General features: G+C 34.9%; 1 protein-coding gene across 3 annotated transcripts; it reads left to right on the top strand.

The window, feature by feature from the left end:
- The first annotated feature begins 17,510 nt into the window (after positions 1-17,510).
- On the top strand, positions 17,511-62,397 carry LOC137622203 (beta,beta-carotene 15,15'-dioxygenase-like). Of its 3 annotated transcripts, none has more exons than XM_068352668.1 (10): positions 17,511-17,648; positions 35,695-35,968; positions 50,007-50,143; positions 50,825-50,965; positions 55,037-55,162; positions 56,274-56,424; positions 57,105-57,313; positions 58,606-58,860; positions 59,530-59,736; positions 60,695-62,397. In XM_068352668.1, the coding sequence occupies exons 2-10, from the start codon at positions 35,899-35,901 to the stop codon at positions 60,962-60,964; spliced, it is 1,566 nt and encodes a 521-aa protein (XP_068208769.1). In that variant the 5' UTR covers positions 17,511-17,648; positions 35,695-35,898; the 3' UTR covers positions 60,965-62,397. The 3 variants fall into 3 exon arrangements, with proteins under 3 accessions (XP_068208769.1, XP_068208771.1, XP_068208770.1); XM_068352670.1 differs by lacking the exon at positions 17,511-17,648 and adding an exon at positions 18,755-18,774; XM_068352669.1 differs by lacking the exon at positions 17,511-17,648 and adding an exon at positions 35,096-35,345.
- Positions 62,398-72,089: the final 9,692 nt, after the last annotated feature.

Here is a 72,089-nt window from a genome sequence, read left to right as displayed (position 1 = left end):
GCACTGGCGCGCATCAATGCGTGCCAGTGCGTGGCAAAAATGCGCACAAGTATCAGGCAGGCTTTACACGACTTCCTAGCAAACAAATTAGTGCTAAGATTCCTGAGAACTTTAAGATAAAGGATTGTTAAACCCCGTTTGGCATTAGATTTATATTGCAATTATGGTATTTATATTTCTCTCTTTAATTATGGTTCATGATAGGGGTAGGTCATATTTGCGTCCTGCTAGTGGGTCTCCAGTAGGTTCGTGAACTATACACCAGTTCCTTTATGTTTATCTTAATGCTCGATCTAGGATACAAGCAGTTGTGTTTTTCATTATTTTTTCTTTTTTATTTACCCCACTGCTAGGTCTAAGATACATGCAGTCGTGTTTTTCATCATGTTTTCTTATTTACCCCCACTCCTAGATCTAGGATATTGGATACATGCAATCGTGTTTTTCATTGTTTTCTTCATTATTTACCCCACTGCTAGGTCTAGGATACATGCAGTCGTGTTTTTCATCATGTTTTCTTGTTTATTTACCCCAACTGATAGGTCTAGGATACATGCAGTCCTGTTTTTCATGATGTTTTCTTTATCATTTACCCCACTGCTAGGTCTAGGATACACGCAGTCCTGTTTTTCATGATGTTTTCTTTATCATTTACCCCACTGCTAGGTCTGGGATACACGCAGTCCTGTTTTTCATGATGTTTTCTTTATCATTTACCCCACTGCTAGGTCCGGGATACACGCAGTCCTGTTTTTCATGATGTTTTCTTTATCATTTACCCCACTGCTAGGTCTGGGATACACGCAGTCCTGTTGTTCATGATGTTTTCTTTATCATTTACCCCACTGCTAGGTCCGGGATACACGCAGTCCTGTTGTTCATGATGTTTTCTTTATCATTTACCCAACTGCTAGGTCTAGGATACACGCAGTCCTGTTGTTCATGATGTTTTCTTTATCATTTACCCCACTGCTAGGTCTGGGATACACGCAGTCCTGTTGTTCATGATGTTTTCTTTATCATTTACCCCACTGCTAGGTCCGGGATACACGCAGTCCTGTTGTTCATGATGTTTTCTTTATCATTTACCCAACTGCTAGGTCTAGGATACACGCAGTCCTGTTGTTCATGATGTTTTCTTTATCATTTACCCAACTGCTAGGTCTGGGATACACGCAGTCCTGTTGTTCATGATGTTTTCTTTATCATTTACCCCACTGCTAGGTCTGGGATACACGCAGTCCTGTTGTTCATGATGTTTTCTTTATCATTTACCCAACTGCTAGGTCTAGGATACACGCAGTCCTTTTTTCATTATGTTTTTTGTATCATTTACCCCACTGCTAGGTCTAGGATACACGCAGTCGTGTTCTTCATTATGTTTTCTGTATCATTTACCCCACTGCTAGGTCTAGGATACATGCAGTCCTGTTTTTCATTATGTTTTCTTTATCATTTACCCCACTGCTAGGTCTAGGATACACGCAGTCCTTTTTTCATTATGTTTTTTGTATCATTTACCCCACTGCTAGGTCTAGGATACACGCAGTCGTGTTCTTCATTATGTTTTCTGTATCATTTACCCCACTGCTAGGTCTAGGATACATGCAGTCGTGTTCTTCATTATGTTTTCTGTATCATTTACCCCACTGCTAGGTCTAGGATACATGCAGTCGTGTTTTTCATTATGTTTTCTGTATCATTTACCCCACTGCTAGGTCTAGGATACATGCAGTGGTGTTTTTTATTATGTTTTCTTTATCATTTACCCCACTGCTAGGTCTAGGATACATGCAGTCGTATTTTTCATTATGTTTTCTTTATCATTTACCCCACTGCTAGGTCTAGGATACACGCAGTCGTATTTTTCATTATGTTTTCTTTAACATTTACCCCACTGCTAGGTCTAGGATACACGCAGTCCTGTTTTTCATTATGTTTTCTTTAACATTTACCCCACTGCTAGGTCTAGGATACATGCAGTCCTGTTTTTCATTATGTTTTCTGTATCAATTACCCCACTGCTAGGTCTAGGATACATGCAGTCCTGTTTTTCATTATGTTTTCTGTATCAATTACCCCACTGCTAGGTCTAGGATACATGCAGTCCTGTTTTTCATTATGTTTTCTGTATCAATTACCCCACTGCTAGGTCTAGGATACATGCAGTCGTATTTTTCATTATGTTTTCTGTATCATTTACCCCACTGCTAGGTCTAGGATACATGCAGTCGTGTTTTTCATTATGTTTTCTGTATCATTTACCCCACTGCTAGGTCTAAGATACATGCAGTCGTGTTTTTCATTATGTTTTCTGTATCATTTACCCCACTGCTAGGTCTAGGATACATGCAGTCGTGTTTTTCATTATGTTTTCTGTATCAATTACCCCACTGCTAGGTCTAGGATACATGCAGTCCTGTTTTTCATTATGTTTTCTGTATCAATTACCCCACTGCTAGGTCTAGGATACATGCAGTCCTGTTTTTCATTATGTTTTCTGTATCATTTACCCCACTGCTAGGTCTAAGATACATGCAGTCGTATTTTTCATTATGTTTTCTGTATCATTTACCCCACTGCTAGGTCTAGGATACATGCAGTCGTGTTTTTCATTATGTTTTCTGTATCATTTACCCCACTGCTAGGTCTAGGATACATGCAGTCGTGTTTTTCATTATGTTTTCTGTATCATTTACCCCACTGCTAGGTCTAAGATACATGCAGTCGTGTTTTTCATTATGTTTTCTGTATCATTTACCCCACTGCTAGGTCTAAGATACATGCAGTCGTGTTTTTCATTATGTTTTCTGTATCATTTACCCCACTGCTAGGTCTAAGATACATGCAGTCGTGTTTTTCATTATGTTTTCTTTATCATTTACCCCACTGCTAGGTCTAAAATACATGCAGTCGTGTTTTTCATTATGTTTTCTTTAGTATTTACCCCCCAATGCATGGTCTAGGATACATGCAGTCGTGTTTTCCATCATGTTTTCTTGTGTATGTCCCACTGATAAGTCTAGGATACATGCAGTATGTCTTTCATGTTTTCTTTATTATTTACCCCCACCGCTAGGTCTAGGATACTGGATACATACAGTCGTGTTTTTCATTGTTTTCTTTATTATTTACCCGTGCACTGCTAGGTCTAGTAGAAATGCAGTCTTATATTTCATGTTTTCTTTATTACTACCCCCCCCCTTCTAAAACCACTCAACTCCGGCGGCATGAAATCCTTACACAAACACTCAAACGTGTAACTACATATTTCCAGAAATTCCAGGACAAAAGCAACCGAAGACAGTGATGAGAAGCAGTTCTTACTGGAAAGTCCAGTCGTAGGGGCATACCTTAACTAGACCGATTTTCTCAGGCCTTGCTTCTGTTTATGGATTGTTGAACAAATTAACAAATTGGTCATTTCGCGTTCACCTATTTATTTTTTCCTAAAAAGATTTCCTATAAAGATTTTATCGCAAATTTCGAAGTAATTCTGCAGGAGACGGCACCAATAATAATAATAATAATAATAATAATAATAATAATAATAATAATAATTGCTTAGATTATTCAAGGAGCTTGTGTCACTATTTTGTGAATGGAAAGGAATATATGAAAAGCAAAATCCAAAAACTCACGCGCTCAAATATGGAAAAAGCAACTCAGGGGCAGAGTAAAAAGAAAAAAAAACAATAGAGAGAAAAAAAAAGTAATAATGTTTTGTAGTGAAAACTAAAACCAGATTTGTTATCACTTGCACCAAGTTTGAAATCCTGAAGTTTAGTCAATTCAACTTCATGACTAGAAAGATAATTAAATTCTCGTTCTGGTTATATAGCCATAACAAGTAGTGTTGAGCATTATAAAAAAGGCAAGACTGTTAAATTCAACTGCATACCTTATATTACGCACTGAATGTGATACTCTCATTAAATCTGAATGCAAACGATGCATAATGAGCTAACTGATTAATATCTAGTTCAGGGATAAGGTAATAAATAAGCATTTTTTTTTTCAACAAACAGAAGACAAAATTGAAATATTTCTTCCAGATATCTCCATCATTCTTGAGTTTTTATTTTGTAATTGAAGAAGCAAAAGTCTTTAAGTTTCAGAAAAGGAACTACATTATCATTATATACTTTTAATATAGTTTATCTATTTCCATATATTTTTCCCTCACTGGGCTATTTTTCCCTCTTGGGGTCTTTGGGCTTAAGCAACCTGCTTTTCCAACTATGGTTGTAGCTTAGCTAATGATAATAACAACAACAATAATAATAATAATAATAATGGCCACGTAGTTCGACGCCAAAGAACAATATCATTCACATAAACAAATAATAATTATATCACTACAATAAAATAATTTGTTTACTTTTCACATATACTCCTTAGGTGTCACAGTATCCGGGTGGGTGACCCATTAAGGACATTCTGACTCACATCATAAAGGTCTTCTAAAAAAGCAAAAAGGTTAATCCACCTCCCAACCAGCTAGGGACATAATTATGGTAAAAAAAAATTTCCCTGTTGGAGCCCTTGGGTTTATGGCATCTTGCTCTCCCAACTAGGGTTGTAGCTTAGCTAGTAATAATAATAATAATAATAATAATAATAATAATAATAATAATAATAATAATAATAATAATAATAATAATATTATCATTATTTCCTTTCCTCACTGTGCCATTTTTCCCCGTGGAGCCCTTGGGCTTATAGCCTCTTGCTTTTCCAACTACGATTGTAAGATTAGATAATAATAATAATAATAATAATAATAATAATAATAATAATAATAATAATAATAATAATAATAACCTTAGTTGGAAAAAAACAAGATGCTATAAACCCAAGTGCTCCAACAGAGAAAAATAGCCCAGTGAGGAAAGGAAACGAGGAAATAAATAAGCTGCAAGAGAACTAATAAACAAAATAAAATATTTTATGAACAGTAACAGATACAATAATTAGCTCCATTATGTGACATACGTAACGAAATCATGATGGCAGAAATTTCAGGTGAAATGTAAACTTTATAATTACTATCTTAAGCTAGCCACTTTGTTAGTGCACTCAATTCAAAAGAAGTTTTATATCTATATATATTTTAAGCAACGAAGTTTATTTAATTATTTATTTATTATTTTTTTTTTAGCTAGAATTGAAAAAAATACGAGAGAAGGCCTGTAATGATTTCGGCATGTGATTTGAAGCTAAGGTCAATGAACTCTGCATACTTAATAATCGTTTATTAAGCCGACGGCAGTCACCTTATCTCTCTCTCTCTCTCTCTCTCTCTCTCTCTCTCTCTCTCTCTCTCTCTCTCTCTCTCTCTCTCTCTCTCTTCCAAACCGTCTGCAAGAATATGGTAATTCCCTGATCATGCGATGTCATGTATTGCACATTGCCTTGCGAGAGGAATTTAGGCTGCCTTTAAAATCTGTACGATAATCTATTTTTTTTTATTCTCTTTCTAGCATTTCCTTCATTGACCTGCTTACGGAAGGAAATGCATTTCTTGACCTTGTCTTACATTTTTTCCCCGTTAAGTTTCCTATTGGCTAATCTTCATTAGAAATTGGGGAATTACAAAGGATGTTACTATTGCGTTCACCTAAAAGTTGCCAGACGTCACCATAAAACATTTTTCAAAGATACATCGCAAATTCTATTCTATAATGTTTTGGGGGATTATTTATACCAATATTTCAATAGTTTTAAATTACTTATATCATATAAATACACTACTAAATACGATACTAAAAGTGAAAGCGGGTACTGTCCAAGTCTGTTTCTTCATTAGATTTTAACCTACCTAAAGTTTTCTAAAAATAAAGAAAATTGCAGCCACTAATACGAATCAATTACAAAAATCGTCACTGTATTATACAGATACTGTAACCTTGAGGAAGTATTCGCTTTGGAGAGGCGAACACAATATTGAGACTAATGCATGTGTGTTTGTTTGAGTGTGTGTGCGTATGTGTGTATATTCACAGCCAGGATTCATATGTTTGTAAACTGAAGAACATACATTCTATATATATATATATATATATATATATATATATATATATATATATATATATATATATATATATATATATATATATATATATATGTATGTATATATATATATATATATATATATATAATTAGTTTTTTATCATTCTTTTTATTTTAATGCTAACAAAATAAGTTATATATATATATATATATATATATATATATATATATATATATATATATATATATATATATAGTTATATATATATATATATATATATATATATATATATATTAGTTTTTTATCATTCTTTTTATTTTAATGCTGACAAAACAAAAGTTACAGTGTTTGCCAACGAGTTTCATGTCTGTGCGTAGTTACAATTACTTTCCTTCAATAGACCTTAATTACTTTAAATTCTTACTCTACTCATTTCCCTGGTCCATTACAAGCGGCTAGACCAATCCTCATTAACTCATTCAGCATATATACTTATAAGTATTAATATTTCTCCATTAAAAGTTCTTTATCCAGTTTTCATCCTTTTAAACATTTTCTTACAAAATAATCAAATATTTATCAGTAAAAAATCGTCAATACTAAAGCATTTGGTAGAATGTATATTGAATATTTAACAATTAGTATATATTAACCAAAGTAAGTTAGTATTAATGTGGGTTTAAATATAAAATAATAAAAAAGGATAACCAATAAACGATAAATTAATAACCAAATAAATATCGATGTAAGAAACAGCACAACAAAGTATAAACAATATGAAAGACTGATAACCTAAGTTGGCAATACCGCCAAAAACAATAAACCGAGAGAGGAATACAAGGCTTGAAGGGTTCTGGTACTGGGCAATATGGCAACGATGCACTTCAATGGCATGTTGACTTTGATGCTTTGCAGCATCAGGCACAAAAAAGAAAGAAAGAAGGAGAAGAAGTTCTTGATGAGCAAGCAAGAAAGGCGTTGACTTGAGATCTGTGTTGGTACAATAGTTGCTAAGGATGGCAAAAAAATCCCTTTTTTTTTTTTTTTGCTTTCTTTTTTTCTAAGTTCTGACTCTGCTTCAAGCTTCTCAGAAAATTATTCTGCGCAACTTGCATTTATCACATTCTCTAGGTATTAGGTTGGCCAGTGCACCAGCCACGCGTTGAGATACTACCGCTAGAGAGTTAAGGGTTCTTTTAACTGGCCAGACATTACTACATAGGACCCTTCTCTCTAGTTACGGCTAATTTTCCTTTTGCCTACACACACACTGAATAGTCTGGCCTATTCTTTACATATTCTCCTCTGTCCTCATATACTTGACAACAAATTACCAAACAATTCTTCTTCACTCAAGGGGTTAACTACTGCACTGTAATTGTTCAGTGGTCACTTTCCTCTTGGTAAGGGTAGAAGAGACTCTTTAGTTATGGTAAACAGCTCTTCTAGGAGAAGGACACTCCAAAATCAAACCCCTATTCTCTAGTCTTGGCTAGTGGCATAGCCTCTGTACCATGGTCTTCCACGGTCTTGGGTTAGAGTTCTCTTGATTGAGGGTACACTCGAGCACACTATTCTATCTTATTTCTCTTCCTCTTGTTTTGTTTAAGTTTTTATAGTTTATATTAGGAGATATTCATTTTAATGTTACTTTTCTTGAATATCTTATATTCTTTTTTCCCTTTCCTCACTGGGCTATTTTTCCTATTGGAACCCCTGGGTTTATAGCATTCTGCTTTTCCAATTATGGTTGTAGCTTAGCAAGTAATAATAATAACAACAACAACAACAACAACAACAACAATAATAATAATAATAATAATAATAATAATAATAATAATACCTTCTTGCTCGAGGGTACACTCGGAACACTGTTCCATCTCATTACTCTTCCTCTTTGTTTGTTTTGAAATCTTTATAGTTTATTTATGCACGATCTATTTTAATGCTGTTGCTGTTCTTAACTATTTTATCTAAGTTGTTCATGACTTCTCTTGTAGCTTGCTTATTTCCTTATTTCCTTTCCTCACTGGGCTATTTCTCCTTGTTGAAGCCCTTAGGCTTATAGCATCCTGCTTTTCCAACAGGGTTGTAGTTTAGCTAATTATAATAATAAGGATGATAATAATAATAATAATAATAATAATAATAATAATAATAACAGCAACAACAACAATAATAATAATAATAATGACGATAACAACAACAACAACAATAACAATAATAATAATAATAATAATAATAATAATAATAATAATAATAACAACGTACTTCACGAAATCATTCAAATACAATTCGATTGTGGCAGTCATATAATTAACCGGGTATTACAAAATAAACTATTCGTATATTTTCTTATATGTTCGTATCTCCATCAACTCAATTTCTTTAAACTAAAAGTCTTAAAAAAATAATCTACAGGTTGATATGTGTTTTAAATATTCAAAAGGGATGCGATTGCATGGCTATTAAGTTTAAATTAAGTACAATAACTCATCAAGTTATCAGAACCGGACGTCCAAAATATCTAAGACAATTCTCTTGCTTGAGGGTATGTACACTCTGGCACACTATTCTATCTAATTTCTCTTCCTCTTATTTTGTTAAAGTTTTTATGGTTTATATAGGAAATATTTGTTTAGGTGTTGTTGCTGTTCTTGAAATATCTTATTTTTCCTTGTTCCCTTTCCTCACTGGGCTATTTCCCCTGTTGGAGCCCTTGGGCTTATAGCATCCTGCTTCTCCAACTATGGTTGTAGCTTAACAAGTAGTAGTAGTAATAATAATAATAATAATAATAATTGCTACATATTGTGCAGCCAACAAATCGTGCTGATACGGGAATAGTTACAGATTGTTTCAAACTATTGGAACCTAGATATATGTCTAATGTAGGCTCTAGACTCTAGAGCCTACATTAGACATATATCTAGGCTCTAGAGTCTAGAGCCTTTAGATATGAGGCCCCGAGACTATATAATAAGCTCAAACGAAACATCCCAATGATTGAAGACATTAAGGCTTTCAAGAGGAAACTGAAGACTTTCTTGTTCTGTGAGTACTTCGATAGTGACGATTTAACAAAACACGAGTAATATGCGGTGTGAAAGAGAATAGACTCTTTAGCTATGGTGGTAAGCAACTCTTCTAGGAGAAGGACACTCCAAAATCAAACCTTTGTTCTCTAGTCTTGGGTAGTGCCATAGCCTCTGTACCATGGCCTTCACTGTCTTGGGTTAGAATTCTAATGCTTGAGGGTACACTCGAGCACACTATTCTATCTAACTTCTCTTTTTCTTGTTTTGTTAAAGTTTTTATTGTTTATATATGAAATATCTATTTCAATGTTACTGTTCTTAGAATATTTTATTTTTCCTTATTTCCTTTCCTCACTGGGCTATTTTCCCTGTTGGGACCACTGGGCTTTTAGTATCCTGCTTTCCCAACTAGGGTTGTAGCTTAGCAAGTAATAACAGTAATAAAATGTCGAATGCTTTCGAACGGACATGATAAAATGACTGTGGAGGTATTGCAGAGAGTAGGGTTCCCCTGCTGTATAGGACTATAAAAAAAGCATTAAAGTACAGTAAGTAATTCCTCTGAACTTCAAGCAGGTAGCGCAAAACCAGAGTAAAGTTATAGATAACAATCAGGGGTTTGTTTCTCTATGGTCAACGCGGCTAGTAATAAACAGACCCATATGTTTGTTAATTCTACATTAAAAAAAATTTACTTGTTTCTCCATCTTGTTTCTCTTTCTTTTTATCTATACGTATTAAGATCAATTTATCTTATTATTCCTCTGTAATACTTATTGGTGACTGAAGAGAAAAATTGGGATCCCCGTTTGAGCAACACTCACTGATATCTGGGTCGAATAAATACGAATTATTATTATTATTATTATTATTATTATTATTATTACTTGCTAAGCTATACCCCTAGTTAGAAAAGCAAGATGCTATAGTCTCAGGGACCCAACAAGGAAAATAGCCCAGTGAGGAAAAGAAATAAGGAAATAAACAACAAGAGAAGTAATGAACAAATCAAATATTTTAAGAACAGTAACATTATTATAAATCTTTAATTTATAAACTATTGAAATGTAAAAATAAAACAAGAAGAATAGAAATAAGATAGCATAGTATGCTTGGGTGTACCCTCAAGCACGAGAACTCTAATCCAAGACAGTGGAACACCTTGGTACAGAGGCTATGGCACTAACCAAGGCTAGAGAACAATGGTTTAATTTTATGTGTATTATTACTTTTTGTATAACTAATATGCTGGTGCTGGCTTTCTTATAGTTGAACTTGTGCACTATGGCTTGTAATGTCCCTGTTTATTATTTGATTTATTCATTCTGTTGGCAATAGTTAAAATAAGAAGTGAAATGTGAGCGTTTTCATGTCGGCTATGCAATTACAAGTGAAGTGTTCAATGCGCTTTGGAAACTAGAAGTGAATGCATTCTTCGACGGTCGACACGTGATGATATTATTATTATTATTATTATTATTATTATTACATGCTTTCGCATCTAGAACAATCTTTCAATATCCCACCGTGTTTCGTGTATTTTCACATTCAACAGGGAAAAACGGCCATTAGGGAAGGCCACCTGGTTTTAAACGGATTTCCCCACGTTATGCCACATTTCCTCCACAGATCACTCATTGGCTAGCTTTCTTCCTCCAAACACGCCTCTACCCTCTGTTTTCCTCTCTCTGTTACTATATAAATTTGTGTGTTTCCGAAATTATTCTATCACTTACTGCACACCACTACTGAGGTAAATTTCAATGCATGTTTTCTGTATAAAGGTTTCCCCCTCATCATAAGTGAGCCCTGCAGCGCACATGTGCCAGATGTTGCAGCCACATACATCGTGACAGCGGTGTGTGTGTGGGGTGGGGTGGGGGGGGGGGGTAGAAGATGCATACGGTAGGACATCATGAATAACAAGCATAATATGGTACAGAAATGAATGAAAGGCAATTTGAATAATATTAGTTATAAAAAACAGTAATGTTAATTTATGAATGAGAGATAAGGAGAGAGAATTAGTGATAAATCTGGAAAAGAGTGTAATAGAGATCGAGAGTAAGGGGGAGAGGTTGAAGAGCATACCGGTGAACAATGGAGTCGTGGCACCAGCGTGGAAATTTGTTTAAAACCATTGCCCTACCCTATCGGCCACTTCTCGTTGCGTTTAGTATAGTAAGCCCCTCTTTTAATTTTTATTCCTAAAACAGAACCGATATCAGTGCTATTTCCAGGTTTACAACAATTTTGCAACCATGTCCAACAACCCCCCCCCCCCCCATGCAAATTTAGGATATGTGAGGTAAGGTATGCATTGGCATATTGGCATATAACATTTAAAGGCCACTCATGAATGGCAGAAGCCAGAACAGTGACATTGCCCTATCAGGCAGGACAATGCCCTAGAGTAACTAAACTGGGCTTTATATATATATATATATATATATATATATATATATATATATATATATATATATATATATATATATATATATATATATATATATATATATATATGTGAGTGTGTGTGTATACAGTATATATATATATATATATATATATATATATATATATATATATATATATATATATATATATATATATATATATATGATCAGCGCCAAAGCCTCATCTCCACCCCAGCTAGGACCAAGGAGGGCCAGACAATGGCTTCTGATGAGTCAGCAGATAAACCTATAAGCTCCCCCAAACCCCCTCCCATCCTTAGCTCACAAGGATGATGAAGTTGCAGTGACCAAAGGAACTATATAACGATTTTGAGCGGGACTCGAACCCCATCTGGCGTTCACCAGTCTGGGACGTTACCACATAGGCCACCAGTTCCAGAAGTTTGTGAAAAAAAAATCCATAAATATTGGTCCCCAAACTTATATTTTAGAGTCCAAATGATAATAAAAACAATGGGATCCTTGTTCCCAGGAAGTCCCTCTTTAAAAATCCAGGAATGTAAAACTATGCCGTATCCCTAGACCCATGAAGCTCTGAGCTATACATCAACCACTGTTCATTATGCATTCAAGCCTGTTTATCAATCTACACTAATATGTCTCTATCACAACGTAACATTACCACATTCCTCTTTTTTTCCCAAACGCTGTTAACAGATGATCTTTCCTGCATGAGCCTGTTTAGCCAGTTCAAATAACCTTGGTCGGAATGTTCTCCTAGTAAAAGTGTCCGGAAATTGCTAGTGATATAACACGAAGAGTGACATCCCCGGCATAGCTAATCCCTGTGCCAATATCTTCCGGGGTTAGGTGACGCAACGGCCCTTCGATGAGTAATCAGTAACATGGCCATTATTATTACTTGAATTATTAATGGAAAGTCTTCGTGGAAGACCCCATCGCAGACACCGGAAACGTACCCGAAGTTGTCGTGTTTCCTAGATCGAACCAGATTAGTACCCGTATTAACTGGATGCAAATTCTGTACCCGTTAGGACAATCTTTAAAATAACGAAAGTGGGAGGAAGATGAGGAATGAAGGGAATGGGGAAAGAAGGGGATGGGGGATGGGGAATCAAGGGGAGGAAGGAAGAGGGATAACGAATGAAGGGGACGTGAGGTGAGAAATGGAGGGGGGAAGGAATAAGGAATGAAGGGGGAAGAGGTGAGGAATGAAGGGTAAGGGGATTAGGAATAAAGGGGAAGGGAGATGGGGGATAAAGGGGAAGGGGAATGAGGAGTAAAGGGGAAGGGCGATGAGGAATGAAGGGGGAAGGGAGATGAGGAATGAGGGGGAAGGGCATTGAGGATGAAGGGGAAGAGAGATGAAGAATGAGGGGGAAGGGCATTGAGGAATGAAAGGGGACTGGAGACGAGGAATGAAGAGGAAGGGGGATGAGGAATGAAGAGGAAGGGAGATAAGGAATGCAGGGAAGTGAGATGAGAAATGAAGGGGGAAGGGATAAGGAATGAAGGGGAAGGGGATTAGGAATGAAGGGATGGGGGAGGAATAAAGGGTGAAGGGGGATGAGGAATGAAAAGGAAAGGAACTGAGGAATGAAGGGGATGAGGAATGAAGGGAAGTGAGATGAGGAATGAAATGGGAAGGAACTGAGGAATGAAGGGGATGAGGAATGAAGGGAAGTGAGATGAGGAATGAAATGGGAAGGAACTGAGGAATGAAGGGGATGAGGAATGAAGGGAAGTGAGATGAGGAATGAAAGGGGAAGGGAATGAGGAATGAAGAGAAGAGAGATGATGAATGAAAGGGGAAGGGAATGAGGGAAAGGGACACTAGGAATGAAGAGGAAGGGGATAAGGAATGAAGGGGAAGTGAGATGAGAAATGAAGGGGAAGTGAGATGAGAAATGAAGGGGGAAAGGATAAGGAATGAAGGAGAAGGGGATGAGGAATGAGGGGGAGCGGATAAGGAATGAAGGGGAAGGGTTGAGGAATGAAGGGGAAGGGGTGAGGAATGAAGGGGAAGGGGGTGAAGAATGAGTGGAGATGAGGAATGAAGGGAAGAGAGAGAGATGAGGAATGAAAGGACAAGGGAATGAGGAATGAAGGAGAAAAGGGAGATGAGGAATGAAGGAGAAAAGGGAAATGAGGAATGAAGGGGAAATGGAGATGAGGAATGAAAGGTGAAAGTGGATGAGGAAAGAAGGGGGAAGGGAGATGAGGAATGAAAGGTGAAGGGGAATTAGGAATTAGGGTGATGGAGAATGAGGGGGACAAGGAATATGAGCACTGCAGGTGAAGGGGATTAGAAATAAAACGGGAATGGAATGAGGAATGAGGGGGAAGGGGGATGATGACGGAGGTGGGAGGGGATTGAGGAATGAGGTAGGAGGAAGAGTACGTAAGAGATGAGTCACTCGCAGGACCAGTAGGAAATCCCACTCCTTCACTCCCTGGGTCAACATAGTCACACTCACCTCTGCCAATGACCGTGAGGCGAAAAAGGGATTTTTCTTTCAAGTGTTTTGTTTTGGGTTTTCTACGATTTTGGGCCTCGTTTTCATTGTTCATTGGTGTAACACACACACATGTGTGTATATACACACACACATACATATATATATATATATATATATATATATATATATATATATATATATATATAATATATATATATATATATATAATGAGAATGCCAGACAATAAATGGACATTGAGAATAACAGAATAGGTCCCTAGAGATTGCAAAAGAAGCAGGGGAAGGAAGAGAAGACGATGGCTTGACGAACTAAGAAAGTTTGAGGGTGTGAGTGTGGACCATTAAGCAGACGCAAGTGGAAGAATATGTCTGAGGCATTTATTCTGCAGTGTACTAGTAACGGCTGATGATGATAATGATGATGAGATTATACATATATATATATATATATATATATATATATATATATATATATATATATATATATATATATATATATATATATATATATATATATATATATGTGTGTGTGGTGTGTGTGTGTGTGTGTGTGTGTGTGTGCATTTCACCATAGGACTTTGGGATAACCCTGTCACTAACCTTGGTATAAGATGATCTTGCAATATAAAAGGTCCCTTTAACCACGGGCTGTGATTCCTGGGCCAAAGGGTACTGTGTCTCATTTGCATAATCTATTGGATTTGTCCATCCTCTTAACTCTTCTTTCTCTTTCTTACTTTCTAAACACACACACACATACACACACTTACATACACTAAAACCTTGACCGTAATGATAACTACATTTTAATAGTATTTTGGTATTTGGATATAGTTCAAACTCTAAGAAACAACATATGCAATCACGCTTAGACCTACTTTCGTTTATTTGCTATATCTATTTCCAAACAAAACCAATTTAATAATCAATATATTTATATGAAATAGCTCAGTCACCACTGTGGTTGTTGATGTACTAGACACACAAACACACACACACAAACAGCTTTACATCAACTGGCGATGGAACAAGACGAGATTATTGAAAAACGTAGCAAAATATTGTGTTCTACTTTAGGTATATTGATGACTGGCCAAACACTGAATTTTCTCTCTCTCTCTCTCTCTCTCTCTCTCTCTCTCTCTCTCTCTCTCTCTCTCTCTCTCTCTCTCTCTCTCTCTCTCTCTCTCACCAAATTAGTGTCGACGTTCAAGCTATTAATATATTTCCACAGTGATGCATGTGAAAATTGATATGACTATATATGTCTATATATTCAACAACAACCAATGCAGCCGTTTCTAGTCCACTGCAAGACAAAGGCCTCAGACATGTCCTTATTCAAGTCTGGTATTTGGCCATTTCATCGCCACGCTGACCATTGCGTACTGGTGATGGTGGGAGATTTTAGTCTCAGTGCTCACAGCAACTCAACCTAGTATGAGCGGCCCTGACTAGTACAGTTTGGCTGATCATGGTGATACATTAATCCTTTCATCACTTAAAAGTATCCCCACTCAGAAAGGGTTAACTATTTATCTTATCTATCTGTATATATAGTATACATGTATAACTTATATATATATATATATATATATATATATATATATATATATATATATATATATATACACTATGAGCAACAAGCGTAGATGAATAATATTAATGCCAACGCGATCTATGTAATGGGGGTTATAAAGTAGTGTTATAAAATGCAAAGGGGTAGCACGGTGTTTTTAAGGTGGTCTAGTCATGTTAGGAGACATGGGAGAAAAGGAGTTGAAAAGTGTGTGTCATTCGAAAATACTGAAAAGAAATAGGCCTACACCAGGAAGACCTAGTACTAGGGAAGGAAGGGGATGTAGCTCCTGCTGATTTTATAGTGATTCCAAATTAGGTCATATGGTACGGTGCTGGGGTGTGGGAGACCCTTCAGCGCCAAAAAGCGAGGAAATGATAAAGCAGAAGGCTTTAAAAGTGGGTGCATGTAGGGAGAAAGAAGACGGTACAAACTCTCTTCTGTAATGGCTCATAGCATAACGTACTAACGACCCGAAGACCCATTATTATCATTATTATTATCAGCTAAGCTACAACCCTAGTTGGAGAAGCAGGATGTGTTGTCCAAGGGCTCCAACAGAGAAAAAATAGCCCAGTAAAGAAAGAAAATAAGGAAATTAATAAACTACAAGAGGAGTAATGAACAATTAAAATAGAATGATATAAGAACAGAACCAATATTAAAATGAATCTTCCATATTACACACAAAAAAAATAATTTAAAAAATCGTTTATTAGAAATATCCATTTAAATTCCCTCAGATTTTTTTTTTTAATATAATTTGGTTTGTAGTTCCATTGATTACGTAAGTTAAAGAATATATGTAAATATGATTTATTTTATATAGATGCATTTTAACATATACATTTCCTGATAACTAATTACGAATAAAAAAACTAACAGTAATTTTCTTCAGTGTGAGTGAATGCATTTTAAATAAACAGCATGTGTATATTTACACTTAAATCGGTATTATATTTCGTAGTCTCTCTCTCTCTCTCTCTCTCTCTCTCTCTCTCTCTCTCTCTCTCTCTCTCTCTCTCTCTTATATATATATATAATTATATATATATATATATATATATATATATATATATATATATATATATATATACATGTGTGTGTGTGACTAGCTAAGCTATAAGCCTAATTTGAAAAGCAGGATGCTGTAAGCCAAAGGGCTCCAACAGGGAAAATAGCCCAGTGAGGAAAGTAAATAAAGAAATGAATAAACAAAAAGAGAATTAATGAACAATTAAAATTGAATATCTTAAGAACAGTAACATTAAAATAGATCTTTCAGATTATACAAACAGCCTCTGTACCATGGTCTTCTACTGTCTTGGTTCAGAGTTCTCTTGCTTGAGGGTACACTTGGGCACACTATTCTAATCCTATTTCACCTCCTCTAGTTTTGTTCAAGTTTTTATAGTTTATATAGGAACTATTTATTTTTATATTGTTACTGTTCTTAAAATATTAAATAATCCTTATTCCCTTTCCTCACTGGGTTATTTTCCCTGTTAGAGCCCCTGATTTTCCAACTAGGGTTGTAGCTTAGGTAATAATAATAATAATAATAATAATAATAATAATAATAATAAAAAAGAGATACGTCAGCCGGTTCAATGTATATATATATATATATATATATATATATATATATATATATATATATATATATATATATATATATATATATATATATATATATATATATATTTCGAATAAGAGGCCCTTTGCGTCAATAAGCATAGGAGGAGATGATGGTGTATATATATATATATATATATATATATATATATATATATATATATATATATATATATATATATATATATATATATATATATATATATATATATATATATAATTATGGTGTGTGTATCAACTATTGAAATGACCAATGGCCACTAACTATGTAGTTTTCTGGTGTCACTGAAACCTGTTTACAACCTAAACTTCCTGTAGGACACCCCCCCCCCCCCAACTTGATAAGAGATATGAAACACCAGGAAGCGACCAGTGACAGGCCAGGAGTCCTTCACCTCAGTTTGGTTGTCACTCTGTGCTGAGCAACTCGGTTCTTGCTAACCGTCCTGGTTTGACTTTTGGTTTTAAGGTAATTTCCTGTCTTGTATATTTGGCGCAGTTTTTTTTTTTTTTCAAATTTATAAACTCCGTTTTTTAAATTTCATTATGTTTATAAATCTTGGACTGGTGTAAATTGCTTAGTCAAGTGGAATTGGACTAGTGTAAATTTTTTCTTCATACGTTAAGGGCATTATTTTTTTCTATAACTACTTTTTTTTTTTTGTTCCCCCCCCCGGCGTATTTGTGTACTTTTGGGTAGATCTATGGTGATAGGATTGGTTTAAGTTATATTCAACTTTTCCTTTATTTATTTTTATATAATCTACATATTGCAAATTGTAATAAGTATGGGGAATAGGATTTGTGAAAGATTATTTTCAACTTATTTAGAATAGCCTGTTGAACTATAGGCCTACATATTGCAATTTTTAATATGTACTCATTGCAATTTTTAATATGTACTCATTGCAATTAAATGCCTAGTTGTTTGGGGCTTATATGTTAATTACCGTTATTCTCCTTATATATATAGAGAATTTTCAAACAGATGTGTATTGAATACACGCTGCTATGGAGTCTTAATTTCCTTTGCATTAATTCGACCCTGACACATGGTCTGCAAGTCCACATGCATGGTATAATACATAGACAATGCTATTCCCTTGATACCCGTACATAATAATTCCGGTAAACCTGACTGTTGCGTCATGGGCTGTCGTCTGCTGCCAATTCCGGTTATATCTTCCATTAAACTTCGTAACCTTTATTTCTTGGGAATTTCGGGCTACTGTTTTTGTCATACTTCTATGTCTTGATTTTAAATTGGGCTGGAATCCATAAGAACAGTGACCTTAACCTACATGTTAAGTGCCAAGGCCTATAAGGTTGAATCATCCATCCGTTATTACACACACGATTGACTTTCAATAGGAAAAAGCCTATTCCATGACGTGTACCTAACGGAAGTGACGCAATTTTTATATACCCTGGCCCTCGAAAGGGACTTGGCTATCCCAGGTATATATAGAAAGGGTTTGTTTGTCTTCCTGTTCAGTGTTGTTCTCGTGGATGAGCTGTGAGAAGGGAGGTGGTGGGGGTGGTGTGGCACTTATCAGCAACTGCTGTCCTGGTATATATATACCTAATAATACTAGGTAGGCTGTGAACGTTTGTTTTGTGGTGTTTAGTGCTGTGTAGAGTTTTTTACCACACGTAGATCGTTAATTTGGTTATTGAAGATTGGTGAAAAGTGTAATTGTTAACAATTCTTAGTTTTAAGTTAAATTTTCCTATTGGAAGAAAGTGGATATACTGTAGTGACTACTTTTTATACTGTGGCGCATTGATTGCTTCAAATTATATCAATTACCTTGCGTATTGATGAAACTTCTAAAGCATTTGAAGATATATATTTTAGTATGCCAAGATTATCTGGTTTCTCGCTGATAAACCAAATTTTGTATCGGTTATAACTGTAGAATTGAAAATTGCATGTCATGTGACTATTTACGATAGCCTGCGTAGCTGCTATAATTTTGATGCAGTCTTCAGAAATTTTGCTAAACAGTATGTATATACTGCTATACCCTAAACGTATATTCCAAGATATTTTCTTATAAATCGAGCATGGGAATTCGAAGAGTTTAGTTTGAAAGACATTTAGACCAATTATTTCCAGATGGTTTATCTATTTAATTTTATTTTAAGGGATGTTTTCGTGGTCCTATCATACATGGAAATCTTGTTCTACGGGACTTACAAGATTTATTTGTCCTATAGATTTTTAGGCATTATAGCACACCTTAATCCGCGTTAACTGTCAAATCGATGCTCTTAGAATAAACTTTTTTTCTTAACTTTTCGAAAGACTTGATACTCAGTAATTCAGATTGCTATAGCTTTGTTATATAATGCTAGTTTTAAATTAAATAATTTAATACCGCCATTGTTTCCAGTCATCCGATGATTCATTCAAATAAAATAACTGTATGGTAATCTTAGATAAGAAAATTTCCCCAGGGAAGGTTAAACGCTTACAGAAGGTTACACACACACACACCCCACACACTTTTGATAAAGTACATGCCACTTTTATTCTTTCGGTAACATTACTTAATGATGGAATATGTACAAAAATAATTTTCCCCCCAAAGTTCTTTGATGAAAGTTTTCATTATACTGATGAAATGGCGGTAGTGGTTTTGACTTTGTTAAAAGAGTGGGTGGCTACTGTTACTTTTCTCTTATCTGAGGTACTCTGGTTATTTCACGACTAATTTAAACTTTTAATTGTGTTTTATCTCTGTACTAAATTGTTTTCCCCACATTGTTTTCTCGGTTGCGCATAGAATATAAAAATAAAACTTAAAAACTTTAATTATTAAAAATACTAATGAAATAACCTTTAAAGGATTAAATATGACTTTAATAATCATAAATAATTAGACAAAAATAATTAGACAAAACCTGAAGTATATATATATATATATGTATATATATATATGTATATATATATATATATATATATATATATATATATATATGTATATATATATATGTATATATATATATATGTATATATATGTATATATATGTATGTATATATATGTATATATATATGTATATATATATGTATATATATATGTATATATATATATGTATATATATATGTATATATATATATGTATATATATATATGTATATATATATATGTATATATATATATGTATATATATATATATATATGTATATATGTATATATATGTATATATGTATATATATGTATATATGTATATATATGTATATATGTATATATATGTATATATGTATATATATGTATATATGTATATATATGTATATATGTATATATATGTATATATGTATATATATGTATATATGTATATATATGTATATATGTATATATATGTATATATGTATATATATGTATATATGTATATATATGTATATATATATATACAATATATATATACAATATATATATGTATGTGTATATATATAAAATATATGTGTATATATATATATATATATATATATATATATATATATATATATATATTAAATTCATAAAACTTTAAAAATTTTATGAAAACGTTATAATTTTATTATGTAACACAATATATGTATATTTAACATAATATTCAACATATATATATATATATATATATATATATATATATATATATATATATATATATATATATATATATATATATATATATAAAGAAATATAAATAAAAGTACATTACCAAAAAATGACACTAGAAGCCTTTAATCTGTAAAAGTAACTGTAAACACATTGATCTATAAATATATCTAAACTCGCAGGTAATTCCCAGCTAGGCTTCCATTAGCAAAAGCTTCCTCTTATAAAAGCCAACGTGTCTTAAGTTGTGAACGTAACAGATCGGTGGCATCCAAGGCCACATCTTTCGATCGGAAGTAAGCTATAAGATTACAACCTAACCTGGCTTGGATTTCAAACAGGATGCATTTGGGAACTTTTATTACGTCTGTGAATCTTACTTCTTCATATTATACAACTGCTTTTCAAAGATCTCGCGGAAGTAAATAGTTGATGTACCCAGGATGGACATATTTTAGATGTTGCGGTAATAGATGGTAATTATACTAACCGCAAAATTGATACTAGCTTGTAATTAACACTATCCGGTAATTATTCTTCTTGGGGAAAAACATAATTGCATATTTGTTAAATAATCTTTTACTTTATTATGAAAACAAGTGTATTTTTCAAAAAAGCTAAAATCAGATTACACTAAAAATGCACTTATTTATAGCATTTCACCCTCTATAAATTGCAGTTATTATTACAAGCTAAAGTACAACCCAAGTTGAAAAATATAAGATGCTATAAGTGTAATATAGTAAATAACAAAATTACTTCCAGGAAGTAATTTACTTCTATTTTTATCTTTGGAAGAAGACACTGGAAGACTGTTTACAATCCATAGTGACGTCAGTCTGACTCTAGGAGGGGTACAGCTCTGTGACTATGGTGGGAAATTTTGGGATACGAATGTAAATGTTTGTATTTAAATTTTAGTTTTAATTTTTTGAATTCTTTATAAAGGCTAAATTTTCCGCACTTTAGTTTTAATTACTGGAACTCTAATTTTTCAAATATTGGAACTCTTATGAAAGATAAAAATTTTTCCCGTACTTTAGTTTTAGTTGTTTGAACTTAATTTTTAATGATTGGAACTCTTGTAATATTTTTCAGTACTTTAGTTTTGATTATTGGATCTCTTTATTTTTAATTCGTATTTATAATTATTGGAACTGTTATAAAAGGTCAAAATTCTTCATTACTTTTGTTATATTTTATAATTCCAATAATTTGAACCATTCTCTCTACTTTTTATTTCTTTTTCAATATTTTAATTTACATTAGTAATATCTTTATAACTGTGACTAGAAACTGGTGTCTGGGTTCTTTTTATAATTCCAATAATTTGAACCATTCTCTCTACTTTTTATTTCTTTTTCAATATTTTACTTTACATTAGTAATATCTTTTTAACTGTGACTAGAAACTGGTGTCGGGATATCTACTCTAATCCTGGAATGTGGCAGGCGTGTGTGCGAAGGGGGACGGTATTGTTAAGACTGGTAGGTCAGGCGACTAAGACATTCCTTACATAGCCACCACTGCTGACACACTCGCCCTATTGCATGCTTAGTTGGTCCCGCTCCGTGCAACGTTCCCCCCCCCCCTACGCAGAGTTGCACGCGAGCTAGCTGCGTAAGATTTCAAACTGGTATGAAAGCCCTAGCTAGTTTGTCGTTCAAGAATGGTAGATGTGGACCAGGGGCAGGACAATGTGCAAGACTGACCAATATACGTGTGATTGTGTCAGTCTCTTCTTTAAACTTTAGGAGAGCCAGGTAATGTGGACTGATGACTCTTCAGGTAGACCTATAGGCTCTTCCTGATAACCCATCCTTAGCTCACAAGGATCGTAACGTTGCAGACTGTACTAAAAACTATGGAACTTGGGTGCTCGTAAAACTCTTTTATAACAGATTGTCAGGCAGGGTGGTTTCCATGGGCTACCATAACCATAGTACCATAGACTACTTTGCAAGATAAAAATAAATTAAAACTAACGTGGTACCCTATTCTTATGCGAAGAGAATAAGACACCCTGCGTGAAAGGGTCAGGGAACGGAGTTTGGTAGTAGGGAAAGGTCCTAAGTTCAAATGGAAGGACTGCATAGCTAATGAGAGAGAAAGAGAGAGGCTGCGGTATAAGATTGGATGAAGCAAAGATCTTTAATAGAATTGGATTAGTTTGTTTCTATTAAGGGTTGAAGATAGTTTGTTCTAATTTAGGTTAGCGAAACTGAACCCATACGAATTTTAAATAAAAAATAAAATATAACTAACTTAACCAAGCAGTGGGAGGAACATAATAGTTAATATAAGTCACTGGTTTTGACTTTTTTTTTTTTTTCCGCGAGACTTTTTTTCCGCGGGTGAGTTATTTTAACTCTTGCTCTTAAAATACCATCTTAGCGTAGTAATGTTTTTAATGTCAATGGTTAGACATGAACGCATCCCTGTCTTGGGAATTACTCTTAATTCTAAGCTATATTAACTCTCAATGAGCCTAAAGGGCGCTAGAGCATTTCAAATATGCTCCCATTAGACATTCAAAGGACTGAATAAATTAAGACCAGCAAGAAGTTGCTGGACACTGTTTTTCTGTGCTGTGATGATGTGGATTTGAAAATTAACTAGACTAGAGGTTAGTTCGCCAAACCTTTAGCTGGACTCCACAGGGCACTAGAAGAGTTGGAAGACCCAGGTCTACATGGCTGTGGACTATGAACCGTGAATAGATGAGTGGAGAAGCATTGAATTAAAAGTTCGAGATAGAGATGACTGGCAAAATCTAACAAGAGGCCCTTTGCGTCAATAGGCGTATGAGCAGATGATGACTCAAGATTCCTTATATACTTACAATTTATACAGAAAAAAATCCTATTAGAGCGCGGTTCCAGAAGCATATAGTTTTAAATATGTATATATAACCACATGATTATTATAATTACTATTATAGCTAAGCTACAACCCTACTTTCTAATGCGGATGATCAAGGCCCAATGGCTCAAATATGGAGAGCAGCCCAATGTGGATATAAACTATTAATTATAACTATATTAAAAATAATAAAAATTCATTAAATGCCCTATTAAAATGTGTTAAATAGGCCGTAAAGTAGTAAGTAGATCTTATAATATCAAGGATACAATCTTCGCCCTAACATGTTGAGCCACATAACTGAATGTGCTGTATTATTACTAAACACACTTCCCCCCCCCCCCCTCCTCTCTCTCATCCTGCCTCCACATGCCTGTGAGTTCAGTTCACAGAAATATTTTCTTCGGCCATGACTGAAGAGGAACGTACTGAAAAGACCCTCAAGGTTCTTTCTGGTTAATACTAATTATATCTGGATTTATTCAGTTCTTGTAAAACGGAAATGACTGCAGTTAATATCATTTATCTTATTATACATTTTTTTTCTTAGCGTGGTCAGCTTTTTTAATATTTTTTTTTCCAGCTGTTGGATATGATTGACATTGGTATAATGTCTGATTAAGAATGTTAATATAATTCGATGAACTTTCTATAAGCTAAGTAAGCTCTGCATTGTCACCAAACGCTTCAAAACCTTTAAAGTCTTTTGACGGATCTTTTACCTTTAATAATTTAATTCTTAAACTAGTTTTTCGTGCAAAACCTTTCATTATTTCCAATATCTTATCATCCTGCTTATAATTTTACCATGTTATTGCTGTTCTTAAAAATTTCCATTATTCCTTGCTTCCTTTCCTCACTAGGCTGTTTTCCCTGTTGTGGCCTTTGGGCTCATAGCATGCTGCTTTTCTAACTAGGGTTGTAGCTTAGCAAGTATTAATAATAATAATTATCTTAAACACACGGTGTTTATTTCATTTATTATTATTATTATTATTACTATTATTAGCTAAGCTACAACCCTAGTTGGAAAGATGCTATAAGCCCAAGGGCCCAAACTGGGATAAATAGCCCAGTGAGAAAAGGAAATGGAAATAAAAGATATGGTCTAATCAATTAGAACTGTGATACCTTATCTTTTATTTATTTTTCATAATTTTAGAATAAGTTTTCCCGTTTGAAAACTTAACATAAAACTCAGGTTCCGAGACCTTTGTCTCAAGCCATATGATTTATTCATCCTTTGCCTTAAACACACAACAAATGAAAGTTTTTAGTACACTGTAGGACAAAGACCTCAGACATGTCTTTATTGCTGTTTGAGGTCTGGCTAGTTTTCATCACCACGCTGGCCATTACGGATTGATGATGGTGGGAGACTTTAGTCAGCTGGCTCACAGCAAGTCAACCTAGTATGTTTGACCATGTATAGTACAGCTTTGCTGATAAAGGCAATACACAATCTTTCACCACGTCAGGGTATCTCCATATTTTTTAAAATTAACATTGTCACAATTGGGTTAGTTTAGTAATTACGTAAAATATTTATTGATAACTTTCAATTTTATTCTTTTTATGGGTTAGAAAAAAAATATTTTGAAGTTTGTGTGGATATTCCGGCCAGAAGACAATACACGATGTTGGTGTGAAATGGGTCTGCCGTAGCGCAAGTATAGTGAAAATTTAATGCATGCTGGAAATTGGATGGATGGTGAAAATTGCATGCCTAGTACGGTTGCCAGTTTTCTAAGACAAATTATAATTGTCCATCCTTTCCCTGTAGATTTCGTTGGAGATAGTTTAATTGTCTATAAGACAATACAAAAGGGAGGGGCGTGGTTTGTAGTGTATCTTATCTTAATTTTTTAGCTTTTTTCCCCTCAAGAGGCAAATGTCATGGATTTGGGACAGAGGCTCGAGGGAGGCCATTCAGTGCATATAGGCAACTTGAGGAAAAAAAATGATAGCTTAATCAGAGATTCGTGAAGCCCGCTCGTGGATGGCAGAGCAAGGGGCGGTTACCTTAACCCTAGCAAGCAGAACAATGTCCTATATACTAACCCTATACAAGCTCTCAAGCTAGAACCAGAGGGGGCCAGGCAATGGCTGCTGATGACCCTGCAGGTAGACTTATAGGCTCTCATAAACTCCATCTTTAGCTGCGCAAAGATGGTGAAGTTGCAGGCTTGAAAGAAACTTCGAACTTGAGCGGAGGACCATTGTTATTACAGGGTAGGCTACAACCCTAGTTGGAAAAGCAGGATGCTATAAACCCAAGGGCTCCAAAAGGAAAAATAGCCCAGTGAGGAAAAGAAACTAGGACATAAATGAACAAAAGAATGAACCATCAAAATAATAAAACTGTAAAATTAAAAGAGATCCTTCACATTTAAACTAAAAACTTCAAAAAAACGGAAGAGCAAAAGAATTGAGATAGAACAGTATGTCAGTGTGTCCTCAAGCAACAGATCTCTAACCTAAGACAGTGGAAGACCATGGTACAGAGGCTATGGCACTACTCGAGACTAGAGCAATAGTTTGATTTTTGAGTGCCCCTCTCCTAGAGGAGTTGCTTACCATGGCTGAAGTCTCTCACCCTTACCAAGAGGAAAGTAGACACTGTACAATTACATTGCAGTAGTTGACCCATTGAGCAAAGAATTTTTGGGTAATCTGTTGCCAGGTGTATAAGGACAGGGGATTGTGGGGAGAATAGGCCAGACAATTCTGTGTACGTGTAGACACGGACTAAATGAGCCGTAACCAGAGATCCTTTGTAGTACTCTGGCCAGTCAAAGAATAACACTAGATGTGGTTCTTTTAGTTCTAATTCTTGTTTTCCCATCGGACTATGAAACTGGGATGAATTGTGTTGATAAAATATTGCATTTATAATTATTAGAAACATTGAGCTATGTGGTTAATAAAGTTTACACCCATTCATTGATATAAGGGTGCCAGAATAATTGGAAATATAAATGTTAAATTAACATGTATGAAGTCTAGATAAAAAATTCAATTATGACTGTTTGCGGTATAGTTATATCTGATATTAACCCAACTTTGATATTAATAATTTACATATTTGGATATCCCTCTATACCCTATATTTAGGCATCCCCTGCCTTCCGCAGCCTTAATGTGCCTTCATGCAGGTAAAAAAAAAAAAAAAAAAAAAAGTTCACTGAACGCAACCTAAGTACAGGGCACTAACTCCTTACCTATTGGTCTCTGCCACTGCTGACAGCCTAGGGATTGAACGATCGTCGCTGCAATAAAGGTTTAAAGGCTGCTCATGAATGGTTTGAGGTAAGAGACAGTGACAATCCCTAACAAGCAAGACAAGGCCCTAGAGAGTATGTATAGATCTTGATAAGCGCCCAAGCCCCCCTCTCCACCGAAGCTAGGACCAAGGAGGACCAGGCTATGGCTGCTGATGACTGCAGATGACTGCAGATAGACCTATAGGCTCTACCAAACCTCCATCCTCATCTCACAAGGATGGTGATGTTGCAGCGACCAATATCACTGCAAATAAAGCTCTCGCCTTAATACCATGATAATGCTGCCTAGCAATGAAGTGTGGGAATAATGAATGCGAAATTAAGACTTACAAAGAGTCTTGAGACAGTTTCGAAATTATATATTTCTTTAGTAATGCTTTAAATTAGACAACTTTGACTTCTTGGAGATTACGAACCTGGAAAAGTCTGCTGTGCTGTGGGAGGTGGCAACACAGGACAGTGATAATGTCGAGTCTTTAACAGATTAATGTTCAGCTATGAAACATTATTTCCAATGACTGGTTTGCGTGTTTACACACACACTAGTATAAGCTGCTTTTCAAACAAAAGTAAAACATCAAAGTAAAGGTTCTCATAATTGCGCTCTATAAGCCAAGAGAGACTCCCAAAAGTGTTCATGCCATAAATGACCTGCTCCTATCACTTGTATTATAAAGTCAAGCTCCTGTTCCCGGTTTTATTTTTTCGTCCAGTTTAATTACCCTCAAAGTAACTAGATGGTCTTAATGTTAGTTCTTAAAATAGTATGTGTGTATATATATATATATATATATATATACATATATATATATATATACATATATATGTATGTATATATATATATATATATACATATATATATATATATATATATACATATATATATACACACACATAAAATATACACTATATACATATATATACATATGAATATACATATACACATATACACATACAATTGTGTATATATATGTAATATATATACGCACACGTATATATGCGTATAATATATATATATATATATATATACATACAGTATATATATATATATACATACAGTGTATATATATATATATATATACATACAGTATATATATATATATACATACAGTATATATATATATATATATATACATACAGTATATATATATATATATATATACATACAGTATATATATATATATATACATACAGTATATATATATATATATATACATACAGTATATATATATATATATATACATACAGTATATATATATATATATATACATATACAATATATATATATATATATATATACATATATATATATATATATATACATATATATATATACATACAGTATATATATATATATATATGTACATACAGTATAATATATATATATATGTACATACAGTATATATATATATATATATATGTACATACAGTATATATATATATATATATGTACATACAGTATATATATATATATATACATACAGTATATATATATATATATATACATACAGTATATATATATATATATATATACATACAGTATATATATATATATATACATACAGTATATATATATATATATATATGTATATATGTGTGTGTGTGTGTGTGTGTGTGTATGTATATATATATATATATACATACAGTATATATATATATATATACATACAGTATATATATATATATACATACAGTATATATATATATATATATATATGTATATATGTGTGTGTGTGTGTGTGTGTATGTATATATATATATATATATAGATATATATATATATATATATATAATGTGTGTATATGTGTGTATATATATATATATATATATTATACACGTTTGTGTATATTTATGTTTGTATGTATGTATGTATGTATGTATGTATGTATATATATACGTTTGTGTATATTTATGTTTGTATGTATGTATGTATGTATGTATGTATGTATATATATATATATGTATATATATATAAACGTGCATATATTTGTATATATCTATATATATATATATATATATATACATATATATATATATATATATATATTATACACGTTTGTGTATATTTATGTTTGTGTATGTATGTATGTATATATATATATATATATATATACACGTGCATATATTTGTATATATCTATCTATATATATATATATATATATATATAATTATTTATATATATTTATATATTTTATATATATATTATATATTATGTACACACTTATATATATATATATATATATGTATATATATATATGACAATATATATATATATATATATATACATATATACATATATATATATACACGTGCATATATTTGTATATATATATAATTATTTATATATATTTATATATTTATATATATATTATATATTATGTACACCTTTTATATTATGTACACACTTTTATATATACATATATACATATATACATATATATACACGTGCATATATTTGTATATATATATATAATTATTTATATATATTTATATATATATATTATATATTATGTACACACTTATATATATATATATATATATATATGACATATATATATGACATATATATAGTATATATATAATGTATATATATATGTATATATATTTTATTACTTATAGTTTATTTCCTAATTTCTTCTCCCCATTTGGCTATTTTTCCTTCTTGGAGCCCCTGGCCTTATATAATCATGCTTTTCCAACTAAGGTTGTAGCTTAGCTAATAATGATTATGATGATGATGATTATATGCACCGGCTTCAAATGGGGTCCCCACCCCGCCGCTGGGCCAATTGGCCCAAATTCTATTACTCAATCTAGCAGAATTGGTGTGTAGTGGGTTTTCTTAATTCTATTTAATGAATCTAAAAGAATTTTATGTTTAAAGCACTATTATGCCCGGATGAGAGTAGTTTCCTTACCTGTAATTTTCTAGCTTGTGGTTAACTGAATGTTTATGTAAATTATAAAAGTAAATTGTGAATTTGAAGAGCATTTGTTTTGCCAAAATAGTTACCTCCGCCAACGAAGTTGGAAATAGGCTAGGTTTTCACCCGTGTTTGTGAACTGCTTCCTGGCCACAACTTTTAATCGTAGCGTAATAAAACTTGCCAGAATTAACTGTTCTTTAAATAGCTGGAAATCATTAAATTTTGGAAGGTCAAAGGACGAGGTCACGGTCAAGCAAAATTTCCAATTCCTGCAATCAGCCATAAGTTTAGACATCGTTGTCACAAACTTCAAACTTGGTTCATGTTAGTGTATAAAAAATAGATTATAATTAATAAATGTCAACATCTAGAAGAAATAAGGTCTGAACTCTGAGCGCCGTTCTAGTTTAAGAATGTCAGCACCTTATTACCAGCTATTACTGTACACCTAATTTTGCTTTGCTGAACTGAGATATATCAAGATTTCATGAAATTGATTTGCTTCAGTGTATCGGATTTTGAATATTTAAAAGTGCTTTTAATCCTGTAATAATTGAATCAGTGGATTAAAGATAATTACTTCTGAAGGAACGCATTTATATAAAATCTTAATCACAAGCGATTATAATCACTTTAGTTATAAAAAAAGTTATAAAAAAGTTAATCTTTCGCACACCACTCGATCAGCTGTTGCTAGGTAAACAGGAAGTCCTCTCTCTCTCTCTCTCTCTCTCTCTCTCTCTCTCTCTTCATATTTTTCTCTTTTTCTTTCTTTACTCATTTTTCTTTCTCATATTTTTCTTTTCTCTCTCTCTCTCTCTCTCTCTCGTCTCTCTCTCTCTCTCTCTCCATTTCTTTCTTTTCTACTATATTTACTTCTCTTCTATCTTTCTGTCTTTTCTTTATTTTTATCTTTACTTTTTCTCTTCTCTCTCAAGGTCGTCAAACAAGAACTTTCGATGTCGTCAAACAAGAACTTTCGATGTGTTTTGCCCAAAACCTGATTAATGAATTATCAAATGGGCCTGTTACCCCTGGCCTGACATTTTCACGTCGGTTGTAAATTAAAGGTGATCCAGATATACTTGAATGTTTACCAGGTCTAAGGCTAAACTACATTAGAGGTCAACCATAAAAGATTTTTTTTAGATATATAACTTCTCTCTGAAGTTTTTTTTTTTTTTTTTTTTTTTTTTTTAATATTTAAGTATTCGATACAATAGTGGTACTCTTGGTGCCATACTTGGTTTTCAAGGCTTTATAAACTGGTTTTATTTTAAGAGCAGGTTTTTTTTACGTATATTTATGTTATTGTATAAAGATTCAAGTGACCATATTTTTTTTATTTTTTTTTTGTATAATTTATGATAAATTTATCCTAAACTGCAAAACTTAAATATTGTGTTGAATAATTTTACACTAATTACATTACAATTAAGATTTATCATTTTACTTTTTCGTAATTATTCTAGAGCGAAGTTGGATTCATAACTTATTTATTAATCTAAATTCGTGTAAATGAAGTTTTAGCCTTAATTTTAATTTAATGTATAAACTTAAATTATAACTGAACTTGCGTTGGATAATTTGTTTTTTAGCGTTGGAATATTTTCCTCATCTGGTTTAAGTCATCAGTTGTGAAGACTGTGAACAACTGGATTTGGCTAAATTTTTTTTAAGAACTAGTCGTGAAAGAAATTCATTAAATCAGTAGTTTCCTCCTACACCTACTGACTCATAGGGCCTCTTGTTAGATTTCGCCAGTCTTCTTTAGAGCATTCAAATCGAAAACTCCATTCACAAGTTCCTACTTCACGCTTCATAGTCCTCAGCCATGTAGGCCTTGGTCTTCCAACTCCTCTAGTGCCTTGTTGAATGTTTGGTGAACTAATCTTTCGCGAAATGCAGAGCAAGCTCAAACCATCTCAATCCATCCCTCACTATGATCACAAACGTACATAAAACTAAACGGAAATTAGTTAATACATAAAACAAAATATTCATATGTAAAATTGTATTGCACTAAATTTGTAAAATAAATTGACATTGATCTATCGCAGTATGAGTGAGCGTAATTAGTTTTCGATTAAGTAAATCACATTTCTTTATGGTGTTTAATCAGGAAGACAATTTTTTTTTTACCGGAATTAAACTCTTAGTCCCTGTCAAAGCTTAAGACAAATTAATACAGAGCTCTTATTAGTATTACTTCCTAAGCTACAACCCTAGTCGGAAAAAGCAACAGGGAAAATAGCCCAGAGAGGAAAAGTAAAGAAATAAACTCTTGACGTTATGAACAATTAAAACATTTAAGAGAACCGTAAAAGCGTTAAAATTTTCTGCATATACACACTATAGGAAATTAAAGAAAACGAAAGGAAGAAACAAAGACAGAATTGTCAGTGTACCTTAAAAAAAATAACTGCAATGAACGCTTTTGGTTATAACTCACTATACACTTAAAAAAGAAAAATAGAGAAATAGAGAGGAAGACATAAGACAGAATAGTGTCTGTGTACCTTTAAACAAGACTGCAATGAAAACTTTTTTTTGTCATTTTGAGTGTTTCTGATTAAATTCTTCAATTTTGGTCTACCGTTGCTATGTTATGCTGCCCCCTTTTAAGAAAGAACTTTAAAGGGAGGAATTGCTCCTCTTACTAGCCTCTCCTCGACCTCTGGTACACCCGCTTATGACCTACTTTTATATATTCATTCGGATTTATAATTTTTGTGTATCTATGGGGGTTTTCTAGAGTCGCCTTTTAAAAGATTTAAAGGTCCATAATGAATGGCAGAGGGAAGGAACTGTGACATTGCCCTATCGAGCAGGAGACTACCGTAGAGACTGACCATACTTATGATCAGCGCCCTAACCCCTTCTCCGCTCAAGCTAGGACCAAGAAGGGCCAGGCAATGGCTGCTGATATCTCTACAGATAGACCTGTAAGCCCCAAACCCCCCATCCTTGTCTTACAAGGATGCTGAGGTTGCAGTGACCAGAGAAACTAAAGTTTGGGCAGGAGTCTTAACCAGTCTGGTGTTCACCAGTTAGGGACTTTATCACATAGGCTACCACAACCCTAACTGAATAAAATCCCCGGGCCCAGTGCCTGAGTATTATTGATAGCCATGGCTAATTTCGTTAACGCTGAATGGCATTTGATGCCAGAGTACATGGCATAAGAACTAAATTTTATATAAAACTTTATAATTTCCTGATACTACCTCTGGCTAATTTCCTGAAACATCAAACCATGATACTTTTAGATGAGATGACTCGCCCCCACCCCCACCTCTTTTCCCAAAACCTTTGATTATATGACAATGGTAATTTTAGTTCCTGGCTTATTTTCAAACTGTTTTTTTTTTTTTCCAGAGAAATTTAAAGTCATTGGTTTAAGCTCTGTGGTTTAAGACTTCACACTATAAGCTCTGAATAAAGTCCCTAAGCAGAGACAAACTTTAAATAGGTGTTTGTAATTTTAACAAACTAGTTCTCCTAGTTAAGAAAACTTAGATATTTTAGTTTGGGTTTTAACTGGTAATTTAAGCTCTCATCGTGGATTTTTTTTTTTTTTTTTTTTGGACAGACAGGATATTTTAAGCATTATTTCGTTATGTTAGTTTTTCTCAAACATTACGTATTGATTTTAACACGGATGAAAAATATACAAATGTAAACTTTATCAAATTCTGAAACTAAATAAATATATATTTAACAAATGCACATAGAATTCGTCAATTATATACTGGTTTATACAACTTTAGATCTTCATAATTTTCGTTGTGTACTTCCTTACTGCACTACGCTGCTTTTTCCCTAAGAGCACTTGGGCTTACAGCGTTAATTTTTCCTCACAATAAAGCTAGCGCTTGACAAGAATATTTATGATAATGTATTTGATAACACTTCCCATATACTGTTGGAACTTCTTTTTCTAAAAACTACTACATAAAATGTCTTTGTTCCTACATAATTGGGTATTGATGGCTATTCCATTGCTAGTTTTCCTTATTGGAGGCCTTGGGTTTATGACTTCTTGCTTTTCCACCTGAGGTTGTAGCTTAGCGAGTAAATAATAATAATAATAATAATAATAATAATAATAATAATAATAATAATAATAATGTAGTAAATAAAAATAATGATAATAATTATTATAATGGAGTTTACAGCTTGGTTTATCTTTTAACGGCTCGAGCGCTTTTATTCCAAATTGGTTTACGCAGTACTTTTTTTTTCTGAACTTACAAAAGGATTAGTTAGGGTTATGTTATCCTCTACTCCTCCGTCTATTGACGCAAAGGGCCTCTGTTAAATTTTGCCAGTCTTCTCTATCTTGAGCTTTTAAATTAATAATTCTCCACTCATCAAATCCTGCTTTACGCTTCATAGTACTCACCCATGTAGGCCTGGGTTTTCAAACTCTTCTAGTGTCTTGTACAGCCCTATTGAAAGTTTGGTTAACTAATCTCTTTGAGAGAGCGAGAACTATGCCCAAGCCACCTCGATCTACCCCTCGCAATACTCTCATCCTTTTTGACACATGTTATCTTAGCTCATTTTTTTCTATTAACTTCTAGGCAACTATTTTAAAATTAAATAATTTGTACTACAACCGAATGACTAAAGAACAGTTCCTCTGCAGGGACACTAGGCCGGGACATTTCACTCTTGAGCAACATAGCTCGTTATCTCTCTCCATAGCAATTAATATTCTAAGATACCCATTCACTCGTGGACCTTGGCGCTGTTCTATATTCGCTCAGGGTCGTCATATCCCAAGGGGGTATTCTATATTTAGATGAAAGGGAGAAGTGACCCAGACGTGCTGAACGTCATCGCTACATTGCCCACTGTATGCGGAAATAGTGTCGGTGGACCTGTAAACATTTTTATAACAACGATATGATTGGAGATATTTTCACATTTTTTATAACCCTTTTGGAACGTGACTGCGGATTATTTTCCTCACGCGAAATTATTTTAATTTTTTCCCCGGAAGCTCTTGATTTTACCCTTGAGGGCCAATACGTCTCGTCCAGAAGTGACTGGGCGAAGGGGGCCCGCTGGAACTGTCTGGACGACCTTGAATCCAGCGAGACACCTGCCCCCCCCCCCCCCCCCCTCTTGGTGTTCCTCTACCATCTACAGACCTCCCCATTCTGGAACCCGGCTCTCCTCCACCACCCGCCCACCATGCGAAGCTTAATCAGAGAGTTCCTGTTTGAGATTTGTCAGTTCGCAGCCAAACTCGGAGTAGGGTAGAGGTCTCTCTCCTTTACAGCTCTTCGTCCTGTCTCCTCCTCTTGTCTCGACAGCCCGTCCGTTTCGCAAATATCTCTTAAAATTGAGATTGTTTGAAGTCCCGGTGGGCGTTTCTGATTAAGAGAGTGCTTCCTCTGGTCTGTTAAAATTTAGGTGGTTTTGAGTCTTTTAATAAGAGCAGTCACCTGTTTTTTTTACGTGGAGAAGCTGAATTTGTGGTAATTAATTTTTATAATTTTGTTTTAAAATTTAACATAAAATTATGGGCCCGGTTAAAACTTTTAAGCTATAATTTTTCTCGTATTTTAGTGCAGTTTTGTCCAGTTTCTGAATTCTATCAGAAGAATATAATTTTTCTTCTTTACTTTAAATTTAATATGTTCATAATGATTTTCAAAAAAAAACTTATATTTATTTTGCATTCTTAAAAACCTTAATATTTAAATTGTTTAATCTTGTCATAATTTTGATACTTTGATCAATTAGTATAATTTAAATGTAACTCTTATCGCTTTTTAGAGTAAATTTTAAACTCTATTTCTTAACATAAATCCTTCTCTTCCACAGGATAGAAATCACACTTGGACGTCTTCGAAGAAAACTTTTTTCCCCCAAAAAGTGTCTACGGTCAAATCTAAAGGTGTTTAGCTTCCTTAAACAAATCTCCGGAATCCATTGTTTTTTCCTACAATTTCCCTGAAGGAAAAACTCAGACCAAAGTATAACCCCGCAAGAGGAATTGAAAAAGACCATAAGAGCAAATCTATAACCATGGAGCTTTTCAAGGAAAACTTCCACAACGCCGAGGAATGCGTGGAACCTGTCCTTACAAAATCCAAAGGTATGTCACGTCTGTGGTTTGGATCTGATAGTTCAGTGATGCTGTGGTTTATTTTTCTGTTAGGTTGGGATGGGTTATTTTTGTCTGGGTCTGGGATGGAGTTTGTGTGTGTGTGTGTGTGTGTGTGTGTGTGTGTGTGTGTGTGGTTGCTTGCTGTTTTTACTTAGAACGTCCGAGTTATTATAAAAGAGGTTTAAAGATAGCCCACTGAATGGCAGGGACACGGAAGAGAGGACAATGCCCTAGGGACTGGGCAATGGCCTAGAGACCGACCATACATACATATTAGTGCCCAAACCTCCTCTCCATTAAGCTTTGACCAGAGAAGGAATCTTCACTTGACTGGCGTGGAAAAATGTTTAATTATTCTCAGAACTTACATTAGTTTAAATCCTCTTTTATAAACTGCGTGTGAAATCTTTTTTCTTGATGGTTGATAAATGACTTATTTTAGGAAGTCGGGAATACTACAATGAACTTTTTCCCCTAACACGCATGTTAGTTAAGTTTCCTTGATAATTTTAGTGTCCTAGGAAGCTGTGTGCTTGGTCACCGTTAAGTTATGCAACTTTTAACTCGTGGGTGGAGATGCAGTTTCGTGTAAATATAGCGCCTCGCTGAACAAGGTCTAAATCTTCTAAGTTTCATCAATTGGAATTGTCTCGAGTTGCTTTGGTAAAGTGGTTAATAAATTTACGATCTGCTAGATGCTATTTTCAAGTCACATGAGTAGGCCTAAGTAAAAATATCCAGATTAGGCCTATTAGAATGGAGATTACGTTGAGTAAAGTAGTTGAAACCATATCTGCTTTTATAAATTTTAACTTCTTTAACCATCCAGTTTTATGCTAGAGTAGTTAATCAGTTGCTTAAAAACTGAAATTTGTTAAGGCATTTTTATTTAGTGAAATTAACATAAAACTTGTATCTTAGGTTCTTATGCTTTTACTATGAGATGCAGATTGTGCAATGGATAGTATACTGTTGACGTAGTGCATATCTTTGTTTTATAGGTTTAGGTTTTGCATTTGAAATAATTTAGGTGCCATCCTAGGCTTAGATTTTGAGCATGAAACAAAATTCTAACCTAGGATTATAATTTTGCTCTTGAAATAAATTAATGCTAAATTATAGCATATCTATAGAGGTATTCAGGTTCCATATTTTCAACTTAATGTTGTGAACGTTAACGAGTTCGTATATATGTACATTTAAAATCTAGAATAATCTGTTTTAGTTTTAGAAGCAATATTTGAAATCTCTATTTTGAACGTAGTGTCCTTGTACATGGTGCTAAATATAGGATAGTAAATTGTGCATTTTGTTATTACTGCTGGGAAATTGCTTTTTATTTTTTAATTGTTGGGAAAACTATAATTTTCCTGAAATGACAACAAAGAATTTAGTTCTGTAAAATAAGCTTTCATAAAACTCAGCCCAATTTAAACGGATGTGTCTGTAGACCAAAATAGTATTTGGATATTTTTCAACTGATGTTAAGTGTGCTTAGTAATGGCCTTATGGTGATTATGTTTAAAAAGAAAAAAATATTTTTATTCTATGTTAAGTTATTAGTTTTAGGCCTTATTACTTTCCATACTATATCTCCTTAGCAGTTGAGTAATTAATATTTTTCGAATAATTTTACCAGTTCAAATAAACAGTTTAGTTATAGCATCTTAAACGTACTGACATTGATACTTGAAATGTATTACTCTTTTCGTAAATTTCTTTAAATATACCAAATTTACACGACAGCGCTAAGGAATATAGTCCGTACTATGAATGAATTTGGTTTAACACCTGTGCTTACTTGGGGGCATTGGACTGAAGTTAGGCCTAAGGTTGCCCTTGGTGGTGGCAGGTGTAGAGGAGCACGGATGGGCGCATCCCGCTATGGCTGACCATTAATGGTTAGTCTCTGCATTTTTGTGTAGTTTTAATGTCCAGACCTTTGGCTGACTATTTCAATGGTTACTTCTCAATCATGAGGCTCAACAATACACAGTATTCTAGAAGTTTTATTCCAGGTGTTACCAAGTTTTGGAATGATCTTCCTAATCGGGTAGTTGAATCAGTAGAACTTCAAAAGTTCAAAGTTGCAGTAATTTTTTTTATGTTGACCAGGCTGACATAAATCTTTTTATAGTTTATATATGAAATCTGTTTTGACGTTGTTAATAGTTTAAATAGGACTTATCTGTTTTGACGCTTACTGTTTTTAGAATATATTAATTTATTCTCATCATTTATTTATTTCCTTATTTCCTTTCCTCACCTGGCTGTTTTTCCCTGTTGGAGCCCTTGGGCTTATAACATCTTGCTTTTCCAACTAGGGTTGTAACTTGGCTAGTAATAAGAGTTGAAACTTTCATATACCTACGTAGGTCCTTTATAATAGGATTATAATTATATAAAGCTAGACCTTTATTCTTTTTAATTCTTAAGGAGAGTTTACAAGGTCAATCCCGGTTCTACAGAAAAGGTTGAAGTGATGTTAGAACGGGAAAACTGGGTATTTGGTTGTCGAACGGTTCGAAGAATGTTCTAGTCTGCCTTTTGTGGGCGGGGCTTCATTGTACACAAACCTTATGCATTTATTATTATTATTACTATCCAAGCTACAACCCTAGTTGGAAAAGCAAGATGCTATAAGCCCAGGGGCTCCAACAGGGAAAAATAGCTCAGTGAGGAAAGGAAATAAGGAAGTAAATAAATGAAGAGAACAAATTAACAATAAATCATTCTAAAATAAGAAACAACGTCAAAACAGACATGTCATATAATAAACTATCAACAACATCAAAAACAAATAATGTCATAAACTATAAAAAGACTGTCTGCCTGGTCAACAAAAAAGCATTTGCTCCAACTTTGAACTTTTGAAGTTCTACTGATTCAACCACCCGATTAGGAAGATCATTCCACAACTTGGTCACAGCTGGAATAAAACTTCTAGAGTACTGCGTAGTATTTTGTGGTAGACTCCCTCTTTGAGCCTTTTGATAAGCAGGTTCGACGAAACTTTCGACCCTGTAAACTTTGCTTACACGCAACCAGTTTGTTTTTTAACATTCAGGCAAAATCAAAATTCTATTGGACTGGACTTTGTCAAGAAAAGAAACAAAAAATACGGAAGATAGTCCACGTTTGATAGAATAGTAGCTGAGGTCAGGGAATCCTTCTTCCCAGAAGGTTGAAGAGGGCTGTTAGGTTATTGTTTTTTATCTCTTATTGGCTAATAAATGGTTGAACTTTTGATTTAGGAATACTCATTATCAACTTAAGCATTAAAACTACAAATCAATACTAGCATTGGCTTCAGTCTTCAACCTAGCAACAAATAGCAGAAGCTTTGGTACACATAACCGAAAGCGAAAGTTGCAAGTTTCAATGTTTGAACTGGTGCAGAATTCAGAATAGTCAAGTTGGTTTTGTCATTACTGTAAATATGCAATATAAAGAATTAACTCATAAATGAAGGGACTTGAAATTCTTGGTTCTTAATTGTGCAAATTTAATCTATTGCAGTTTTGCCTAAAGGTCAGTTGAATTAGACGTGATTTTAGCTTAGTTTACCGGTTGTATTGTAGCTCGGTCGACCGGTTGTATATTAGCTCGGTCGACCGGTATTTCTTTAAACGTTATTATCAACTATAATGGTACAATATGATAAGTTTGACTGTCTTGCAGAGGCTTCTCTGAAGTAATTTCAACAAATTTGATATATCAAAGACTCTCTCTCTCTCTCTCTCTCTCTCTCTCTCTCTCTCTCTCTCTCTCTCTCTCTCTCTCTCTCTCTCGTTTGTGAATTGTTATCTTAACGGAGAATCTAACGTTGTATGAGATACTTATGAAAATTGGAATCCAAATTATCAAAATTTTAAACAGCCGGGTGTAATTTTTATATATAAACTACGACTATCTTTTTTTTTATACTAAACATTCAGTTGCACGACGAAATATGTCTTAAACTTGTTGTAAGATAACAGATGGCCAGAAGTTTTCAAGAAAAAAAATCTTAAATATCATAGGCTTAACAGGTTCCACATCTTGAAGACTAGAATTTTAGGCCTATGAAAGTGGGATATATAAAGATTCCAGGAAAGTCAGACTTTAACCTTAAGAATTTTCTCTTGAACATTTGAACTTAAGATAGCATGAATTTTGTAGTTAATGTTTTTAAGAGTTAAAGTTGCGTAAAGTACAAGTCTTGATACTATAGTTCCATTAGCTAGTAGTTCTTGAGTTATGATAAAATAAATGCTTGGTAGAAACATCCCTAGACGTTGCTGAGTTAATTTGATTAAAACTGGTTGCTGAAGAGTTTAAATTTTGTTAAATTATTGCTAAGTGCAAATTACTAAGACAAATTTGAACATAAAACTAGAAGTTGCATTGTATGTAGGGCAAGACATGCAAATCCATCGCTGGGTGCACTGGGTTAGTTTTTCCCGTTGGAGCCCTTGGGCTTATAAATTCCTGCTTTTTCAACTAGTTGTAGCTTAGCAAGTAAATACTACTACTACTACTACTACTACTACTAATAATAATAATAATAATAATAATAAAGGTTTTGCAGCGTTCCATCTGTCCCATAGCTGCACAAGCTGTTTTTCTTGTCTGAAATCTAACACTTGGTGCAACTGCATAGGCCCATTTTCCTAGTTTAATGTTGCTGGCCTATCTACTAGTTTAAATTCATAAATCAGTCAATATAAAGGCAAAATACTACACGGTATTCTATAAGTTATATTTTAGCTGTAACCTGAGTATGGAATTCTTCAATTTCTAGTAGTTTAATTAGTCGAACGCGGGATTTTTATCTTTTTATAAACTTTTCCGTTAACCCGGTTAACATTTTTCATAATTTTAAATGTTAATCGATGTTCCTCAACCTCATCTTCCAGTTTTTTTCTCTTGGTTATTTATAGCGAGGTCCTTTTTTTCCTTCTCACACTCCTGCTTTATCTGTTGGAGCCTTTAGGCTTATAGCATTCTGATTGTCCACCAAGTTTGTAGGTTGCCAAGACTATTTTGCCTCTAGCGAAGGAAGCGGCTTCAAGATTAACAGCCAAGGATGTATATGACTAAACTATAAAATATTTTATGCAACACTAGTATACAGAGTCGGACGCAAATGCATAGGTCAGGCGTGAACACTTTCTTCGAACCTTTCGTCCAAAGTGTGACTACAAAATCCCCCGTTCACATGTTGGAGAATCACTTCAAACATTTATCTGTCGAACAGCTCAGCGAACCGTTTGACCTATACCGCCTTTAAGCTTAATTTTCTTTTTTTCACAATCTAGTAAATATTCTTGCTGTGCTAATTTGGAAATGATTAGTTGCCGAAGTCACAAAAGTTAATTTCCTGAAGTCCGCCACTGGTTAGATATATTGATTTCTTATAATAGTGGTATTTAGCGTTGTGTAATTGCTTGTGTAATTACGATAAAGGTTTAAAGGTCACTCATGAATGGCACACACGGGTAGGATAATGACAGTTAGAAACCACTATCTTGACATCACAGACAAAGTTAAAGCGGTAACCTCGATAATAAAATTTCGACAACAAAGATTAATATTTGATAAGGATTTTTTCTTGCCCTTGTTTCCTTTGTAGGCCTATGTGGTTTTCTTTAATGTTTTTCTTTAACTGACAATTCATTTTTTTCTTTTAGATTTACTTATATATTTTCCTATATTACTCTCCCCAGTTTTGAGACCCATTGTAACGCTAGTATTTATCTTGCACAATTAAGATTTCTATGTATTGACCCCAGACTTTTCTATAATGCGGCTTTGTAAGGCCTAGTTTTTAAGTTCAGGAGAATTTTACCTTGGCAATTTACTCTAATCCACCCATTCTTGCTAAGTTCTCTACGAAAACTTGCATCCTGCTTAGTCTGGCAGTATTTTGACTACCTTTTTGATACTAGGCCTAGCAGGAAGAGAATTTTCCTGAATTGCATAGGTCGCTAGCCAGGAAGTGCAGTTGCTGGAGCGATCATTTTTCAGAGGCCGGCACATTTGAGGAGCAGGAAGTGTTAAACACCACGAGTAACGAGCTCCTCAATGATAATGACTAGATTGCTCCTCTGCAGTCTCTGGACGTCTCTCATGAAGTATGTATTACACGGAGCTTCGGGCCAGCTCTCAAGGACGCTTAGACCCAGTGAGCCCAGAACTTTTTGTTTGTTAGGTCTAGGTTAGAACTTTTAAAAATTAGAGGAAGCTTATACGTATACTTTAGTCTTCGGGACTAGACAATCCATATTTGTTCAATATTGTCAGTTTACTTTGTCATCGGGCTGTCAACATAATACTTTTTTTTTTTTCGTAATAAGTGAAAATTTGCCCAAGTTCTTAAAGATATGTTTATATATTAGTCTTGGTATATTTAATAAAGTCTACAAACCCAGACGAAGTTAGGATAATCCTCACAGTATAAAAATCCTCCCAAGCCCCTAGGGACGTGTTGGTACCACGTAACCTTCCCCAACGCGTTAGATTGTAGGCCTCGTAGTGACGGTCAATCCTTGACCCGGTTTACTCTAAAGGGGATTTGGACATTCTATCTTCCATGGCCGATAACTTAACCTTCACTATGAGTGGGATGATTCCGGAACTGGTGTGAAATTTGCCCATCCTAGCGCCCGTAAATAGGCAACGAATATACTAATAATCTTGCTTGGATAATACACTAAGCCAGTTAAATTTATTTTATTACTAGGCAAGCTACGATCATGGTTTGAAATTTTGAATGCTACTAGCTCAAGAGCTCAAACCGGGAAAGTAGCCATATGAGTGGAAATAACTATACAAGAAAATAAAGATAATTAAATTTATAATACTAAGTTAATTCATAAATTATATAATATAAAATTTGGAAATGGGTATAAACGTTAAATAAGTCTCAAAATATAAAATTTAAAGATCGGTAATAACGTTAAATAGGTCATATAAAACTGTGGGGGAAAAAAATAGCATCTTGATAGAAAAGCATTTATGTAAAAGTTGGAACTGATTCCCCGGATTCAACGCTCTGATTAGGAAGATCATTCCACAACATGGGCAGTTAGAATAAAACGAAGAAATTGTGAGGTTGTATAGACAGCGAAAATGTAGAGAATAGTACTAAAAAACTTTACCGATTTCTTAAGTATTGCGATAATATCATTGTTTCGCACTTCAACCATTGTATTTCAACTAGGTGATTTTGTCATTTTCGCTCCTGATTGTACCTGTGCGATTTCATTGCGTAGATAATGGTGAGAACTCTTGGTCCTCGTTGCCATTAAGAAACTAAGGCGTAACTCGTTCCCGCGATTTAAGAGAATGGTTTTAGCTGTATTTACAGAAACTATTGTTTATATTTGTCAAAGAGTAAAGTCTGGGATTAAGTTTTTATAAGCATTTTCTTCACACGTCATAGCTAGTTTCTTTTGGCTATATTTTGGAGGTCCATTAGCTACCGAAGTCAAAACGGAAAACTTAATTTTCTTAGATCTTCAACTACATATTGCTATATACACAACACGTGCATACCTTTTTCATGTAAGGTGCCAGTGTGCATATTAAAGTATGAAATATACAAAAGATATATATATATATATATATATATATATATATATATATATATATATATATATATATATATATATATATATATATATATATGTATATATATAGTGTGTATATATATAGTGTGTATATATATAGTGTGTATATATATAGTGTGTATATATATAGTGTGTATATATATAGTGTATATATATATATGTATATATATATATATGTGTATATATATATATGTATATATATATATATGTATATATATATATATATATATATATATATATATATATATATATATATGTGTGTGTGTATATATATATATATATATATATATATATATATATATATATATATATATATATATATATATATATATATATTATTCGGTGTAAGTTGACTGTCTAATGCAAGGTCTTTAGTGGTACAATGTATCACTTTTTGCAGATATAAGTACGATCTTTTAGATAAGAGTAGGTGTTCTCGTGATGGTATACGTGGATCAGGTAGTGAACGCTTAATAAAAAGTCTCCCAAGGCCACAGGGAGAGGTTCATAGTCCCAAAATCCCCCCCCCCCCCCCCCCGCCCTTTATCCCTTGATCATTGAAGTTTAGGGTTTAAGGTTGGGGGAATCCCGGTCTATAGGTGCGTTGACAGTTTTTCCCAGCCAATCCCTGCTAAAATAAGTTCTTTGGGCCTAATTATAGTCTTTAAAGTTTTACAAATGCAAATGCCTCAATTTTATTCGGATATCTTTAGTTTTATATATATATATATATATATATATATATATATATATATATATATATATATATATATATATATATATCTCTTTGATTGCATTACTTAGTAACTTTACTGCTCTTATTAGAATAGTTTGCTCAATGACCTTGTGCTTTGGATAACAAAGGGTGGACTGTCTTAAATCTTTACAAATAATAATAAAAAAAATATAGAATTTGTTGTTGGTGCTTTCGGAAATTCCAAGTGACTTCTCTATAACTGAAAATTGTCCTTGACAAAAAATGCTTGTAGGAAATTCTTAAGGGAGTTCCTTCTAAGGAAATGAAGAGGCGTTAGTCCTTGGTTTGACGAAACATTTAGAAATGCAGGACTATAGGCTGATGAAAGGGCTGGTAAAAGTAGATTTTAAGGCCCTTTCTTGACCTTCACTTGTAAGTGAAATGGTGACCTTCTAGACTTACCCCAATTGTTTTCATTCAAACTCACAGCAATAGTCTTAGTTTTAGGTTTGGATTCGGTACAGTATTTTGATGAACTTTGAGATTTTCTTATACCTTTGGAGTGAAAGTTATTATTTAAAGTTCGGTACGAGTTTAGTATCACTACATTGGTCTATAATTACTTATAGTACCAAACCATATAGTTCTTAATTCTATAAAAGATAAAGTTAGAACCTGTGTATCGCTATAGTGTTCTATTAACTGGTTTTAGTTCCAACCATACAGTTCTCAATTCTATTCAAGATAAAGTTAGAACCGGTGTAAGTCCGGTTCACGGGAAATGGTTCTGTCTCACGGTCCAGGTATATAAGCTTTATAGGAAACCACCACGCGGAGATTGTTCCACGTGGTTCAGAGAGACTTCACAACAACAATGAAAGCGGTAGACCTTGACCTAACTTTGTCAGTCTAAGAACGTTCTGTTAACCCTTTGCGTCATACTTGGTCTCTCTCTCTCTCTCTCTCTCTCTCTCTCTCTCTCTGTCTCTCTCTCTCTGTCTCTCTCTCTCTCTCTCTCTCTCTCTCTCTGAACTACGGTTGTATATTTGATTTACGAATCTCTCTCTCTCTCTCTCTCATATAAGGATTCTCTGAACTACGGTAGTATAATTGTTTAAACTCTCTCTCTCTCTCTCTCTCTCTCTCTCTCTCTCTCTCTCTCTCTCTCTCTCTCTCTCTCTCTCTCTCTTTTGATTTTTCCTAAATGTGTATAGATTTATATTGCAGCTCTTATTAAATACGAAATTGAAAGATTGCTGGACATTCTACTCAAACTTATCTGTTTTATGCAGCTATTTTAATGCCAAGGCCTGCTTGAATAGACTAATTTGCAATGTGGGAGGAAAAAGATAATCACTGCGGTCGTAACTTCTTCCTGGTTTGGCCAGTCTTGTGTTTTATCTTTTTATTTCTTTTTCATTTAATAATTGATCTATAGTTTATCGAGGTGAATGATGGCGCAGATGTGTCGGGTCTTAATATAAGTATATTCGTGAAGGAATAATTTTAAAATTTTCGGATCTGGCAACTGTGCAAGGTCATCCACCCATCCTGTCTGATAACTGCGCCGCTATTTTTTTTTTTCCTAGTTTTTATTAAATGGTACCACTTGTCCAAAGGGTCGTCACACACACACACACACACACACACACACACACACACACACACACACAGAAAAACTTAGATGAATATATTGATAAATCTTCTATTTTGCAATGTGAGGGTAATTAGCCACAAGGTTTCGCTGCAATATATAGTTCATAAATATTTCGTATATTCCAAAATACCCTGAATGTTTTCCTTATTAAATATTTGCAAAGGTTTCTTGGCTATTGGGTGTTTATGAACTAGGACTGCTTGAACAAGAACAAAGTTTTAAAAAGCACCGGAAGGAAGGGGGCAGTCAGTACTGACAGCATACCTTACCCCTTGTACAGTAAGAAGCCTAGCTGCCCTTGCATTATATCATTGTACTATCCATCTCTTAATCTCATTTTCGAACATCATAACTTATGCATTATTGTAAGTCTAGGGTTTTACAGTAGTAGATGAAGCTAGACTATAATTAGACCTTAGTGGGCCTCGCGCTAGGCTATATACCCCAAATCTTAGAGTCCAGTCAATACATACAAGGTGTCTTGTATCACCTTGATGTGTGTAGCATTTTCCTAAGGTTGAATGACAAGTATATAAAGATGGTTTTAAGGATAAGTTTTTTTTTTGCGCGGACACTATAGAAGGGACAGCCAGTTTTTTAAAAGGGGGCCTTGCCAGGGTACATTTTTTTTCTGCGTAGTTTGTTTTTTGGGGACAAGTTATGGTGATTTTTCAGTAACCTTGCTGCCTTAGTAGTTTGCGAGCAACTTTACACAAAAACTACTCTACAGATTGTTACCAAATTTGTAGTCTAGTTGAGTATTTATAACCCAAGGTTGAATCTACAATATTATGGAAAAATTTCACCAAAGTATAAGTACGCTGCAGTACTTCGAAAATAATCGTAATGTTAAGTAAATGATGTTGTTTAAGTTCTTGTTCGTGCAAATGCGCTAAACAATAACTGGACCAATTTCAACGACACTTTGACAGGAAGGGTATGATAGAATGACAAAATAAATCTGATAAAGAAAATTTCAAGTTCTAAGTACACAGTTAAGTTATGAGTAAAATAAGAATGTTGGGCTGGGCGAAGGCATCCTCTTAGTTTAGTTGTAACCGTAAACGCTGTTAACGGTTTGTTTTGATCTCCCATTCACTTTTATAATTTATAATAATAATTAAACTTCATTCGGGTTTTCTCTAAATTATCCTTACATTTTCTTATCTAAATCTCCAGTTTCAGCTTAGTCAGAGATGGATTAGATTTCCTTGTGTATATGGGTTTAGTAATAATTCTTTATTTAATTTGTCATTTTATACTAGAACTTTTATAATTTAGTCTGAATGCCAGTTTGTGCATTGATATTACATGCCCACATAGGTGGGTACATTTTTCATCTAATATGCTAGTTTTATTTTATACTAAAATAGTTTTTAGTGTCGGTTGCAATCCTGTTCTTGTTGAGTCATTTTGCTTACGTATTTAAAATCTCTTATCTCTCCCTTATAATACGAATGGGAATTTTAGACATTACTATATAAAATTTATACATTGAGTAGAATTTGTACACATGAATATGGATATAAAATTTTAATGAATGAATTCATGCTCATTAAATTGAAGATTTATTTTAGACTTTCATATGAAGTGTTAAATTTATACACAAATATGAATATAAAACTTAACATTAAAACTAATAAATATTTCGACACCCGAATAAATATTTTATCGATTTTCATAAGAATATAACTTGAGACATTTGAGGCCTTAGGCTGTGATTCTCCTCGGCCCAGATTTTCTTTTCTTAAAGAATTTTGATCGACCGTAATAGACAGCAATTTGAAGGCATGGTAGGTATTATTACTAGAAGTGGTACATGCAGTTATATTCTTTTCTTGTCTGTGACAGCGAAGCTCTTGTTAATTTTAGAGGGGGTTTGAGGTGACTCAAGGTCAGGTTCGCCTTTGAGAATATTACAAAATTTATTTAGTTTATTTAAGTTTTTATAAAAGTGCATTAACCTCTCTCTCTCTCTCTCTCTAGTAACCTAAAGCATATAGGAGGGAGAGAGAGAGAGAGAGAGAGAGAGAGAGAGAGAGAGAGAGAGAGAGAGAGAGAGAGAGCGGTGTGTTGCTCTTAACGTGACCAAGTTCCTCTACGAGAGAGAGAGAGAGAGAGAGAGAGAGAGAGAGAGAGAGAGAGAGAGAGAGAGAGAGATGCTCTTAACGTGACTAAGTTCCTCTGCGAGATGAATATATTAAGTCATAACTTTTTTGTGAGAAAAAGATGCTATTTATATATAATTCAACAAATTAATTCTTTTAATTTCATAGATTTTTTATAGTGCACAATAAACTAAACATTGTTGTCGTGGAACTTTATTCGATACTGCATGACTCCTCGTAAATGTTACTCGGTACAAAAGCCCTTGAAATTGCACTGTCATCTTTATAGTTACATTGAAAGGGTCAAGCAAGAATAGCTACCGGTTCTACCGTGTAGCCTTTAGATGAAAAATTAATTTAAAATATAAAATTTATAAAAGTTGTGCCTAGGCCTATTCAAGGATTTAAATCTACATAGATAAAACTAAGTCTTGTAAATTTTAATGTTTATTTTGCTAAGTACTATTTGGAATGTTGATTAATTTAAATTAATTTTTGCATACTGTGCTATGTTAAGAGTTCAGGTCTGCTAGTCATAGTGTTTGGCAAAGTGAGCGTTGAAAGTCTTATAACGGTTTTTACATGTATTTGACTTTTCAGATGTACAGTATTTATGTAAACAAAGTTGGTTTGGAAGTAACTTTTATTTGCATCAATTTGACTAATATTTATTTGCATAATCTGATGTTTTTGCAACTTTTAACTGCGGTGGTCAACTGCGCATTTGATAATCTTCTCCAATGACTCTGCCCTTGACTCTTCGTAACAAGACTATTATAATGTCTATAGTCATTTCGAGATGCCAGTTTCTTAAATTAAATGTTAGTTACCACGTCATCCAACTTTGGTTTTTTTTAAGTTAATATTACCTCTACGGCATAGGAAATACCAGACTTTTTTAGTCTTGCATTTTTTATTTTTTTTTTTTTTTTTTTTTTTTGGTTGATTGCAAGTTATCAGCGCTGAGGAATTTCAGGACATTGAACCTTGGCCGCATGAGGTATCTGAATGATTCTCTAATACAGCTTTGATAATATATACTCGTAGGTTTATACCACCGACAACGAAGTTGGGAGGTGGTTATGTGTTCGCCAATGATTGTCATTTTATTTAATTTTCTATATTTTATTTAATTTTTATTTTTTAACTCCGGGCCACAGAGTATTGAAAAATTAACGAGAGTGGTCATGTTGAGACGTGGAAGAGATTCAATTTTGAAAGTCCTATGACAAGGTAGAGCAAAAGGTTGACCGAAATAAGCTGCCGTGGCTAAGGTCCGCGCTCTGTGCTTTTCTATATACATTTTCTTCGTCCCTTAAGAATTTATGAATTCTATCAATCGGTGAATTATGCTGAGCCTATTTCCTTTTCTTATCTTGGAAATAAACTTCTTTATGGGTTCTTGTACATACTTTTAACTAGTTAGTACCACTAATTTGATAGTGAATTATCTGTAAAAGTTTCAGTATTTTGTATCTTTGTTTCTCTTATTGTTAGCCGTCCCGTCTCTTTTATATAAATACTTATATTATGGACATTCGACTTCTTATATCCATAAGAATGCAATGCTTTACTTAAAATATATTTTTTTAATACTTTATTTTGTAGTTTCTGTAAAGCCAAGCCCTAATACCAATAACACATATCAAAGAATGAAATATATTTAAAAATTTACTTTATGTATTCTTTGATTTCATAAGTCCCTTTTCTGTAAAGCATTACTATTAAAATTCGTAAATTAAGATTAATTATATTCGTATAACAAAGCCCTAATACCAACTATAGATATCTATATAATAAGAATGCCATATTAACGTTTTTGATTTCATAATTCCCTTTTCTGAGAAGCATTAGTACCCCTAAAATTCTTTAATTTATATAAGCCCCAATAGCTAATATCTATAAGAATGCAATATATTAAAATTATTAATTTTTTAAATCTTTATTTCAGGAGAAATCCCTTCATGGCTGTGCGGCAGTTTCGTGAGGGTGGGGCCGGGTAAATTCGATTTGTCTGAAGACTTCTCAGTCAATCACTGGATGGACGGCCTCGCCATCATGTACAAATTCTCCATCAACGGTGGTCAGGTATGCCTATATTAGGTCTATCACTTTAATAATTAATATATAGTTGTAGCTGTTTCTTGAATATTCTAAGTGTTATTTGGGTAAGGGTCAGAAAGTGGCATGGGTGAGGCTTTCCCCCCTAAATGAATTTATCCATCCAGTTTTAAGTTAATTGACCCACTCCTTCCTTGAGTAAAATACTTGACGCGTCCATTTTTTAGCAAGATTATTTGGCCTACCCTTAACCTATAAGTAAATGACGTGGCCCACCCTTAACCATTTAGGCGATTCCTTAGTCCACCCTTACCTTTAAAGTAAATTCTTGGCTCACCCTTGCCCTTTTTTTTTTCAAGTAAATTATTGGCCCACCCTTACCTCTTCAATTAAATTACTTGACCCACCCTTGCCATTTTTAAGTAAATTCTTGGCCCACCATTGCCCCTTTAAGTAAATTACTTCCCCCCCCCCCTACAAGTAAATAACTTTCTCGACTAAAGGAAATAACTTTCAAAACTTATGGCATCACATTATTGTTTGGATTGGATTAATTAATGGCTCTTTAGTTCACTGCTTGATCATGTAAGGTCAATCAGCACCCAAGCGTCACTGGGCTGGGGACCTTAGTAGAAGACATTAGGCAGTTGTATAGAACTATCAGAACTATTTTGTATGATAGTTAACATGGTTGAATTCTTCTTCCAGGTGAGCTTTAGGTCGAAGTACCTTCGCTCTGACGCCTACAAGAAGGCCTGTGTGGCCCAGAAGCCCATCTTCACTGAATTCGGCACACACTCGTACCCGGATCCTAGCAAGAACATCTTCTCCAGAATGATCTCAACCTTTGTAAGTTCGTTTTCTTTTTTTAAAATAATTTTAGAATTTAAATTTAAATAAATTTCTTTAAAATCTTTATCGATGTTTGCAGAGTAATCTGGTAATTATCACGTAAAGCAAATCGGGAGTTAATTATTCAATGGACGTCTTTTTTTTTTCTTGTTTTACTGGTAATACAATTCGGTATTTCCACTTTACCTTTTTATTTTTTTTATTTTATTATAAAAATACAATTAAATTTTATTCATGTACATTTCTTGTGTAATTCCATTTACAAAAAAATAACAAGAGTATAACAATTTTTTTCTTTTATTATAAAAATACAATTAAATTTTATTCATGTACATTTCTTGTGTAATTCTATTTACAAAAAAATAACAAAAGTATAACAAAATATTAAAGACAAATTTTGGGTAATTGAGTTGAAAACTTTCCATAAAACGCTGACTTCTTGTAGCTCGAGGAAATCTTTCAATCTATGATAGTTTTCTGAAGATGTCATTATTCTGGTGGTCAGCACTTAGTCCTTTTGTTTATTTCTTTTTAATTAAACTTTTAATTTGATAGATTGGATGTTATTTAATGGGCATTGAATCCTTGGATATTTGAAATCTTTATATCTGAATTCTTGTAATGTTTCTATACCGGAAAACTGTAATTTACGTTAATGGAGGCCAATTTGTTGGTTTCCTTGGATTGGGACATTTTTGGAATCTTTCAATTCTTTTTCTTGAAAAAGATAAACACGAACGGTAAGCGGCGTTCATCTTTGATATATTTTGATTAATAATTACTTCGGAGAAATCTTATAGGCAAGAATCATTTTTTGAAAAAGATAAACACGGCGTTCATCTTTGATATATTTTGTTTAATAATTACTTCGGAGAAATCTTGTAGGCAAAAATAATTTTTTGAAAAAGATAAACACGGCGTTCATCTTTGATATATTTTGATTAATAATTACTTCAGATAAATCTTTATAGGCAAAAATAGTTTTTTAAAACTAAAATGACTGATTAGAAGTTAATTTTAACTTTGCAATTAACGGGTACAAGTAAATGCGGTTACCTTCGTATTCCTGGAATTTTCTAACTATAAACTCCTTGTAAATAGTTTCCAATTACATTTTGAGTGAAATGCCACTGCCTATAATAAAAAAAATTAATAAAATTTTCAAGATTTCACTGAGTTTTGTTCCTGCAATGGAATTTTATTAGTTTTTTGTTTTTTTATGACTAAAACATATCTTGGATTTTCTTTACCACAATATCCATATTTTTGTCTAGAACTTTTTTTTTTTTTTACACAGGCCCATAAGTTTAATTTCTGTTCGTTGATAAATTACTTTTTCTTTATCTCAACGCGATTATTCAGTTTTTTGTTTTCTATTTATTGAAGGGGGTAACGCCTAGTTCAAGGTCTTTTTAATAAAGGTTTTCAACCCTGTATTTTTCCGAAGATTGATTCGTCTTCCCTTGACTGTTCACCCCAATATTTAATGTCTGAATTTATTTTAAATATTTTAATTAAAGTATAAAATTTTTTTTTACCTTTATTTGAATTTAAAAAAAAATTGAATTCAAAGTTTAAGATTATATTTTTAGTTTTTTTAAATTTACAATGGAATTTTTCAGGCTCCTTTTAGTTTTTCAATCATTTTTCCTTAAACCTTCTTACTTAATATGGGATTTGATATTTAGAAGTTTAAATATATGTAAATTAAACCCTTTTTATTCTTAACGTGCACCCTTTGTTCTTACGAGGTTGGGAAACAACCTAACACTGCTTACGTCACAACCTTGAGTGACGCAAGAGGCGACAGAAGTTTTACCTCGCAACCCCCGGGGCAGGGGTGCCATACGTACGATAATTATCTTACATGTACGATTATTTTAGGTCCAGTACGAATTACGATACATAACTTGGGTTTATACATATGTGTTTTAACGATTATACTAAAATATTTTGAAATAAGCGAATCATATAACTCCTTAATAGTTATATTGAAACTGTGTACGATAATTTTGGTTGAAGAAAAAGAGAATTTTAAGGCCCATGTACGATAATCCCGTGGAAAATCTGGCAACCTTGCAGTTGCCCCCGGGTTATGTAAATCAGTGACTCAGCTGAGATCGTGTGGGCCGTTTCTTATGAATGGGATACCCGTATCTGTACTCTAGTCCATCCTAAAGTTTTATAAATTATTGCACGAAAATTTCCTTATAGTTGTCAAGGTTCTGCTGTTAGGATTTATTTTAAATTTTTTTTGCATTTAGGTTTAACACACACTACTGTAACATTGAGTTCCCACTGGGTAATTTTTTTTGCATTTAGGTTTAACACACACTACTGTAACATTGAGTTCCCACTGGGTAATTTTTTTTGCATTTAGGTTTAACACACACTACTGTAACATTGAGTTCCCACTGGGTAATTTTTTTTTGCATTTAGGTTTAACACACACTACTGTAACATTGAGTTCCCACTGGGTAATTTTTTTTGCATTTAGGTTTAACACACACTACTGTAACATTGAGTTCCCACTGGGTAATTTTTTTTGCATTTAGGTTTAACACACACTACTGTAACATTGAGTTCCCACTGGGTAATTTTTTTTACATTTAGGTTTAACACACACTACTGTAACATTGAGTTCCCACTGGGTAATTTTTTTTGCATTTAGGTTTAACACACTACTGTAACATTGAGTTCCCACTGGGTAATTTTTTTTACATTTAGGTTTAACACACACTACTGTAACATTGAGTTCCCACTGGGTAATTTTTTTTACATTTAGGTTTAACACACACTACTGTAACATTGAGTTCCCACTGGGTAATTTTTTTTGCATTTAGGTTTAACACACTACTGTAACATTGAGTTCCCACTGGGTAATTTTTTTTACATTTAGGTTTAACACACACTACTGTAACATTGAGTTCCCACTGGGTAATTTTTTTTGCATTTAGGTTTAACACACTACTGTAACATTGAGTTCCCACTGGGGGTCCCCCATTATCGGAGGATATAGATGTATATATATTTCTGAAACTATTCATTTGCGACGGGAACGAGTGTCATTTTCGAAGAGAGCGTATTTTTTTCAATGAGAAAAAGTAGTTTTTTTTTTTTTCCTAGGTTACATTGCCTTGTAATACACTACAATGAAACTCATTTATTTGCTTAATTTATATAATTATTAGGTTACGATAGTTCTAATTTGATTGTATTATTTTTAAAACAAAGTATTCCTTTAACATTAATTTGCCTAATTTGTATCCATGCTTAAAGCGGTTACGATTTTTCAATAGTCTAGAATACAGTTTAAATGAAGATTTATTTTTTTTAGCATTTGGTAACTTACGGGAGAAGTTTGCAAAATTTTTTATGGCAATGGAGAAAAAATTTAAGTATTACCGGCATTTAAATAATTCTTCTCTTCCTGTATTTTAATATAACAAGATGTGAAATCATCTTGTGTAATTGCAGAACTGTAACTGTAACTCTTAACTGCTAAGCGGTGGTTAAACTTAGTAAATGCCTAGTGTTGTTAAACTCTTATTTGCCTTCAAACTTAGTTTGATGTCCGTGCAATATTTCTATCTGGGTGTAATCTGTTTCAATTTAAAATTTCTGAATGTATTCAGTTTTTTTCATTTTTTGTTCTATATGGACGCAATCTGTATTTTAATTTTTTTTGTATCTAGGTGTAATCTCTTATTTTTTTTTCTATCTGGGTGCAATCTGTATTTTAATTTTTTTTTATTTAGGTGTAATCTCTTTATTTTTTTCTATCTGGGTGCAATCTGTATATTTTAATCGGTGTAATTTCTTTTAATCTGGGTGTTATATTTTATTTTAATATTTGAGTGTAATCTCTTATTTTAATTTTTCTATCTGGGTGCAATCTACTGAATTTTAATATTTGAGTAATCTACTGTTTTAATTTTTCTACTTTGGTGTAATCTCTCCTGTATATTTTAAGATTGTATATTTCAAGATTTGAATGTAATCTCATTTACTTTAATTTTTCTATTTGGGTGTAATCTCCTGTATTACAATCATTCTTATTTCTTTCAGGATGCTCATGTCATGACAGACAACTGTTCCAACACTGTGACCTGCATTGAGGACAATGTTTTCGTTGCAACTGAGACTTGCTTCATTCGTCGTGTTGACCCAGTTACACTCGATACTAAGGAGAAGGTTAGTAGCGTTTAATTCATAATAGTAATATTTGTCTAATTGTATTTTAGGTTCTTAACCCTGGACAGGTATCATTCTTGGACACCCCTATTTAGGGGTAGAGCTCGATCCTGACTTTGAACATGCTGTAGGGGTCGCGTACGACCCATCATACCTGTCCAGGGTTACCTGGTTAGATTTTTAAACCTTAAGCCTTCTTGGGAAAACTAATTACTTTCTGAATTTGTATTATGCATGTTCAAATTTTCTTCTAAGGTATTTTCGTTGTAAAGTATTGTAGATACTGTACTTTTCACTATTTTGACCTTGTGGTTTTGTTTTTTACCTTGGTAAAGAATTGCTTCCAGCCAGCTTTATAATTATTGAAAAACTTAACTAGCTATTTATTATTATTACTTGCTAAGCCACAACCCTTGTTGGAAAAGCAGGATGCTTAAAGTCCAAATAATTATCTCCTTTGTAAACTTTTATCTTATTTTCTTCCTCTTGTTTTGTTATTGTGCCAGTGTACCCATGGTACAGAGGCTATGGTATTACCCAAGACTTGGGAACTATGTTTTCATTTTGCAGTGTCCTCCTAGAAGAGCTGCTTACCATAGCTAGTCTCTTCTACCCTTATCAAGTTTAAAGATGTAGAATTTGTCTATCTACAAAATCTTATTACATAATGTTTTTTTCAAATATTAACTTAAAAATAAGGAAGAGTTTGTGTTGTGGAAGAAAATTCCCTCAAGGGGTGGGGAGGTTGCAACTTTACATACTGTGGCAACATAAAAATGTACAAGTTTGCTAAACTGATAACCATTAGAGATAGACTTGTGTAAACTATTTGCACGTTTAAAGCTAGTGGCATTAAGCTTATGACTAAAATGCTTGCTTTGAGAATGAAGAACCTGTTCAAAACACTGATAATTTAGTAAATTCAAATTTATTGCTGTGAAGTTAAATAGATATACATCTGTATCGTCAATGCTATTTACCTTGGATATTTTTACTGTAAATCTTTTTCAAGGAATTTTATTTATCAACATCCCACTGGATATGTACAGCTGCTCTGATCTCTTGATAGTTTTTAATACTGTAGCTTTTTAATTTCTATTTTTCTCCCCAGGTGGATCTCAACAAATACACAAGTGTAAACTTCGCATCATCACACCCTTTGACAGATGCATCCGGAGCTACTTACAATTTGGGTAGTTCCTTCATGGGTGGCCCCAAATACCATGTCCTTAGGGTTCCACCTTCCGATGAGAAGAAAAATTGTAAGTGATGCTTGCTAGTTTACTTGAAATCTACTTTTGCTTAGTGTGTTCTGATAGAGAAAATTTAATTTTAAAGTTACAGGGCTCAAAGTATTTTTATTTTGGCTGAGACGACTATGTATTTGGATTTTTTTTGAATTACAGTATCAGATATAGGTTATCCCTGCTTCGGTATGTTTGTAACCCCCTTCAGTCTTAAAAAATTTCATGGTCCCTGATATAAATCATAATTTACTTCAAGATTTGGTTACTTTCTATGTTTTCTTTTAAGAAAGTTTGTTTGAAAGTAAATGTATTATGAACATTTCTGAAGTAAAGAAGGGTTGATTTTAAGTTAAGGGTTGGAACAGTAATTAGATTTTTCATATTTTAAAAAGATCTGATTGTATATTCAGTTTCTTCATAAATCTTTAGTTTTTACTATCTAAACAAATTTCTTTTTCTAGTAATCTTCAGTTATTGGGTGGGGGATATGTTCATAGCAGATTGGCATTTAGTCTTATATACAGTTAAATTTTCATCCTTAAGGTTGCAACAAAATTTTTGAAGATTATTTTGGACTTGAGCTATTATAGTTGTTGTCACTTTGTCTACTTTGCTACGATGCAGTACTGTGCTCTTACGGACTTTCAAGAATACAAGATGAAGAGTTCATTATACAGAACTTATTTTCTCTACAGGTACAGAGCCATGGATGAATGCTAGAGTTGTAGCAAATATTCCTTCGAGCTGGAGAGCCTCCTTCGGCTACAACCACAGCTTCGGCATGAGCGAAAACTACATTGTTTTCTGCGAGCAGCCGATGCTTTTAAACACGCTGAAGTTGGCTACCTCCCAGGTCAAGAGCAAATCCTTGCATGAATGTATGGAATGGCACCCTCAAGAAAAGGTAATATTGTTTTCTTTGGGTGGGTACTGAAGGGGTTATTGTTAAACTATCATAAAAGCTGACTACATTTACTCTGGTTGCAGTTCATGTGTTGTACTGCTTTTTAATGTAAAGTTTAAAACTTTTTAATACTTAGATTTGGGTATTAGTTTGAATAGTTAGTACAGTGTATACTGCTATTGTAAACCTGATGTAATTAACAAAGCTAAATTAACTTTGCAAAAAATTCAGGGGAGTATAGAGCTTTATTGATAAAAAATAAAATGCAGATTTTTATGAAATTCCCTAAAAGTAACTGCTAAACAAATGTCCTCTTAGAAACCCCGGAGTTAGGGCAGCAGATTTTCTATTGTACAGATGTAGAACTCTGGAATCAAAACTTATTTATTGTATTTGTCTTGGGAGTATTCTGCCAGAGCATTTTGCCATGAATTTTGATGTCAAAGTTCAGGTGTAAAAAAGGTCGAGACAAACTTTGATTGTTTACTAAATGTCATGGGCAAGGAAGAATTTATGCATACTTACATTCTTGATAAGTGATATAGTATAGGTAAAACTTTAACCCTTCTACCCCCAAAGGACGTACTGGTAAGTTTCACAAAAGCCATCCTTTTACCCCCATGGACGTACCGGTACGTCCTTGCAGACAAATGCTATAAAAATTTTTTTTCATATTTTTGATAATTTTTTTGAGAAAATTCATGCATTTTCCAAGAGAATGAGACCAACCTGACCCCTCTATGACAAAAATCAAGGATGTTAGAGCAATTTAAAAAATATATACTACAAAATGTGCTGGGAAAAAAATAACCCCCTGGGAGTTAGGGTTGGAAATTTCCAAATAGCCTGGGGGTAAAAGGGTTAAAATACAAAAAAAAGTTTGGTTCCAAGTAGTAATTTTACAGTTCATGACTCCTTTTCTGCTGGGAGGTCTGAAGCAAATTTTTTTAAGGTGAAGTAGGGTTTAACATTTAGTTATGAAGATATTACTGTAGAAAAGAAGCTTGGAGTAGATGATGAATGGAGAAGTATTAAGAGCTTGAGAGAACTGGCAAAATCTGACAGAGGCCCTTTGTGTCAATAGGCATAGGATGAGATGATGACAAGGGAAATGAAAGAATGAATGAATTGGATTAAAAACTTTAATTGTTTTATCAGTGCCCTTTGCATCAATAGACATAGGAGATGACAAAAGTGAAAAAAAAAAAAAAAATTGAAAAATTAATTTATATTAAAATAATAAAATTGCTTTATCAGTGCTGAATGATCCCTAAACTTTTGGACATTTCCAGGTAAAGTTCATAGTACTCAACAAGAACACTGGGGAGGTGCAGAAGGTGAATTACATCTGCGATAAGCCCTTCCTAGTCTTCCACCATGCTAACACCTACGAGGAGAAAGGTCACCTGGTTGTTGACTTGGTGGCTTACCCCAACCCTGAAATCCTCAATAAGCTTTACCTAAACAAGGTTAAGATGAATGAATATAACAAAGAAGATCCACCTCAGCTGGTCAGATTCGTACTGCCTTTAGTTCATGACATACAGGTAAGAGGACAAGGTTTATATTTAATGAAGTAGAATATTAGTTATATCTTTTCAAAGGATTCAATTTTTTAACAATTGCAGAACCATATTAAATGATTAGTTTTAGTTTTGTACTTTAATCAGTCTACTTGTGATTCCTACTCTCATTGGATTTACAGAATTGGATATACAGTTCTGTACATAAATTATTGGACAGATTTAGTTTTGCATGACTATATTATATGGTCCTTTTACTTTTTCAGAGATTACTTGTATTGATGTGAAGTACCTGTACTTCAATGAAATCTATATTATAATAAATTCAGATCTCCTTGTGATTACATAAATACCAAAGTCGCTTTTCTGCTGATGTCTTATAGGTGGTAGTTCTAATTTGGCATAGAAACTCAAAGCTTATAAAACCCTTTGACTTTAATACCATATAGAATGATAAATTTAAAACTTTGGAAGCTGCGTTGTATCTACTAAACGTAAGATTGTTTTAACAAGACTGGCTGGCTGTATTATATTGTGTTGATCTACAGAAAGATTTCAGAAGATGGTCTTCCTTAAGATGTGTAGTAACAAACTTTTCCGTTTTGACTAAATGTTAACTTGTTCAGGAGTTTATATGCTGCTTGTAATTGTGCTTCTGTTCTTCCATTTTAAATCAAAACTTTAACATTCCAGAGTGTGCCTGAAGGCCAGGAACTAGTCACTATCCCTGGCACAGACGCATCTGCTATCAAGGTCCGCGAGGGTCACATCCAAGTTACTGGGATGGACATTGGTGAGCCTGGTTGGGACATGCCTACAATCAACAAGGCTTACAGTGCCAAGCCTTACCACTATGTGTATGGTACTGGCGGTTGGGATCAGGGATACTACAAAAATGCGGTGAGTCTTGGTTACTAATTCAATCTTTGCAATTAAATTTTCTTTTCTGAAAAAAATTACCCTTTTTTTTTCTTTCTTTCTTCTTCCATGTGTTCGTGAACATTATCTGAAAAGCTAAATATATATTTGGGATGTGATAGTGAGAAGTTACTTGAGTTTGTGGTTTACAAAGTATTCTTAGACTACTATTTTGGGATAGTAGCTTTTTATTTTAAAATTTTTTATGACACTGCAGGTCATGAAGCAATAGAGTACTGTGCATGTGTTCAAATAACTAAATTGCATTTAACAGTTTAGTAGAAATCTTGAGTAACCCAATATCTTGGGTAACTAATAGTCTCAGGGTTCAGATATTGCGGTGTTACTATGACTAGTAACTGATGAAAATTATAAAAGCACACTGTATGAATGTTGAATACCTACAATCTGTAGGTCATTGTTAGGGAGAAATCTAGTTAAATCCAAATATCCTGGAGTTAGATTTTGATTTAATAAAATTACGAACTTCAAACTATAGATTGGCTTTTAATTTTGGCTAAATAGTTAGGTTCTGGGCTCTGTGAAGCGATGTAAGAGGGCAGTTGTAACTGTGAAAACCCAGCAGTTACAGTAAGAAGCGAAAGATAAGAGGCTAGACAGAAAGCTGGAAGAGTGCACCACGCAACGTACAGACATAATTCCCTCCTTATGCTATCGTGTCGTTTTGGTATTAAATTAATAATTTATTGGTTACTAAGGCTACCTGTGAAATTAACCCCCTAAGAGAATCTCGTACTGTATTATTTCAAATTTGTAACTTTTTACTGAAACTAAGGCTTGCCATTATAAATCTGCCAATCCTTTAGAAGTAGTACAGTACTTGTCAATTAATAAAAAAAAATATATATATTTTGGTATTATCCTTGCAGTAATAGGAAAAATTTGGTTTGCCACTTCTAATCCTTTTTCCTTCATGCAGGTATCGAAAATTGATGTGGATTCTGGAAGGACTTGGCTGTGGAGGGGTACAGAATACCAATACCTTTCAGAGCCCATCTTTGTCGGTGCCCCCAATGCAATAGATGAGGACGATGGTGTTCTCTTGGCCTCTGTCTGTGATGTCCAGCCTGGAAAGTCTGACTTCATGCTTGTTCTTGATGCCAGGACCATGGAGGAAATTGCTAGGTGTGAAGTTAGTGCCAAGGTCCCCAACGGACTTCACGGCATCTTTCTGCCAGACAAGTTCTGATCTGATTGGACAAACCAAAAATGGCCACCAGAGGAATGACAAGAAGCCAAAGGATTTTTTCTGTTGCATTGTTGTTTTTATAAAGCATTATTTTATTGTTTGATCCCACAAAATAGGCATTATGTATATTTAAATTTAGATACCTTCTGGAAAGCAGATAGTTACTGTACGTGAAGTTAAGCTGCCAGATGTCTTTTTTCATTTCATAGGGCATTGTTTTTTTGGGGGGTGAAGTTGTCATCTGTTCTCAGATGTGATAGCATGATGGCTAGTCTTTGAAAATGCTCCAAAGTAGGCCTTCTCAAAGTTCCTTTAGTTCTAGAATCATAGATTTTGCTTTGGAACATTATAGTTGAACTTTAGTTCATCAAACGTACACGTCTAGAATATTTTGCAGGTGGTAGCTTCTTAAGTCTACTCTGACCTCCCAGGCCCCAGTACTAGGGCATATGACAGAAATTTTGTAAATCCTGTCAAATCTTAGCATGACTGATTGCTTTCGTTGACTTCCTGTCAAAGGTATTTGCACTTCATGATGCCCAACAAAAAACTTTTTTTTAGCAATACGTGCATACGTATCAAATATGTATACAGTACCGTACAGTATTTTACTGATTTATAGTCCTCAAGGTCTTTATGTAGTTTCATAAAGGTTTTGATGCATTGTTCTAGATGTCTGCCTCTCTACACTAGGAGGATTAACCTGGACTGTTTTTACCCTTCACTGAAATACTTATTCACTTTAGTTTGCATTTATTCCCGTGAAAATTTATTGAAAATTTGAATCTTAAATAAGCTGATGCTGGCAAATTACCGTAGAATTCAATACCAACTGAAATTTGCAGCCTATTTTCTTTGCGGTTAAGCATACGTTAAATTTTGCCAAGTTTTTGAAAGTTTAAAAATTTGGCACTTACCACCTTTTAAAAATTAGAGAATCTGAATGTTTTGATGACCCATTCAATTAAGTCTCGTTAAGTAATCTAGATTAGAGATTGAACAAGGGGGTGATAGTCTAGGAACAATATCTATCCTGAAAGTCAAAGACAGTTTGCTAGGATTAGCTAGTCATAGATATAGAAGTAGGTAGCTTTAACGCTGAGCGCTCACGGCTTAGTGCCTTTCATGTGACTTATTTTATATATCCTACACGAATTACTTTCATATGAAACTCAATGGGCATTTAAAATAGTTTATCATTGGTTATCTAAATTTTTAGAGAACTTCAAATTCTACTAAAATTGCTAGTTTGTAATTGGTAGAACTAGGAAATTCTTTTTATACTCTAGATTTTTATTTAACCTTTCACATGAAAGTGTTAAAATATAGTTACCAGCTGGAAATATCTCTGCAGCTTTTAACTGTGATAACTTAATTTTTTATTTAATACATTTTTGATATTTTATACAAATTCATTAAAGACATTGAAAGTTTTTGGAGTTTTGTTTATTCCCTCAAAATTGAAGAGGTGGAAGAGTGGGTGTTTTTATTATTAAGGGATATTTTTAAAGCCATTTGTAGTCCCCCCCACGACACTGTTTTTTGATTATCGCTCTGGAAACTGTCCAAAAACTAACTTGTACTGTAACAGATAAGTACAGTACTAGAACAAAGAGCATATCTTTAAAATTTTTAATTACAGCAAATGTTCAAATTTTTATTGCAAAAAACAATAGGTTTTTTATGAGATGGAACTAAAATATTGAAAGGCCTTATAAAAGGAAATATGTAAAAATAATAAGGAACGTTTTATATAATTCCTGTGCCCAAGGCTAGCGTGCTCCAAATTTATCCCCCAAAAAAAGTCTCCTTGAATTCACCTTGCAAGGATGACTTTTAATTCACTCTGCAAAGATTAGGAAGTGGAATTCACTTGGCGATAAAGCCCAACTCTTAATTTAAATGTTAACCTCCTATGGTTAACTAAGCGTTACTAGATGTGCTCACAGCTAACCTTTGGTGCCTAGCTCTAGACTCTTAGACTAACACTAAACTGCTTGGTCTAAATCTCATTTCTAGGAAGTGATTATCATCTTGAGGCCTCTGTACCAGCCTCAGGTTATGTAAATTATCTCAAAGGTCTTGAGACCTGATAGGTATTTTACTTTTCAATAGTAAGATTGTAACTGCATATCATTTATAGTAAACAAATTTAGGATTAAATCTATGGTATAGCCTCTGTACCATTTGTAACGGTCTAAAGTTTAATGTTATCTGACTTTGGCACCATTGTTTTTTTAAATAATTTTGGCCAGGCATAGTAGCAGAGCAAAGTTTCCTTATTTTCTAATCCTTTTCATCTATCAACTCTAACCTAAATTCAGTTAGAAACTGCTAACCTAGGTGATCAACATAAGGTCTGCTCAATGTGAGCGCTCCCATTTTGATAAGATTTATAGAATACCTTATTTCAATGGTCTTATTCAATTTGCTTTTAACTTGTGGCGCAAGTTTCTCCATTCACTGGCAGGAGATAAAGAAATAAACTACCAGTGCTTCACAGTTCCTGTATGATTTTATGTACTATTTTTAAACTACGTTGCCTCTACAACTTATAATGCTTTTGACTTGGCGTCTCAAATAATTTCCAGATCTGAACTCTCAACTTAGAGATTTCATTTGGACAAAATTTTAGGATCCTGTAACGAAGGAAAGTATGATGACAGAACTATACAGTATTTCAGGACTAAGATTTTTTTAGTCTTTTCATAGGTTCTATCGTGATTGAAAAGTTTGAAAGACTTTAAAGAAGTCTAATCACAGGTTCTAATGTGAATGTGGGTGTGACTTATTTTGAAGTTGGTGCTGTTTTGGTATGTGATTTCATTTATTGTGCTATTTCGAAAGCTATTACTTTGTTTGGTATGCTATCTTGTTATTTTTAATAGGTATAAAAAAATACAATCTGATGGTTCTTGCATGCCGTGCGCTTGCTTCGCTCGCGAAAAAATAAACGCTCAAAGCTCTTTATGTACTAGTTAGCGGTAATGTTGAGCTGCGCACGCTAACATCGATGATACATTTATTATTTCTTGGATAATTACTTCCAGTATATATTTTTAAAAAAAATAATGGTTATTGCTTTGCCGGGAAGTGAGGTCGCTGCTATCAGGTGAGATCGCATACCAAAGCAAAGCCATTACTTTGAAATCTCGTACTAAAACAGCACCTCGAAGTTTTAGATAGTAAAATGGTTTGTAGAAGGCATAACTTTCTAATTTGACACACTTCAGCCATAAAAATTATTTATTTAAACACTTGCCAGAGGTATTAGTGTACTCTAATTACAATGGTTGACATGGTTTTGATATATGGCTGTGAGCACTTCATAGAAGCAGCCATACCCAATACTAATTTCTTGGCCATGTTACAATAGTTATTTCTGGGTCGACCTGTGACGGCCGGTGAAAAGGGGTCCTTCTTTACATTTTTCTGATATAAATCTTCCAAATAGACCAGAGAAAGATAAAAGCATGGAATGCAGAGGTTACTACTCTCGCGCGAGCACCTTGTGGGTGTCGTGTGTACATCAGGGGTGTGTGAAAACCACTATTCACAGGCTGTCTTCCATTTAGATAATTCCTTCATCAAAGGGAAGGGCCGTAACAGAGGCCCTAGAAACCAAACTTGGACCACGCCACAGACGCCTAACACGAGCGCCCTCTAGGACATCGTTCCGTTTTGGACTTGCTGGCTTAGTCGTTTTTCTTTGTGCTCTTGGTGTTTTGTCCCGTTTTTGGCTTAATTCATCATGACTGACGCTGCTACTTCACCTTTACCAATGTTAAGTACCATAGTTTGTTTTGACAGTTTTTTTCAGTACCGGGCATTTGTTCTCTTTCCAGTAATGTGGATTTTAATTTTGGATCGGCTTGGCCTTTCTCGGCGGCGGCAGCCATTATGGCGTTGTTCGCTTCACTGGTATTTCAAGTTAATATTGCCCATCTGGTACTGTCATCTAGGTTGTATCACTTACGATTTGTGACCATTATTTTTATCATTATTTTATTATTGTTTTACTATGGTATTTTTTGCTAGCTAGTCCAATTTGGACGAACAAAGGATAACGTTCTTGGCTTTATTATAGTTTTAAGTACCCGCCTCGGGAAGGCGATCGTTTGTAGACTACTGTATATCTTTTTATTTATTTATTACGCAGTCTTTATTCTTCGTTCATGGTTATTACAATTTTTATTATTATTCTTATATCATATTATTGTGTGCTTTTGGTTCTTTATAGTGTAACCATGAGAGCGCGAGCATGGAGTTCTCGTGTTCTGTTACTACAGTTACGAGTTACCCTTTCTCTCGTTTTCTTTCTTAATCTCGAGTAAGAGGGGTGGATTTCCAGTTTTCCGTTTTATACGATCACGAGTTATCCCTCCCCCCCTCTCTTTCTACGGGTTTATGATATTTACGTTTGATGATATTTAAGTTTTAATTATGTGGTTACTGTTAATGTAGCTAGCATTTTTAATAGGTCCCGTTCGTGTATGAGTCAAAATTTTGGGCCCGCTTTATACAGCCATCCATAGTTCCGTCCTCTCCCCGCTACGCCTTGGGAGTAGGATCGGAGCATTCATCCTCTCCGCCTTGAGTTCTACTCCGCTATAAGAGATACTCATTGAGTTGGAAACTAGTCAGATATTTGGAGTGAAACGGTGAACCCCTGCACTCGGACTCCGGCTTCGGCCTTATGCACACGAACACTTTTTCATGATTAATCACAATTTCATTATTACGGACCTTTTTTCACCGGATCTCCGGCTTCACCGGAGATCACACAGACGATCAGCATCGAGGTTAACATTATCTTACCGCTGATGTTTATAGTTACATGTTACGTGGTTACAGACCTGTCACTGCATCCTCGGCTCGTCCGCGAATCCGCAGTGTACATTAGTTTATTCTGATTTGGCTGTAATATATTAACTTGTAGATCTAGCTATCAATTATAGAACCATGTTATGCACACATAATTAAATGGGGTTGGTTTCGATCTGGCCTTTCATTAGAAGGGGCTAGCGTTCGATCCCGAGTATGAAGTAGAAATTTATTTCTATTTGAACACGATGTTGTGTTTGATATTTATCCATATATATACATATACAGTGATACCTGTGGATACGAAAGTTTCTGCTTACGAAAAATTCAGGATACGAAAAGCGATACAAAGATTTTAATGCCCTAGTATACGAAAAAATTTTCAGGATACGAAAAGCTTACGAGATCCCACCTCGTCGCCGAGAGTACAGTACCTTTTTTTTCAGGGTATCAACCCTTAATTTAGGTGTACAGGTAACAATACACCTTCACTGATCCAAATGCTTTACATACAGTACCGTAACTTTTATACAGTAGTAAAGAAAATGGACCGTTTTCTTAGGGCTTGGAGGGGATAACTAGGCTATAACTACATTATTGAATAATCTCATGGTGGTTTCTGGAATGGATTAGGCTGTTTTTAACGGTTGGGTTAATTATTGAATGATAGAAATGGCTGCATTGCATGTTTATTACTACAGTTTAGCGTGTTTATGAAAGAAAAGTTGACTTTTTGTAAGGCTTGGAACGGATTAGGCTATTTATATGTAAAACGCGACTCACGATACGAAAAAATCAGGATACGAAACCGTATCCTGAACGGATTACTTTCGTATCCTGAGGCATCACTGTATATAATTAAATATATGCATAAATAAATACATATATATTATATACATGTACAAATATATACATATACATATATATTATTGTTTTCTAGATACTTTGGTTGATCCCAGCCTGTGAATAGGATCACTGACCAGTCTCTCAAGGAACATCCAGACTTGTCTCCTTTCTTCAACAGAAGGTCCGCTGAGCTGCCAAGAGCTACCCCGCTGCCTTTAATGATTCCCTGGGCCAAGACCTATGCCGGTCTTATGCGCATTGCGCCATACCCTTCTCTCGGGAACCGGGACAAACCCCCTACATGGTATGGTTCCCGGAGTCATGCACGCTCTGCTACGAGCTGTCCTCCCTACTCCTGAACGATGATGTAAGTTGGTTCTAATTTGTTCCTTTGGTATCCTTTGGCGATTATTTAATTTGTTCTTTATATATGTATACATCGCTTATTGCGGAGAACGGTCTTCTCCTTCATCACTAATCCCCTCGCCTCTTTCAGGCTGATGATGAATCTCTCCGGGCTGCAAGAGCTGCTCTCCGCCCTTGGGTGTCAAGCTTTGGAAGGAATGCTCCGTCTGGCGCACCCTATCTCCTCGACGGAGACATGGCTTCTCGCCTGTTCCCGGGCTCTACTACAGCGGCAGTTCCACCGGAGACAGCGGCCCCGTTAATTGAGGCGGTTAGAGCAACCATCCCAACGGAAGAGGAAGCTTTATTGGCGGGGGACGTGTCCTCTCCAGAGTTGGACGTCGAACCCATGGACGAGCAGGTAGGTGGTGATGAGTTTTAAGCCTTCAGCTTTGCCATTATCTGCATCACTGGTACCTGGACCCTCAAAGGACCCTGATGTTCATATTACTTTGCATAAAACCGTGACGGCTAAAAAGATGAAGTCCGCTAAGTCCAGGGCTTCGTCAGCGGGTCGTGCTCAGGATCCCTCCTTCCCCGCCGACCTGATCAGGGATATGGTTAAAGAGCAGATACAACAGCAGATACAACACATTCTAGGGCAAGCCAAGGAGCTATGACGGAGCTCAAGGATATGGTGGCGAATCTGATCCGTTCAGGAACTCAGATGACTCACCCTTCAGCCCCAGACGCATCGAAGTTAACCCCCTTCGATAAAAACAACCCATGGAGGTTTGCCTTACATGGTCCATATATAGATGGTACCATAACTCTGGATGGTATAGGCGTCCGCCCTCTAGAGGACCTAGAATTTACCCTCCGGGACTAGAATTCCCATTCAACGGATTCGTCCGTTTGAAAGAGCATGCCTTGGTTAGGTTAGACAAGGTACCGAAGGTAACGACAATATTTCCTAAAGAGCAGGCCCAAGCTGTCTGGGCCAGGGCGTTGTCGGACTGGGGGTGCGCTAATTCCAAGCTCACCCCACACAAAAGGGCCTACACCATATTTACAACTGCTCCCATTATTACCTTGCCTATTACGGATAAATTGACAGGTCTTACTATTCAAGTTGTCAAAGAAGGTTCTGCCATGCCGGCTCTTAAAGAGATGGACCCCACCTCGCGGAGTCCCTAGCCTCGCTTTATCCCACTGAGACCTGGTTTCGGATATTCACGAAGAACCTGTCTTTGTCCTTCCAAATCGCCCTACACGATTTCTGGTCCGCACGGGTTAGTTGCAGGAAATACGTTCTGTCTGAGGCCTCTATCAGACATGAACCGAACAGGCTGATAGCTTCCTCCTGCTGGGGTAAAACCCTCTTCCCTCAGGAGGAGGTGAACAAGGTTCTACAAGACGATGCGAGAGCAAACCAAAATTTGTAGGTGAGGTGGGGCCTCACTGCCAAAAAGAAGGTCGAAGCCCAAAAGCAAGCTTTCTTCAAGAAGAAGCAGAGATTTACCCCTTACAAGACGAACCGGGGTCACTACCATCAATCGTCAGTTACTCACTTGTCATCACAGTCTCCCTCTGCTTCGGCGTCTCTGCATCCGAATCCCCCTCAACAGGTGGTCTACCTCACTGCTCCCCCAGGTACACAACCCAACCCCGTTTGGATGCCCTCGCCTGCATACAACCCTAGCTCCGAACCCTCAGGTTCCTTTCGTGGACACCAGAGAGGAAGCTACAGGGCTAGAGGACATTCACTCCCTCACAATGAGGTGGTCCCGGTAGGGGGGAGACTTTACCACTTTCGAGACCATTGGACCTTCAGTCCGTGGGCTCATAGCACAATCTCTAAAGGTTTGGGGTGGAAATGGCCACAAGGTACTCCTCCTCCACCAGTGACCTTCTTCCAGAAACCCACTCCCATCCTGAAAGAGTACACCACAGAGTTACTCAGGAAGAAAGCAATCAAACGGGTTCGATCACTCAAGTTCCAAGGCCACCTGTTCACAGTTCCGAAGAAAGGCTCGTCGGCATTGAGAGTGGACCTGGACTTGTCAAAGCTAAACTCTTACATTCTCTGCGACAAGTTCCGGATGTTGACTATCTCTCGGGTACGGACCTTACTTCCCCGTGGGGCCGTCACCACCTCTATCGACCTTACCGACGCCTATTATCATGTACCAATAGCTCGAAACTTCTCTCCTTACCTAGGTTTCCGCCTAGGCAAGAAAGCCTTTGCGTTCAAAGTCATGCCCTTCGGCCTCAACATTGCTCCCAGGATATTCACGAACTGGGAGAGACAGTGTTAGAACAACTCAGGAACCAAGGGATACAGATCATTGCTTATCTGGACGATTGGCTCATTTGGGCCCGGTCGGCCCTGGAAGGCAACAGAGCTACGAAGAAAGTACTTCGATTTCTCGCCAACCTGGGATTTCGGGTCAATCTCAAAAAGTCCCGCCTGCAACCATCAGGCCACTTCGAATGGTTAGGCATTCAGTGGGACCTTTCGAAGCACAAGCTGTCTCTTCCTTCCAAAAAGGTAAGAGAAATAGCTTCCAAGATCAAGAATTTTCTCAAACACAAGCAGGTGTCTAGAAGAGCCTTAGAAAGAATCCTCGGCCTTCTCCAATTCGCTTCAGAAACAGATCTCCTATTAAAAGCCAAACTCAAAGACATCAATCGAGTTTGGAGAAAGAGAGCTACAGTACCTTTAAGAGACAAGGTCTCAAAAAAGATCCCCTCTTTCTTGAAAATGAGACTACGCCATGGTCCGAACCGAAGAACCTCTCCAAATCGGTTCCTCTACAGTTCCCACCTCCACAAGTGACAATTCATACAGACGCGTCTCTGAGTGAAGGGGGGGGGGGTTACTCCGAACATCAGATGTTTCAGGGCTCTTGGTCTCCCGCCATGAAACAGTTCCATATCAATGTTCTCGAAGCCATGGCAGTGTTCTTGACCCTGAAGAGACGCTCTCCTCCGAGGTCGAACCACATCAGAGTAGTGTCAGACAGCACAGCCGTAGTACACTGCGTCAACAGAGGAGGATCCAAGTCACCCAACCTGAATCAGGTCCTGGTCACTATCTTCGCCTTGGCAACAGAAAAGAACTGGTTCCTGTCAGCAACTCACCTAGCAGGAGTCCAGAATGAGATAGCGGACTCACTATCCAGGACGGAACCACTGGAATCAGAATGGTCTCTAGACATAAATTCATTCCGGTGGATACTCAGGCTGGTTCCGGGCCTCCAGGTAGATCTATTCGCAACTCAGCTGAATCACAAACTTCCTTGTTATGTGACCCCAAACCTGGACCCTCAGGCTTAAGCCATGGACGCATTAACCCTGGATTGGAACCATTGGAGGAAGATTTACCTATTCCCTCCAGTGAATCTTCTAAGGAAAGTTTTACACAACTACGCTCCTTCCGAGGGGCAGTGGCTTTAGTAGCACTGACTGGCCAAAGAGCAGTTGGTTTCCTCTCCTCCTCGAGTTGAAACTCCGTCCCTTCTGGATCCCATTCCCCAAACTGACCCAAGTAGTCCAAACTCAGACTGTGTCAGATTCCTCAAGGATAGCCAAAACCCTAACTTTGTGGACTTCATGAAGTTTGCAGCTCGTAGAGATGCAAACATTGACCCAGAAAACGTCCTCTTCATAGAATCAGACAAAAGGGACTCGAAAATTCGTCAATATGATTCGGCCGTTAAGAAACTAGCAAATTTCCTAAAGAATTCAGACCATACTCGTATGTCTCTGAATTTAGCCATCTCTTTCTTAAGGTTCCTATTTGACAAAGGCCTAGCAGCTAGCACTATAACCACCATCAAGTCAGCTTTGAAGAAAATCTTCCTTGTTGGGTTTAACATTAACCTACCTCATTCCTATTTCTCATCTATTCCAAAAGCGTGTGCTAGGCTTCGACCTTCGGTTCGTCCACAAAAGGTCTCTTGGTCTCTGAACGATGTCCTCAACTTGCGTCAGACACGGACAATGGATCCTGCTCTTATATCACTCTTCTTAGGAAGACTTTATTTCTAACGGCTTTGGCCTCAGGTGCTAGAATCTCAGAACTAGCAGCTCTCACGAAACTCAGAAAACATAGATTTCCTCCCTTCAGGCAAAGTACTTCTTTCTCCAGACAGAGCTTTCCTGGCTAAAAATGAGGATCCACAAAATAGGTGGTCCCCTTGGAAGATTATCCCTCTTCCCCAGGATACTTCTCTGTGTCCAGTCACTACTCTCAAGGCCTTTTTAGCTAGAACTGCCACCCGCTCGTCTGGCCCCTTGTTTATCAGAGAACAAGGAGGTACTATTTCCATAAAAAGGTATCAGACAACAAATCCTCTACTTCATTAAACATGCTAATCCGGAATCATTTCCCCATGCTCATGATATCCCTTCAGTAGCTATCTCCATCAATTACTTCCAGAACATGGATTTTGATGACCTTAAAAAATATACGGGTTGGAAATCTCCTATGGTTTTCAAACGCCACTATCTAAAGAACTTACAGGCCCTTAAATACCCAACGGTTGCAGCTGGGAGTCTTATCTCTCACCATTAATCTCCTGTTCTTCCTTTCTTCCATCTCTTCTCTTCTCCCTCCTACCCGCCACTCACACCACGTCGCCACTCTCCTGGGTAGTTCGTTAGCCCTATGATATTTATCATGTTTAATTCCTATGTTTTAACTGTTATTGTATTTACCGTTCCTTTAATGATTAGATATGCTTAGACATGTAAGGTTTGATGCCTTTTACGTTTGGACACTCGGTTGATTCCTTGTCTTCATATTTATTTAGCCTTACGTTCCCTATGTCATTTGGTTAGTTTGTAATTTGATGTTTACTTACAGTATTATATTACATTATTGTCTTACATGGGGTTTGTATTCTCCTCATTATGTTATTACTTTATTGGGCTTGGAAGGCATTCTCTGGTACATTTTCACCGGCCGTCACAGGTCGACCCAGAAAAGGGATTTTGACGAAGGAAAAATCTATTTCTGGGGAGAGACCTGTGACGCCCGGTGAAACCCTTCCCGGTTATTTTGTACGGACCCACCCTTTCCTTGCCAAGCCATATGTTCTTGCAG

Source organism: Palaemon carinicauda, chromosome 29, assembly GCF_036898095.1.
Source record: "Palaemon carinicauda isolate YSFRI2023 chromosome 29, ASM3689809v2, whole genome shotgun sequence".
Classification (NCBI taxonomy): domain Eukaryota; kingdom Metazoa; phylum Arthropoda; class Malacostraca; order Decapoda; family Palaemonidae; genus Palaemon; species Palaemon carinicauda.
Note: the sequence above shows the minus strand (reverse complement) of the source record. Positions and strands in the feature narration are given on the sequence as shown.

Bases quoted from the DNA above. Each gene is read 5' to 3' on its own strand.
- LOC137622203 (XM_068352668.1), top strand. From the start codon at position 35,899: ATGGAGCTTTTCAAGGAAAACTTCCACAACGCCGAGGAATGCGTGGAA. The intron at 55,163-56,273 runs GTTAGTAGCGTT...TTTTCTCCCCAG, and splicing joins CACTCGATACTAAGGAGAAG to GTGGATCTCAACAAATACAC. The intron at 56,425-57,104 runs GTAAGTGATGCT...TTTTCTCTACAG, and splicing joins TTCCGATGAGAAGAAAAATT to GTACAGAGCCATGGATGAAT.